Below are 72,089 nucleotides of genomic sequence, written 5' to 3'. Positions count from 1 at the left end.
AGGCTCATGAGGCTATGGAGACGAGGCAAGTATCATCTTCTTATTGTTGACCAATAAAGAGGATTACATCAACGATGGGTATCAAAGATCTAATAAAATCAGAATTTCGTGCTAGTGGCAAATGGATATATTCAATAATTGGTTATAGGACATGACGTATAAACAACTATAGGTGGCTAGAGATCGACTACGGCGATGATGGTGCTCGGTGATTTGAAATAGAGATAAAGTGGTGGTGCGCTGACAACTAAAGATGACCATCGGTTGTAGGGAACCGAGCGAGCTCATGGAGTTGTAAGAAGCTCCAAATATGATGGGCAAAGAGCAGTAACAATTGCGGTAATTGTGCAACTAACAAAAATCATCAGATCTAATGAATATGATGGGTCTGAAAGTGGTGTTGATTCAAGTTATATTTGGTGTTTGATTGCATGAACACTGACGTAGTGGAAGCAATCTTAAGACCGGGTGGCGTATCATGTTCGCCTTGCAAACCCCTAATATGAACATTCTACAAGAGAAAGGTAAAATATTCCACCCCTCTAACAACTTTGGCCAAGATGGATAGCCTATGCAATGTTGAATTTGGCCTACCCTCATTAATAGAGGTACGAAGGTCGTCATATCTTAACAAAGAGAAAAACCTCTTACAAGAGAGAGAGAGAGAGAGTTCTTAGAGATTTGATTTTTTTTTTCCTTGAAAATCACTAGCTCCAAATATAGGCTTTTTAACAAGGAGCCTTATCAATTGTGGGATGAAATCTTGCCCACTATTAAGGAAACAATCATTCTCGCCAGCCGGCTATCCAATTGCTATGTTTAGACCCTAACACACGTGTAAGTCATATTTGACTCGCTACGCATGTCACAATCCAAAATTTGAGAATTGAGTATACACTCAATTGTACATAATGCGTACCTAAACAACAATATCGTAACAGCCACTAGCAAAAGTCTATCACAAAGACTTATCTAAGTTCCAAGATAATACCTATAAAGTTAAATGATCAGTTCAACTATTCACCCATCTATTCGGGGTTTTATTATAAATTCACATCCTAAGTGACAAAATAAAAAGAAAGTTAAACTATTCCAATGTAGCTATCTCTTCCTTTGACAAGTAGGGTCATCCATCAACCTTGTGCCATCTGTTCATCTTCAGTGACATCTGTTTGATTTTTCCACAAGTAAATGGTGAGCTGGCTAGGTCCAGTGAGAAGTTTTTACTATAGTCCCACCACATTAAATCATAAACAATAAACATAGTATACGTATGTGCGTGTGTATTCAGTAATCATGTTTAAATGGAGTGCATGTGTGTGGCATGGTAGGGGATGTATCTACCTGCATGGATTGGAAAGACATCAACCTGCATCTTCTTCTTGGGTAGTTATATGTCGTACAGGCAGGCACAAGTAAAACCTGCATCTGGAACAATGCTATCATGATCAACTTTATAGATAGAATTCACATGAATGTGTCATGAATGCAATAGGACTAGAATCCATTTTTAGTTACTTTAATTCACACAATAGTTATTACTTGTATAGTACACAGGTATATATGCAGGCATAATTAAAGAAAAATGAAATCCAAAAATAACAAATTTGTAATATAAAATAACTATGCTATTAATGTAACTACCATGAAATAAATAGGAGGATTCAAGTTGTGCATACCATACACAACTTACATGTGTAAACCACTCACACATATCATACACAACTTACATGGGCAACCCACTCACACGTATCACACATGCCGACATGCATACCATACGCAACTTACATGTGCAACCCACACACGTATCACACATGCATACAATGCATCATGTGTTCACATTACGTACATGTATAATCTATGTATACCATGCATCATGTGTTCACACTACGTACATGTATAATCTATGTATACCATGCATCACTCCCACATTCACACTAAGTACACGTACACGCTATACATACTGTGCATTTGTCCAATTTGTACATTATACACACGCAATATACATCACTAGCCAAAAACAGCAAAAAAAAAACGATGGACCACGTTCGTCGTAAAATGAAGTTAATGATGGACTACATCCGTCGTAAAATGAAGTTAATGATGGACTACATCCGTCACATGGTCTGTTGAATTTTGCTGTCGTAGAGTATCAACGATGAAAAAAATTCGATAGATCTGATCTGTTGAAAAAAATAAAAAAAAAAACAACGGATCATATCCGCTGTAAAACTGACAACTCTATCATAGAATTGAAAAAATTCAAAAGAGCAACAGATTTTGGTTGTTGTTCTCAATTTAGGAGTGTCAATGGACCAGGCTTGGGCCTAAAAAATTTGAATTTTGATTAGAACAGTTCAAAATCAAGGCCGAGAGCTACCCTAGGACCAACCGGCATACACACCATTACACTGCATCACACTTGTACACTATGTTATACACGTGCTGACATACATAACTCACCTTACATGTACTGACCCATGCATTGTCTACATGTATATATGTTGTACACATGTTTTGTTTACACATACGTGTATAATGTTCATACAGCATATGATGCAAGCCTGCTGTCCACACGATTAAATCATGGCCCATTTTGAGCATCACGTGACGTTATATCAATAGCTTTCATTGGGCAGATTTCAAGTGCTCAACAGGATTATAATATGACTATCATGTAGCTCAAAATTTATAGTTTAGATGATTTAAAATACATCAGTGGTTGCTATTCTTATTGCCAATGTTTAGGTCCTAAAAATTTAGGGTAGAATTAGAGTCCAAACATCAGCATCATCAAGGTTTAAAGTTGAACGATCTAGATTTGATCATGACCCACTTTTTATTCGTACTTTAATTCCCTGTTGAGCGTGGCAGGGAAGAAAATAAGAGGGATAGAAGGAGAAGGAAGAAAGAGAGAGAGAGTGGAAGTGTTGTTGGGTCAATACTGAGTTGACTTGGTCGAGCCCATTGAGTCCTAGGGTCATGGTTGATATTAGTTCACTCGATTCAAGTCCATCTATGTAGCTGTTGATCCATGACATCCAAGTTCTCACCGATTCTCTATTGTGCTTGAGATCAAGTCGGAGTCACATTAAGTCAAACCGAGTCCTGTCGAGTTAACTCAGATTCAAGGTGAAATAATCCCTACTTCTCAATTTGGAATGTTAATTTGAGCTTAATGAATAAGTAATCTAGAGTTTTTGAATTGCATATTTGATTGGTTAATGTAGGGTTTAATCTTTCCCTAAAGAGAAACATTCAAGTCTAGCTGGTTGTGTTCAATTAAATGTAGATCGGGAGCACAATTAAGCTACTTAAAGAAGTAAAATTGGGCATTTTGATTCTGCGGTGATCTTAGGTTGAGCATGAGGAATATTCACATCGAAAGTAATGAATCTCCCTTTAAGCTTTTCACTTAAATTCGATAATCTTAATATAAATGATGTTTTAACCTCTTATATTTAGAATATCTTGAGTTACTTGATCAATTTACTTGCCTCACTTTACAATATGCTAATCTGTTGCGCAATTAACTTGTGAATTGAATGATTAACATGCCTCTTTAATTTTGATAACCATGAATGATTTAATTGTCATATGTTATCTCAAGTTATTGAATTTGTTAATCAATTAGAAGTTTGCTACTTGTGATTACTTGATGATAGTTTAGAGGTCTTCGAAAACTAGTGTACATTTCTAATAAATTGAATGGAATTTGCTGTGGACTTACCATCTCGTGGATCATTTGCGCCTATACGATTTTTGGGGATATTCCATTTTTATCACGTCCATTGACAAGACTATTTGCCCTATGTGGCTTTAATTGGACATTTGCACTATGTGGCTTTGATTATATATTTACCATATATGGCTTTAATGAAATATTTTCCATTTTGAGGCTTGATGGTTTAATTTGTATAAACTTGCTAATTTTCGGGTCATGCGAAGTTTCATATGATTTCCAGGTGAAGCTAAAGTTCATTTGTTGAATTTTTAGTCACCTTGCGGAGTTTATATGATTTTCGAGTGACACAAGAGTTCACGTGTAAACTCTCTTTTCATCTTACGGAGTTCACTTGTATTATAATTTTTCGATGAAGCTGAAGTTCATTTATTGATTTTTTAGTTACCTTGCAAAGTTCACGTAGAATATAATTTTCAAGAGAAGCAGAGGTTTGAGTGTTGATTTTTTATTCACCTTGCGGAGTTCACTTCTATTGTGATTTTTAGTTGAATCTAAAGTTCACATGTTGATTTTTTAGTCATCTTGCGAAGTTCTATATGATTTTCGGGTGAAGCTAAAGTTTATTTATTGTCTAGTCACCTTGTGGAGTTTATATGATTTTCGGATGAAGCGTAAATTCACTTATTGATTTTCTAGTCATCTTGCGGAGTTTGCATACAATGCAATTTCCAGGTGCAATAGAAGGTCATATGTTAATTATCTAACTATCTAAATATATTCACTCGTATTGTGATTTCTAGTACATTTTCTTAATAGTGAAATTATATTGTTTGGCTATATTTCTGAGTATATGATCATGATTTTGAATCGCGTTGTTTAATATATCTCTTTCTATGTCTTACGAACTATAATGGATTACGAATGATTAGTGTAATCTTATAAAGTATTCCTCATTGTGATAGCCATTGATGCTATCAAAATATATTAGTTGATGCAAGAGTAGAGCGAGCTGATGCGGTTTATTTGGTTTATGGAAAAAATCGAGCATTTGAGGAGATAGACAAGATCCTAGTGGGACATATTGAGTTTTATCATTAGTTGATAGATTTCTATTTTTTATTAGGATACTTTTAGTATTTTGTTTGTATAAGTCATGTATGAGCACTACATTTGGATTATTGTTAACTTTTACTCAATGCATGATTTACTATACTAGTAATTGCTGCTAACTTTGATTGATGAAAAGATTGTTTAAATTTAGAATTGCATTTTAAAGGTTAATGCTCGGGTTTTCAGGAAACAAGTAGCATACTCAGGTTTTGAGAACTGGGGTGGTATAACCAACTACTTGCCGACAATTGATTGCTACTTGTAAACTTTCCATTATTAATAAAAGGAAAAAGTTTTCGTACTTGACCATTTATCTACTAAGTTTTTGTGCTCATCCACTAATCTACTAAGCTTATGTGCTCGACCATCAACATATAAAAATATGTAAGCCACACTACATAGACATATGAGACAACGAGCTAAGTAATTTATTATTATTAATAATAAAAGAAACTATTATAAAGCTATTAAACAAAGTACATAAATACAAAGATAAATAAAGCCTTAAGTCTACAGGAGTTCTTCAGCCTCAGAAGCAACGACTTTAGGGACCTCGATGGCATCATCATCTAAATACCCCAAGTTGAGCTTGGGATATCAACGCTGAATGTCTTCTCGACAATTTTGAAAGCTAGCGCTAAACGTCTCCTCCAGTTTAGCCAATTGCCCCTCAGATGCCTTAAAAACTTCCACGACGACTGCCTCTCTCGCAGGAAACACCGCCTTAACTCTCACAAGCCTGGCCTCATCTTTTATAGAGCATGCCTCTGCCTTGGTTGCCCGAAATCCTGCCTCGGCCAAGTGAGGCCCTTGCCTCCAACTTGGTGACCCTTATTACCAAGTCAGCCATCTCGTGCTGCTCGGTAGCCAGAAGAGAAACGCTTGCTTCGCAGTCCTCTAAAGAGACCCTTAAGGCCTCCTAAAGAACCTTGACTTCAGCGCGAGCCGTCGCTTGGGCCTCCACGGCCGCTTCCAACTCAGAAGTTTTTGCATGCAGCTCAGCTCCGGTGAACCCGAATTTTCGGTTTGCGTCATCCGGGCCTTCATATCAAGCAAAAAATGGTGGATGGCAAGAGCCCCAAGTGCGCCCTGTAAAAAGTAAAGTGGAGGGTCAAGACATACATAAAAGAATAAAACAAATAAAAAGAAAATAAATGTAACGCGCCCGCAACTACAAATAATACTCACTTTTATATGTATGGCCACCACAGTTGAGAGGATGAGGTCAGGGCACAAGGAGAGCAACGCATTCCCCTCCTCCTCGGGAAGATGTCCTCACTCCTAGTTGGCCAACACGGCCATATGTCTCAAAAGGGAGGAAGACGATGCCCTTGCCATAGTAACCCCCTCATAAGCCGAGCTCTGCTGCTCAAACGCACCATTAGGAACCCAGGCATCCTCAGCATGTGTCTCTTCAACACAGGCGGGAGACAATTTCAAGTTAACTACCTCCCTCAAGAGCATGCTCGGGGAGGGAGATCTCGATGTGGATGGAATTAGATCTGCCCCCTTGCGCTCCATAAGAACTGCTATAGCATTTGCCTCTGCTGCAACATTTGCCTCTGCCTCCGCCTGAACAGACGGGGGAGGAACTTCGAGGGAAATCTCAATCGCCGCCCTCCTTGCCACACACTCAGCAAACCTACCCAACAAAGGACCCACTGCAAAACGCTAGGCAGGGGCTAATGGGGTTATCCTCCTGGCAGTGACCTTGAGCCGATCCATCTCGGTAGTAGATGGCAGCTTCATCCTCTTCGACCGCGGATGATTTGACATCTTTACAGAAACTAAAAATCGAAATCAATTAGCACTGCACTATTAAAAAACTAAACAAAGGAAGAAATAAATCATAGTTACTTGTTGTAGACACCCCACCTAAGCTAGCAACTTGATGAAGCATGGATGATCCTTGGGAACCCTACACCCTACCTAAAACCTCAACTATTCTCAAGCCTAAACCAAACCCTAGCTGAACCCAAGCCATTATCTAAGTTGAGCCATACCCGAGCCACTACATAAGCCAAGCCATATCCGAGCCATTACCAAGCCAAAACCTTAAACCCAAGCCTTAAGCCACTCTCCAAGCATGAACGAGTCAGCTAGTTAAGGGCCTGTTTGGCCAGTTATATTAGACAGGATTAGATGGGATGGAATTACATATAATGTCATCATAGCTACTGTCAGTGATTGTCGTGGATTTGCAGTGAATTTGGAAAGGTAAGGATGTCACGTAATCTTGTTTGGGAACACATGGATTTACGATGTAATGGTAAAGTTGCATAGTGGGCGTGTTTGGTATACAGCCGTATGGGAGGGTTGCTGGTTAGCTACAGAGCAGTTAGTCGCGGCACATGCCACGTAAGTGACGTTGCCAAGTTCTGTGGGTCCCATCATGATGTATGTTTTGTATCCACACCCACCATCCATTTGGAGAGATCATTTTAGGATATTATCCAAAGAATGAGTCCGATCTAAATCTCGAGTGGACCACACCACAGAGAACAGTGGAGAGAGTGATGCCTACCATTAAAAACTTTTAAGGGCCACAAAAGTTTTCGATCATGTTGATCTTTATTTTTTCCCTTCTTTAGTTTCTGTGTTAACTTATGTACAGGTGGGATCTGCAGATAAACATCACGTTAGACCTTAGGAAGGTTTCAATGGTGGGCGAAACTCCAGACAGGCTTTCATGTGAGGAGCTGTTCTAAACCACCGTCACCTGTAGTGTGGTCCACCTGATGGCTGGATCGGACTAATTTTTGGGCTAAGGGGTTAAAATGACTGGGATAAAGAGATAGATGGTGTGGATCTAACGGATACCTCACGATGAATCCCACGAGTGGAAACCCACTCCAAACTCTACGCATGCAACCGAAAGAGTCGTTGACGCTGGAGCTTTCCATTACTTGTACCTCACGGTGTGGCCCACTTGAGATGGGGATCGACTTTATTTTTGGTTTCGAAGGCTAAAATAGTGTGGAGAATCGGATGGATGGCTTGGATGAAAAATATGCATCATGTTAGGACCCACGAGTAGAGGCCCTACCCTTTCGCTGTAACTCCCAGGGTGGGATTTGGAAAATCAAGTAGAGGGATAGCGAAATCCCGCGGTTTAGGCACGAAACTCAAAGTAATTTTCATCCAGGTATTTGGAGTTCTTCCAAACATGCAAGCACCATCTATCAGATAGGATTGTCAATATAATCCCATCTAATACCATCTAATACGGCCGGCCAAACAGGCCCTCAATGTCAACAATAAACAGTGAATCCAGAGAGAATCTTGCATCGAACTAAGAAAGGAAAGATTTGATATGATTCTAACTAAAGATTATGTCGATTGAGGTGGGCTCGGTGAGACTTTCGAAAACATATCCCACATTCAAATAAGAACCATTCATCGTATCTAGCATATACTACCAGGATATGCAAGTCTAACATATCCCACTAGAATATGCCAGTTCAAAATCTGACTAAACACTCTATAAATACACTTGCTGCCAATGGAGGAAGGTAAACACCAAAACTCCTAACTCAAGTCACGTTTCTACTTTAATTCGACTCGCTTGACTTGAGCATGGAAGGGTCCCCGGTAAAGGTGGGTATGCTGGACCCGATCTAGTGGATCCGACCCGACTCGGTACCGTTCCGGACAAAATCGACGGCCTAGATCGGGCTTGATCGAGTCTGGATGGACAGATCCGATCATTTTTCTGGTCGAGTCCGGATAGTGGTGTATCTGGACCGATCCGAGCCGAAAACCCGGACCGACCAGACCCGACCCGGAGCGGTAGTCGGGTAGTATAAATATATATATACCCTAAATCTCTTACTCTTACCCTATTTTCTTCTTACCCTACCCAACGAGCGCCACTGCCCGACCCTACCCGATCGATCTCCTTCCCCTCTTCTTCTTCAATCTTCTTCCTCTCCTCTACGGCTCTGCCCGACGCCCGTATCTGGCTCCTCGTCCGGCCGTCCCGCCCGATCTTATTCCTCTCCTCTTCTTCTTCAACAGATTCTCCTAGAGATTTCTCAGTTGCAGAAAAATGTATCTAGTTGATGTCGGTTCCTATCCTTGGTGGGTTCAGCACACTGTCAAAACTAAGGTATTGCATATGTCATTTTTCTGCAACTGATGTTAATCTGCTAATCTCTAGGATATCTCATCTTCACTCACAGATTTCTTTTGCTGCTATGAAAGAAACTTCAATTACAGAGATGGCATGACCAACCATTGTTCCAAAAACCAGTCCATCAATCCAAATCTCTAATAAAAATGAGACCCCTAAAAATGACCAACCATTGTTCCAAACCATTCCATCAAAATAGCCCTCATTTGCAAAAGTACCAATCCGAACCTTGCCCAATCCGATCCGATTCGGTTTTCCACACTGAGTCGGACTCGAATCGGTTCAGGCTAGTAGGTGTTCGGGTCGGTCCGGGTCAAATGACCCGGACTTGGTCCCGGATCGATCCGAGTTCGGGTTGGGCCACGTAGAATTCAGATAGAGTTGAGTTGGACCCAATCCGGTCCGACTCGGTCCGATGCCTTGCTCTAGTCCCCGGGCACAACTGGTGCCCCCACTATCCTTTACATACTATTATTGTAAGTATCCGGACGTCTACGGAGGTGGTACCTACATATTCAGATTTGGGCAATAACAATTGGTTTTTTAATTTAAATTTGTGATTGTGTACGATTGAATTCCTAAATTAGGAATGAATCAATCTGTAAAATTGATTAATTTATTGTAAACTACATGTATAATAAATGCTTTTAATTTTTCATGATTAATTACCTATATCATTACGAGAGATTATTCTATCTCAATTTTTATTTTATTAAATAATTGTTAATTGATTTCACTTAATTATCTTTTGATTAGAATGGATTGAAATTTGATTCTAGTTAGGTTACCAACTCAAGAAGATGAATTAACTTCGTATTCTATTAATTAGAGATTTCTATATCCTAATTATTTTTGTTATGGGAAGATTCGAGCTCCTTATAGTCCCAAGGACCAACATCATTTTAGTTCGGTCAGACAACCAAGTATTCGAGATGATGAACGCTGCCTAAGAAAATGACATCCGAGTCGAGGGCTTATCCTTGTCCTCATCTTCATTTTCCTCCAAAGAGAGATGTCCCGAACCGAGGCAGGGGTGAAATGTGGGTGCATTATGCGCCAAACTAGGAAACTACCTTAAAAAGACACAACCGACTGTCTCGCCCGCAGATACACACGATATGTCACACGATCTCCGGATTATGGGTCGTATCTCTACGATCATAGAATCCCGCTGATTGAGTGAATCGTGCCGAGATTAACGGACCTAGATCGTCTGATAGTCAAGTATAAGTACAATAAGACCCCATTGCTACAGGTACGCAAGATCTCATGCTCTCCCCCCACTCTTCAACTTAGACCCAGATTCCCTTGACCTGACTTAAGCATCAGAGGATCCCCCAGCTCAGCCAGGTCTCCTTTGCTAATCATTTTTGCAGGGCTAGGGTCTCCCAAAGGCACACTGCGCGGAGTGGAGGGTGAGTCAGATTTTGCCATCAACATCTTTAGCGTCGTCTGTGGGAATCTGATACGAAAGGTTAGGTTCCTATCTTTAAGCATTATGGCAAGAGGAAGAAGAAAGTGATAGTTGTGGAACTAGAGCAGACTTGTTCTTCTTCTTTGCTTCACGCCGAATCGGCCTCAAGGCCTTCTTAGCGTTCGCGTAATCGGGCAAGCAAGTACTACGCAATGCAAAGCGAAATACAGGCCTTGCGCGATGAGATTAACCAGATGAAGCAATAGCAACAGGAGTCGCAACCATGTCCCATTCAGGAAAACCTTGTTCTTGAGCCGATTAGTCCAGTTGTGGAGGCTCATTCCACGCTGAGAAGTGCGAGACCTGAGGGGGCCCTACATTAGCCCCCTCGGGCACCAGCTTCTATTCAGAATCCTCCCTCGACTCAAGTTCGAGTATCAGCTCGGAACACAGCAACTCGAGCTCCAACAAACGCCTCGGTTACCTCGGCCCTGGCACTAACAGATCTCTGCCACGAGCTGGAACAAAGGAAGGGAAGGAGGAATCCGGAAGTAAAAGACACCTAGGAGATAGTGGCTGAGAATAAAGATCTTGGGAAGCACGGTTTGCAAAGCTCAGCAATAAGATTCAGACATTGGAAAAGAAGCAATCACCATCGTCAGTTCCCGTGGCTGTTCAAGCAATAATGGAAGAGACCGAACTTCCTTTCACCTCTATAATCATGGATGAGGTGATGCCGCAGAGGTTTCGGATACCCCCCGTCATTCAGTACTCTGGCTCTGGTGACTCATCCGAGCATGTGGAGGCTTATTGTTCGTGGATGCAAATCCAGACGGTAATAGATGCAATGATGTATAGGGAATTTTTGATCACCCTTACAGGATCCGCTCGGAGTTGGTACCGGCAGTTCAAACCTAATTCCATTAGTTCCTTCGCGTAATTGAGTCGAATATCCTTTACCCAATTCATAAGTGGTAAGAGGAGTCGAAAGCCCAATACTCACCTATTTGCCATCAAACAAGAACTGAAGGAGTCGTTAAATGACTATATTGCTCTCTTTAATGAGGAAGCATTACTAGTGGAAGATTATGATGATAAGATGGCACTCGCTGCAGTGTTCAGCGGCCTAAAAGAGGAAAAATTCACTTTCTCCATTAGAAAGAATCCATCGAAGATGTTAACAGAACTCGTCGCCAGAACTCAGAAGTATACTAACGCCGAGGAATTGTCCAATGCCCACAAAAATGTCTAAGTGACAGAGCCGAATGGTAAAAGGAAGAGGCCTAGGAACGAGGAATCTCAGCCATCCAGTAAAGGACCCGATGACCGCGCCCCTCGCGATCGTTGCCCGAGCAGAAGGCCAGAGGGAAAGTTTCGCTCCTACACCACCCTTAACACATCCACTGAACAGATTTTATTAGACATTCGAGGAGAAAAATTACTGAATTGGCCCGTTTGTATGAGGGCCGACTCAGAACATCGCGATAAACACAAATATTGTCACTTTCATCGGGATCACGGCCATAACACAGCCGACTATGTGGACCTCAAGGACGAGATCGAGACCCTTATTCGTAAGGGTCATCTGCGCCGTTATACCGTGGAAGAAAGAATAGCTTGGAAAGAGGAGCGAGAGCAAGAACAGCCGAATAACACTACGGAAGAGCCGGCCGAAATCCGTACCATCTTCGGGGACTCATCCGATGGAGGAGATTCTAACCGTGCCCGGAAAGCCCACTCTCGGAAGTCCAATCCAGAGCATTACGTCCACTTGACCGAGCGACCCAGCAAGGAACTCTGAATCACCCCCTGCAGTTTAACCTTCACGGAAGATGATGCACATGGAATCCAGCACCCACACGATGAGCTCTAGTAGTTACTATGACCATAGCGAACTGCAAGGTGTACCGAATCTTGGTCAACACCGGGAGCTCAGCCGACGTAATTTATTCCGAAGCCTTTAAAAAAATAGGGATTCCGAGGTCTCATTTCAGACCCGTGAAGACCCCCCTGGACGGCTTTGCTGGAGAAAGAGTAATCTCCGAAGGAGTCATCTCCCTCCCAGTGACTGCGGGGGAAGGACAACATCAGGTTACACTTATGGTGGACTTCCTTGTTGTTAACGTGTCATCCATACATAACGTTATCCTTGGCAGGCCTTCCCTCAATGCAATGAGAGCAGTCGTTTCTACCTATTATTTGATGATGAAATTCTCCGCCGAGGGCGGAACAGGATACCTCCGAGGCGATCAACGTGAAGCTCGAAGATGCTATGCAATAACAGTCAAGAAGGGGTCGGTTAAACAAGCATTCATTGTCAACATGCTAGGCCCCAGAGGACCCGCGAAAGAATCGCCCGTGGAAGACCTGGAGAAAGTACTGCTTGACGAGGCAAACCCGAGCAGGACTGTCCAGCTCAAAACTTCGTTGAACCCTGAGCAGCGGTCCGAGTTGCTAGCCTTCCTAAGCAGCACAGGGATGTCTTTGCATGGTCACATGGAGATATGCCCGGAATCTCCCCGAACGTCATGGTTCATAGGCTGAATGTAGACCCGGATCATAGACCCATTAAGCAAAAGAGGAGACTGTTCGATGCTAAGTGATACAAAGTCATAGCCGACGAAGTCTCCATTCTACTCGATGCCGGCTTCATAGAGGAGGTACACTATCCCAACTAGATTGTGAATATGGTTCTTGTCAAGAAAGCCAACGAAAAATGGTGGGTCTGAATAAACTACTCGGATCTAAATAAGGCGTGTCCAAAAGATAACTTCCCATTGCCCCGAATCGATCAGCTGGTAGACAGTGCAGCAGGACACGAACTGCTCTCTTTCTTGGACGCTTACTCCGGATACAACCAGATCGCGATGCACCCTTCAGACAGGCAGAAGACTACCTTCGTCACAGACAATGGGCTCTACTGTTACTGGGTCATGCCGTTTGGCCTGAAAAATGTTGGGGCCACGTATTAAAGATTGGTGAATTAAATGTTCGTCAAACAGATCAGACATACAATGGAAGTGTATGTCGACGACATGCTCATGAAAAGCGTCAAGGCATCCGACCACTTAAGAGACCTCGGAGAAACTTTCGCTACCCTCTAAGAATATCAGATGAAGCTGAATCCCGCAAAGTGTGCCTTTGGAGTTGGCTCTGGCAAATTTCTCAGGTTTCAGGTCAGCCGGAGAGGCATTGAGGTAAACCCTGATAAAATCAGAGCACTCCTCGACATAAGTTCTCCTTGGACTGTCAAGGAAATATAGTGTTTCGCTGGACGAGTAGCCGCACTCAGACGTTTCATATCCAGAGCCACAGATAAATACCTCCCCTTCTTTCAACAGTTGAAGGGTCACAAGAAGGCAGAATGGACGTCGAAATGTGAGCAAACCTTCCAGCAATTGAAACAATACTTGGGCTCACCACCCCTACTATCCAAACCTGAAGAAAGTGAGCCCCTGTTCTTGTATCTAGTAGTATCAACCTCGGCCGTCAGCTCGGCCCTAGTTAGAGAGGTGGGAGGCAAGCAACACCCCATCTATTATGTGAGTAAAGCCATGGTGTCCACCAAGATAAGATATCCGCCTCTGAAGAAGCTAGCGCTCAGCCTCATCGTCTTAACTCGGAGGTTACGCCCTTACTTCAAGCTCATTCTGTCGTGGTGTTAACCGATTCTCCTCTTAAACAAGTTCTCCAGAGGCCCGAAGTTTCAGGTCGGCTAACCAAGTGGGTCATCGAACTCGGTGAGTTCGACATCCTGTTTTGTCCGAGGACAACAATTAAAGGTCGAGCCGTGGCTGATTTCATTGCAGAATTCACAATTCCGAGCGAAGAAAAGATCAATACCAAAGTTGAGACGACTCTTTCACTTGTTCCCCCGAACGATCAAAAGGCGACATCAGAACCGGGATGGGTTCTTTATGTGGATGGGTCGTCTAATGCTAAACGTGCTGGAGCAGGGATTATCCTAATGTGCCTGAATCCACGCCCATCTAGTATGTGATCAGACTTGATTTCAAGGCCTCTAACAATGATGCGGAGTACGAGGCTCTACTGGCAGGACTCAGACTGACAGCAAGTCTAGGAGTCCAGTCTCTCTAGGTCCGATGCAACTCACAACTAGTATTGAACCATATCTCCACCGAGTATGAAGCCAAGGAGACAAGGATGATTGGTTATCTAGATAAGGCAAGAAAATTGATCGAAAGATGTTGGAGTTGCACCATCCATCAAATCCCCAAAGCAGAAAATTCATGGGCCGATGCCCTGGCGAAGCTAGCCTCGGCCATGGAAGGAAAGATCCAGCGAGTCATTCCCGTGGAGTTCATAGAACATCCGATCATCGACCAGTCAGAGGAGAAAGTGGTCAATCCAGTAAACGCTACTCCGAGCTGGATGGACCCGATCTATGGATACATCACTTCTGGCGAGGTCCCCTCGGATAAACTAGAAGCCAGGCGCTTGAGGGTTAGAGCGGCGCGGTACATCATCCTGGACAGTACCCTATATAAGAAAGGACATTCTACACCCTACCTCAGGTGTCTCTGACCCAACGAGATGGATTATATGATCTGGGAGATTTACGAAGGAATCTGTGAAAACCACTCGGGCAGCCGAGCCTTGGCCCAGAAAATACTCCAACAAGGGTATTTTTGGCCGACCCTCAGAGAAGACTCGAAGAACTATGTTCAAAAGTGTGACAAATGCCAGCGCTATATGGCTGTGTCGAGGCAACCTGTAGAGGAAATGACTCCCATGAGCGATCCATGGCCGTTCGCTCAGTGAGGGATTGACACTATCGGCCCCCTGCCCACAGGAAAGGGGCAAGTCAATTCGCTATCATTGCAGTTGACTACTTCACCAAATGGGTCGAAGCTGAGCCCGTTGCAAAGATCACAAAACAGAAAGTGATTGATTTGCCGGTTAGGGATTCCACGCACTATTGTGTCTGATAATGGCAGGCAATTTGATAACGACAAGTTTTGAAGCATGTGTCAGGGGCTCGGCATCACAAATGCATATTCTTCACCTCGGCACCCACAATCCAATGAACAAGTAGAAGAAGTTAATAAAGTCATCAAGCATCATCTCAGAACGAAGTTAGAGAAAGCAAAAGGGAACTGGGCCGAGGAGCTCTCATTCGTCCTGTGGGCTTACAGGATCACAACTCAGTCGACTACTGGGGATGTCACGCCCCGAACTCGGAAACTGGACTCACAAAATTCCTGATTGCCTAATCCGGCACCGACAGCCTCTGTAGTACCCCATTCTCGGCTCCCTGCACCCATATACCAAGTTCCGATCCTGGGATCCTACAAGGATGATTTCTAATCATCAATTTAATTTGTAATGAGCATAACCAAAAGCATAACCCACGAACAATAACCACAAGAACACCATCACAAAATCCATTATGATCAAAAACTTTTGAATACAGTATGTATAAAAGAAAAATACAAGATGATAATAATAACAGGAACTCCAAAAGCTCGACTGCACGCTCCAACTCTGACAAGGCTACGGCTGCAATACGGGAAAAGCCCTCAATGAAACGTCGATAGTATTCGACTGTGCCTGTGAGTGCCTCGCAGTTACAACAGATGTTGCAGGCTGTGACTGCTACACTTCAGGAGCAGGGCAGGCGCCCAGTTGTTTCTCCAGCCCAGGCTGAGCAGTAGCGCGCGAGCGCCCTTCTTCGTGAGTTCAGACAACTCGATCCTCCGCGTTTCCAGGGCGAGCCAGATCCGACTGCAGCCGAGAGATGGCACTCCGATGTGGAGAAGATCTTCGATACCTGTCATGTACGATCGAGCAGCGAGTCCGGTTGGCTGTATTTCTTCTCCAGGGAGAGGCCCAGCACTGGTGGACCTCTGTTACCCGTGTTGTAGGACCTGATTATTTTTGGACATGGGAGGACTTTATCGACCGATTCGAGGAACAATACTTCCCCGACCACATTCGATGTTAGAGAGTACTAGAGTTCGAGACTTTGGTGTAGGGGGACATAACTGTGGCGCAGTACGCGGCACGTTTTGTAGCGCTATCGAGGTTCGCGCCATATATGGTTGATGATGAGGGGCAGAAGGCCCGCCGTTTTGAGAACGGTTTACGTTACGGTCTTCGAGGTCGTGTGATTGGGCATGAGCTCCTGACCTTTCAGGCAGTAGTGCGGAGGGCTCAGATTTACGAGACTGAGTAGGCCAGCTCGCAGAGCGATCGAGATCAGAGGAGAGGATAGAATCAAAAGAAGCAGGCCCCCTCTAGTAGCTCCCAGCAGCATCGAAGACCACAGAGGTATAGGAACCACCCACCTGCTAGAGCACCAGCAGCCCCAGCAGCATCTCCAGAGCCACCCCAACAGCCATTTGTGGGGACCTATTTTGGATGCAGTGGGACAGGGCATCGCCTGTCTAAGTGCCCTCGCCCTCATCTGCAGCATTCGAGAGGGCCACAGCAGCCTCTAGCGCAGCAGCGACCTTAGCAGCAGCTTCCAGCACAGCAGCGACCCCATCAACAGTGACCGCAACTACCTCAGCCGCCAAGGCCCCAGCAGCAGCAGAGACAGCAGTACAGGCCGCCGCAGAGGCAGCAGCAGCACCAATGACCTTAGAGGGGACATGCACCTCCCCAGCCAGCTCAGGCTAGGTTCTACGCGACTCAACAGGATCTGCAGTCATCTGGAGGAGTCATTGAGGGTATTCTTTCCGTCTCCGCATGTATAGCAGGATCAGTGGTCGGTTGTTTGCGATTTTCCTGACGTGTTTTAGGAGATTCCGGGATTGCCGTCGTGCCGTCATATTAAGTTCCAGATAGATCTTGTGCCTGGTACCGCGCCTATCTCAAAGGCCCCGTACCGTATGACACCGATGGAGTTGTATGAACTACAGTAGCAGTTGGACGAGTTGCGTGAGATGGGATTCATTCATCCGAGCAGTTCGCCTTGAGGAGCGCTGGTGCTCTTCGTCAAGAAGAAAGATGGTTCGTTGAGACTATACGTAGATTATCACAAGTTCAACCGGGTCACAATCAAGAACAAGTACCCGCTCCTGAGGATAGACGACTTATTTGATCAGCTGTAGGGTGCACAGTTCTTTTCGAAGATTGACCTGCGTTCTGGTTATCATTAGATTCGGGTTTAAGAGGAGGACATCCCGAAGATGACTTTCAGGACACGTTACGGTCATTTTGAGTTTCAGGTCATGTCCTTTGGACTGACCAATGTACCCATGATCTTCATGCAGTTGATGAATGAGGTCTTTCGTCCGTATCTCGATCAGTTTGTTGTGGTATTCATCGACGATATTCTGATCTATTCGAGGACCCGTGAGGAGCATGAGCAGCATCTGGAGATCGCTTTGCAGACCCTCCGTGCCCACCAGCTGTATGCGAAGCTAGAGAAGTGCGAGTTCTAGTAGAAGGAGGTAAGATTCCTCAGTCACGTGGTGATGAGGGAGGGTGTCGCAGTGGACCCCTTGAAGGTTGAGGCAGTGCGTCAATGGGGTCAGCCCACGACTATGTCCGAGATCCGCAATTTTCTTGGTTTAGCGGGATACTATTGACGTTTCATTGAGGGCTTCTCCCGTATCGCAGCCGTATCCTTGTCAGAGTTGGAGCGTGCAGTCGAGCTTTTGGAGTTTCTGTTATTATCATCATCTTGTATTTTCCTTTTATACGCACTGTATTCAAAAGTTTTTTATCATAGTGAATTTTCTTATGGTTTCTTGTGGTTATTGTTCGTGGGTTATGCTTTTGGTTATGCTCATTACAAATCAAATTGATGATTAGAAATCCTCCTTTTAGCATCCCAGGATCAGAACCTGGTATATGGGTGCCGGGAGCTGAGAATGGGGTACTACAAGAGAATGGGGTACTACAGAGGCTGTCGACACCGGATTTGGTGATCGAAAATTTTATGAGCCTTGTTTCCGAGTTTGGGGCATGACAGGGGAGACTTCATTTTCTTTGTCCTATAGCTCGGAGGCAATGGTACCGGTTGAAATCGGCCTTCTTATAGCTCGAGTTAGAAACTATCAAGAGGACCAAAACGTCGAACAGATGGCCGCCAACCCGGACCTACTTGAAGAGGCAAGAGAAGTTTCCAAACTCCGAGCCGCCGCTTGACATCAACAGGTGGCACGATTCTACAATTCTAAGGTCAAGACCAGGCAGTTCCGTTCAGGGGACTTAGTCCTTCGCCGGGTCTTCCAAAATACCATTGAGCCGGGAGCTAGGACACTCGGGCCTAATTGGGAAGAACCTTACCGCGTGGTCCGATCGATTAAACTAGGCTCCTACCACTTAGAAAATCTTGAGGGTCGCCAGCTCCCCCACCCCTGTAATGTCGAGCACCTAAAAGTTTACTATCCATGACGGAATAGCCTTTAAGGCTCTTAATAAATATACGCCTTCGAGCGACTAGCCTTTAAGGCTCTCAATGAAATTCACCACTTTCCATCTACTTAAACGAATTATCTACTAAGGAAAAGTTGCCTCTCATATGCAGAGGCGGACTAAACGAGCTAATCCTTTAAAGAAAGGGTTAGAGCGTTATCCCACAAAGTCGACAAGGCATCCCCTCTTAGTTAGGGAAAAAGCCATTGGATGACCTAACTCCTCGACTGAGGAGTCGGCTCATCGCCCAACTAACAGATAGATCGAAGGTTTCTCGCTAATTGTGGGACAAGTCGGTCCCTTAGGATCTGGACTCAGCGATAATTCTACAAAGAACTAGTCCTACGCGACGACATTGAAACGGGTCAACCCGTCAAGGAATCGCCTCGGTAATGCCCTAAAGCAAACCTACCTGTCAGCAAGTTAGTTTGGCAATCAACAAGCAACATCCAAAAATTAATTACCAATTAACACAAAAATCATCTTTACCCATGTGCCTTCTTCAGAGGGTCAAAAAATAAAATTCATCGTGTCATTCACAAAAGAAAAAGGAAAAACCAAGTCTCTGCTAGCCATAAAAAAATGCATATTAAAAACTACGCAGTTGAAGCTTGGGAGTCGAGGGCTTGGTCTGGGCGAACATCTTCAGCGGGCTCCTCCCCGAAGTCTTCAGACAGCAAAGGTTCAAGGTTGAGGTTTGGGTACAAGTCCTAGACCGCCTCAATGCAAGCATCGAAGCCACAGTTGTAGAACTTGGTGGCTTCAGCTTCTCTCTCCTTTGAATCCTTGAAGGCGTCAACTGCAGCAGCCACCGCTACAACTGTGGAAGCCTCATCTTCAGCCCGCTGAGCCTCCTTTGCTTGAGAGATGGCCCGGCTCTGTTCTTCTGCCGCTTCAGCTCTAGTCTGCTCTAGGACAACATTAGTCCGCTCCAAGACGTCGCCTAATCGGGCGTTCTCCTTGGCCAACGAATCTACATGGGCCCTGACTCGTGTCAGCTCAGCCGTCGCAATGCTACACCGGGCTTCAAGATCACCCACGACCCCCTTTAGCTATAGTTCTCGGGATTTCTCGTCCTCGAGCTGCTGACGCAACTCACCCTGCTCCAATCGAAGGAAAGTGACCTCATCTCGCAGGACCCCCGCCTCGTTTTTGAAGGCTTCCGCCTCGGCGTCTTTCTTCATCCGCTCCCACACCCTCTCCCAAGCCAAGAGAAGCCTCGGAAAGGACTGAAGGAAAGCGGAAGAATGAGTATATAAATGCAAAAGAGGATGAAAGCAGCGAACTACATAAGGAGATGAGAAATACCTTATAAAAGACACAGGCCAGGTCATTCAAAAAAGAATCATCTGGCTTGGAAAGAAGGCTGGCGATCTCTTCTTCCGGAGCGTGTTTGGTAGCCCAGTGAGTCAGGCAAGACATATGGTAACCCGGCTCAAACCTTCCTCCGCTCGTCCCCACCTGGGCCGAGCCTATTGCTTCCCCAGCCCGGGTCCTGCTGCCTGCTGAGGCTTGAACCTTGACCCTGAGATCATTCCCGACGTCGGGAGGAGAAAGCATGGCGTCAGCCACTCAGACGACCTCCTCCCACTCAGACGAAGAGGGGACGGCAATGCAGGGCTCGGTGACCGCAGGAAGAGCCTCCACAAAAGGGGGAGTGACGGTGGAACAATGATTGCCAGAGTTGGAATAATGATTGCCAGAATCGGAACAATGATTGCTGGGACTCGGGTCACGGCCGACATCACAGCTGAAGCTACGGTAACAGAAGTTAGAGCGGCAGCTGGAGCTGCATCTACAAAAATTGGACCTGAGGGGCCCTCCCCGCGAGGAGTGGCCTGCCTCCTCCGAACGGTGGTCTTCGTCCGGGGCTCGGCCCTCAGCATCTCCTCTGTCATTAGGGCGGCCTTCCTCTTCCGAGAACCGGATGCCTTGGCCATGCTTACATGAAAAATGATGAATCAGCAACCACGTTTAAGGAATTCAATCCCTCCAGAAGAGCGAAGAGAGACTTACTGAAGGATGTGGGGAGCGGCGCGAATCTGCACAGCCCGGACCAATGAAGATTGGTGGCAGTGATCAGATCCGACCAGGAGCGAAGTTCTTCCGATCGCGCCTTGACCTTAGTGACTTGGTTCTTCTGGTCCGAGGTGAGGAGGGGCAAACCTTTCGAAAAATCTACAAGAATAAAAAAAAAGAGGGTCCAAATTTTGGTCCGACTATGACAGGAGAAAAAAGGACAAAGAATAAGAACAAGGTCCGACCTGGTGTAGTGAATCGAGTGGAGACCTGGGTCGTCAGATTTTTTAGCTCCGCCGCTGGCGCCTCCCATTCTCCCGAAGCCCAGAACCATTTATTTTTTCAGTTCTTATTAGAGGATAGAAGGTTCATGACCAGTCCCGACCCTTTGCTGCCTCGGGTTGCGAAGTAGTACCATGGCTCGTGACTGTCATGCTTAACCAGGTACAGGCTTGTCAACTCTTCCGGTGTCAGCTACGGATTCCCGACTTGGCGCAGATGATGAAGGAAAAAATTAAAACCCTCCAAGCATTGGGGGTGAATTGACCAGGAGCCAGTCCCAGGTGGGCTGTCAAGGCTCTAACAAAGGAGTGTATAGGGAGTCAAAGTCCACATTGAAGAGTACATAGGAAGATAGCAATCTCCCCTTCAGCGGGCGCGCCAGCGGTGTAAGGGGCTCTGGAGCCCTTATTTGCACGGAGTTCGGAATATCGAACTCCGAACCGATCCATCACATCTGAGACTCCGTAAGCACGGAGCCTCCCGGGACGACCTCCGAAGCCTGACCACTTGTGGGCATCTCTGCAGCCTCTGTAGCTTGAGCTTGGGGGGCTCGGATAGTCTTCTTTCGGCCAGCCCGATGAGTCTGAGCCCCCACCCCCTTCTGCCTTCGAGGCGGATGGTACAAAGGCACGGCTTCAAAGGGGCCCTCAGATGTACCCCTCCTGTCGTCCGAGCTTCCCAGCTCGGAGTTGACATAATCATCTCGGACTGTCTCTAGGTCGGACGACATGTTATGAAGAGACTCGCGAAGAAGAAAAATAAAAGGGCGTTAGAAGAAGGGTAGACTCACTGGACGATCACTGGAAATCGCCTTCACCGTGAAATCTCTAGCCGGTCGGAATCGCCTCACCAGAAAACCTTGGTCGGTTGGAATCGCTTTCGTTGGAAATCGCCTCTTCTAATGTCCACTTAAACACAGAATGCAAGTGAAGAGAGCGTTTCCGGAAGGACCTTATATAGACTGAACAGAATCTTTGGATTAATGGAGAGACATTGATGACCATAGTCGAATCGTCGCGAGTTGACTTTGGAGCATACGTGGCCACTGACTATTGGTTCGAGCACTGCCAAGTTAAACGATCCTGACATCGAGCAATAGGCTCCATCAAGCAGGAGCGACGCCCAAGCAGGGGAAGCGTCGCTAGAACGCCTCCCAAAGCCTACGTGTCAATCAATTACAGGCCAAGCAATTATTTGAAATCTTAACCGTCGTCACGCGTCAACTGGAGATTAATCCACGGATGGAAAAACCCGAGGATGCGCCTCTTCGATATAAGAGTCATGATGATATTCGCATGTTTGATAGGTGCGACGGTGGAAACTGTTGATCTTCCGTGCATGTTTACTCTTCGAGCCCATATCCGAACTTGAAGAGTAGGGGGCTTCTGTTATGGAAAGATCCGAGCTCCTTATAGTCCCAAGGACCAACATCTTCTTAGTTCAGTCAGACACCCAAGTAGAGCTAGGCATTTCAGATCCGATCTGGTGGATCCGAGCCGATCAGACCTGATCCGACTCGATTTGAACCGAACCGACGGTCTAGATTGGTGTGGATGGGGTAGCTCCATCCAGATCCGAATTCTTTTCGGATCGAATTCGGATTAGGCCTAATCCGACCCGATTCGGTCCGGTATCCGATCCGATTGGGTCCGATCCGATTCGGGATCTGATCCGGACCTTACTCTCAATGTAACAGCCACTTCAAAGCTCTAACATGGAGAAGATACCACCGGTTTCTACGGCGGATAAAATCAAATTAACAACGAGAATCTTAGTCATCAAAGCATACAAGCTCTACGTCTGCCACCTTCCGACAATCAAATTCCAAAACAATATCTAAAAATAAATAAATCATCTCAGCAATCAATCTCTCGCACCCAAATCATGCTAATTCAGAGCAAAAATTTTAAAAAAATAAATCCAAATCAAATATCAAAAGAACCCGAACAGTGACTGCAACGAAACAATACTCTCATCAATCTATAGCAATAGCTGAGAGAGAGGGAGAGAGAGAGAGAGAGAGAGAGATCGCCATACCGATGGAGCATCAACAGCTCGACTGGCGATTTCTGAGCTAGGGTTTCCTTTCTCTATTTTGGGCGGAAAGCAGAAGAGAAAAAGACCCCTGGAAAGGAGGAGAGAGAGAGAGAGAGAGAGAGAGAGGGAGAGAGAGAAGGAAAAACGTTGCTTTTCTTGTATGATACTCCCGCTCCGTATGACACTTGATACACAGGCACTCCAATAGTGCACACGTGATATGTAAAAACTCACATTTGGACCGATCTGAACTTAGCCCAATCGGAAAACCGAGTCGGGCATGGATTAGATCAAACAATCCACATTTCGGATCAGTCCGACTCAGGTGGTCCATACTCAGTAACGGATCAGTTCGGATTCCGGTCAAACCAATGGGAATTCAAATTGGATCGAGTTGGCCCGGATCCGATCCGATCACGATCGATACCCAGCTCTACACCCAAGTATCTGAGATGATGAACACTGCCTAAGAAAATGACATCCGAGTCGAGAGCTCGTCCTCGTCCTTATCCTCAGCTTCATTTTCTTCTAAAGAGAGATGTCCCGAACCGAGGCCGGGGCGAAATGTGGGTGTATTATGCGCCAAACTAAGAAACTACCTTAAAAAGACACAACCGATTGTCTCGCCTGCAAATACACACGATATGTCACACGATCTTTGGATTACGGGCCGTATCTCCACGATCATAAAATCCCGCCGATTGAGTGAATCATGCCGAGATTAACGGACCTAGATCGTCTGATAGTCAAGTATATGTACAATGAGACTCCATTGCTACAGGTACGCAAGATCTCACGCTCTCCCCCCACTCTTTAATTTAGACCTAGATTTTCTTGACCTGACTTAGGCATCGAAAGGTCCCCCAGCTCGGTTGCGTCTCCTTTGCTAATCATTTGTGCTGGGCCAAGGTCTCCCAAAGGCACATCGGGCGGAGTGGAGGTTGAGTCAGATTTTGCAATCAACAATTTTTAATTATTATTTATTATTATTATTTTTAATATTCAGTTCATCTTTTTATTTTTCATTGCGTTCTGGACTCGAAGTTTTTGTGGGCCATTGAAGCCTTAACAAGTTATCGGGATTACCGAAAGACATTTGGTACGTTGCTTTGCTAACTCCTGTAGAGCCGTGCACGCGCATTAGATTAATGCTGTCGGTAAAGTTGGAAATAATGCCTGTAACTTTGCCTAAACTAATGATAATTTATTTCTTCATGTGGGCCACAACATGCATACAAAGTAAATGGCGATTAAAACTTTTTTTTCCCAGCCATACATTTTATTTTGATACGCGGTGGCCCATCTGAGACGTGAAATGGCATGATTTTTATGATAGGAGATCTAAACAATCCAACTCACCTGACCGAAAGCTCAGATCTCACGCACGTGTCACACAGAGACACATGCGGAGGCGTGTGAACGTGTACAGATCCAACACACTTGAAGAATTAGCAAACCTCTACTCCATCCACCAAAAAGCTGAGAGATTGTCCAGACTCCTAAACAGTGGGTCCTGCTGGTGATGAACTGTCCTGATCCCACACACGTGTGGGCTCGAGTATGATTGTGGTGCAACCACCCACTGACTCAAAAGTCATTTTGTAATATCTGGAGGATAAACTCGAACTCTAGTCAATACTCGGTTTCTTCATTACTAAGAAAGAAACACTCTTCCACTGCCAGGAGCGGATTACGTGTTTTTATTGGGTGTTACCCTTGCTCTGGGGCCCACCTTGATGATTTTTTTCGTATATCCATGCCGTCCATCCGTTATTCCATCACATTTTAATACGTTTTCCTAAATATTAAGCAGATTCAAATCTTATATGTACCACGCCACAGGAAAGAGTGGTAAATAAATGACCACCATTAAAAATTTCCTAGAGCCGACCATAATATTTATTATCCATCCAAACCGTTAATAAGATCAAAAATACTAGTATGGATGGGAAAAACAAAAATAGTCTTGATCCAAAACTTTTGTGGGCCACAAAATTATTTAATTGTCATTATCCAATGTTTTCAGTGGTGTGGTCCACCTGAGAATTTTTATCTCTTTAATTTATAGGGCCAAGGTCTAAAATGAAATGAAAAAACGGATGGACGGCGTGGATATGAAAATTTTCATCAAGGTGGGAACCACAGGGTAAGGGTAACACCCAATAAGTTGTTCCCGGGTAACACCTAATCCACTCGCGACGGGAGATAACGGCGATACGCTTCTATATAAAGGGCTCGCTCATCGATACAGAGAACACAGACAGGAGAGACACAAGCAGAGAGAGAAAGAGAAGACGGACGTTATAACGATGGCTAACGAAGGCGTTAACGGCGATTGCCACGATTTGAAGTCGCTTCTGTCCGCCGAGGACAGGGACTATCTTGTACGGAACAACGGCGACCAGGTGCGGTTAATTCCCGATCTTTTGCGCTTCTCTGCTCTTTTTTTCAGAGTTCTTCATTAATCGCGACTTCCTTCTGATTGTGGATTGGTGGAGTGCGGGGCGATTGGAATCGTGCTCCTGCTGTAGGAGCATGTTAGCCGTTCAAGAGGCGGGCCTCACTTAAATGTGCGGCGATGAATGAACGGCAATCCCCGAGTGTGATTCTATCCGTTCGATCAATTGCGTTGAGTGCAAACCGTTGGCCTATTTTCCTTTTCTGGTTTAGGCTACCAATGGTTAGGATCTGGTACAGGTGAGATGACCTACCGGAGACCTCATGAACGGTTCCGATCCCGCATGCGTATCTCAGTCTGTGCTGCCACGTGGCACTGTATTTCTTCCGTTACATACAGGGGAGCGGACGCGGATCGCGTCATACGCCACCCGTCTCTAGCCCCGAACGGACAGTTCTGTGAGTGGGTCCACCGTTTCCATGCCGTCCGTTACTTTTCTCCTATCATTTTGAGGTATGAGCACAAAAAAAGGGCAGATCCAACGATCTGGTGGCAACATCACAGAAGACTTTTGCATTTTAATGCACCTGGCGTTTAATGCTTTGTGCATTTAATGCCATCCAAGCTTTTTATTTTTTTTTTCGGTGCGGTCCACTTTAGCTATGGATCTGTCTCATTTTTGTGCGTGTACGTTAAAATAATCCGAGTGATTGACGGCGTGGGTGCACAGATAAATCACAGTGGGCCCGCCCACAGAACTGTCCGTTCGGGGCTAGAGACGGTGGGGACAGGACGCGCCGCATCCGGAGCCGATTGTGTGCTGCCCGGACGCAGATTGGGTTTGGGTACACCGTGGTGTATGAGTTTTATCCACACCGTCCATCCATTTTTTCTTATCATTTGAGGATGCGAGCTCAAAATTGAGGCAGTTCGAAGCTCAAATGGACCACACTATGGGGATTAAACAGCTACCGTTGAAAATTTTTGGGGGCCACAGAAGTTTTAGATCAAGCTGATATTTGTTTTTTTCCCTTCATCCGGGGTCTACGTAACCTTGTAAATAAGTTGGATGGCGATTAATGCATCCTGTGGTGTGGTCCACTTGAGTAATTTTGGACTCGTATATGGAAAAATGGATGGGCCGTGACCCATACATCATGGTGGCCTCGCAGAGCCCCACTTCGTTCTAAGCTAGTGGAGGGTGGGGGTAGGACTCCATCCGCTCCGGCCCGGCCTGACCCAACACGGTGCGGACCTGACCATGGGCCTACACTGATGTATTTATCGTATATCCACACCGTCGACCCGTTTTTTCAGCTTGTTTTATGCCATAAGTCCAACAATGAAGCAGATTTAAATCTAAGGTGAACCACACCATAGGAAACGGTGGTGATTTAAAGCACACCATTATAACTTCTGAGGGCCCACCGTAATGTTTATTTTCCATCCAATCTGTTGATATAGATATCGATGAAGGAAAAAACCAAATATCAACTTGATCCAAAACTTTTGTGTCCCATAATAAGTTTTTAACCGTCAATCACCACCTTTTCTTGTTTCATGGTCCACTTATCATTTGGATGTACTTCATTTTACCGCCAATGAGCTGGAAAAACGGATGGACGGCGTGGATATACAATACATACACCAGGACTGGCCTCATGGTCAGTGCCGCACCGTGTTGGGTGTGGCCGAGCCAGCACCTAATCCGCTACTTGGCACCGATGCTGAAAAACAAGTATAAAACTCGCGTGGGGTTAACGCCCACCTACTTTAGTAATGGAAGGGCATTTCGGTAATTTGGTAGGACGGTTTTTTGCCAGGTTTGCTAGGAAGGCTCGCTTAATCTGCTCGCTCCTTATATTCTACTACACTATGTTATGATCCAGACCATTCGTTAAAAAATCCCCACCGTGAGTTGCTATATGTTACGTAGGATATTCCAGGTAAACGGTCTGGATCATCACGTGGTAGGTAGGAGAGGCAAGTAGGTTGAGCGAGTCTCCGCATGAGAAACTTACTAGCAGACAAACCTATGGAGAGAACTAGATTATTCTGCCACGACCGAAGGGAATCGTATTCTCTCCGAAATCAGAGCGCTGTACGGGACGAGTTACTCGTCCGACTCGATTCCACACGCTGTCCGTTCATTTTTTTTTAGATCATTTCAGCACATGGACCAAAAAAAAAAATGAAGCAGATCCAGAGCTCAAGTGGACCACAGCACGGAAAGCAGTGGGGATAATGACGGCCACGGTTGAAACCTTCGCTCGAGAAGTTTTCAATGGCAGCCGTTCAATCCACACTGCTTTATGTGGTGTGGTCCACCTGAGTTCTGGATCTGTATAGTTTTTGGGTAATAATTATTTGGCCCATTTTATAAAATGATGTATCAAAATTGATGGATGGTGTGGATATAACACACATCAATACATCATGGTGGTCCACATAACTTGTTGACGTCAACACACCACTGAGGTCGGTGGTGTGTGGCACACCACGCAATCCGATTCCGGTAATTAGGGTGTTTTGTCGTTTGGGGTGGCGTATTTTCGCAAACCACTGCAGGATCGTTCTAACTTGCACGTGGGAAGCATCCTTGTCTGAATTTGCTGCCATTTCTTAAGAAAAGAGGAAAAACTTTTGTACTCTGGCAGAGCGTGATGGATGATACGCAGGCACTTGCGAATGGGAGCGGATTAGGTGCGCCCTAGCCTCACCTAAGATTAGAGGCGGGCAGGATTCGACCCAACTGAATGGACCAGTCGGATCAAGTAGACCCACTCGGATCTGACGCCAAACTGAGTCGAGTTCGGGTCATGTATCAACTCAATCCGATCTGGAATCCGATCTTGTCAAATCTAGATCGGAATCGAGTAATATAAAGTCAGATTTTACTTTAAAAAAAAAAAAAACTTTTACACTTCTTCTACCTGAACCCTAACCCTACCCAAACCGGCGCTGCCAAATAAACCCATGCGGCACCGCAGCCCGAGCTGACTTCCTCTCCTTCCCTCCTTTCTCTCCCGAGTTCCCTCCTCTCCTTCTTTCTCTCCTCCTTTCTCTCCATCTTTCTTTCCCGATTTTCCTCATGTTTCCTTCCTAGCACCAGAGTTTCCGGTTCGCTTGACTCAGCCCCAGTCTAAATCGACCGAACAGATTCAACTCAATCTGACTCGGTTTTCCTGACCTAATAAGACTTGATTTGGGTCAGGCCAGCAATGAATCGGTTTGGATCGAGTCAGCCCTGCTGGACTCGGTCCCGAATCGGATCAAGTTCGACTCAAGTACTTGCAAAAACCAGATTGAGGTTGACTCGACTTGATGCCCACCTCTACCTAAGATGGTGCGGCCCTTACCGTGGGGCCCATCTTGATGCATGTATTCTATATCCACTTGGTCCATCTATTTTTCTATATCATTTTAGAGCATGAGCCCAAAAATGAAGCAGATCCAATTCTCAAGTGAACCATAGCAGATGAAACAATGGTGATTGATCATGAATGGGCCACAAAAGTTTTGGATCAAGCTGATATTTGTTTTTTTTCCCCCTTCATCTAGGTTTATGTGACCTTATCAATAGGTTGGATGACAAATAAACATTACGATGAGCCCTAAAAGCATTACACTATTTCCTATCATATGGTTCACCCGAGGATTGGACGTACTTCATTGGGCTCATGCTCTAAAGTAATCCGGCAAAACAGATTGACAGAGTGGATATAGAATACATGCCCTAAACCCTAATTGCGCTCTCTTTAGGAATTGCATATAAATTCCATGCGTGTGATTCAAGTAATTCAAATTAAACTGTCCACATTAAGGTCCCAGTTGAGGTTTATAGGTTTTAGGTTCATCACAAACAAAAAATTAGGCTTATTTGATCATCTGACAATGGGATTGGTTGACACTTATTGGAGGATCCCTGACTGTGGGGCCTACCATGATGTATATGTCTTATATCCACGCCGCCCATCCATTTTACCATGTCATTTTAGGGTATGAGTCCAAAAACTGAGCAGATCCAAATCTCAAGTGGACCACACCACAGGAAACGGTGGTGATTAAACAATCACCAATAAAAACTTCTTTGGGGCCACCAGAATGTTTATTTGCCCTTGATGCTGTTGAAAAGGTCACAAAGACCTGGATGAAATGACCACACAGATATCAGCTTTATCCAAAACTTTTGTGGCCCCAGAGAAGTTTTTAATCACCAATCACCACTGTTTCTTGTGGTGTGGTCCACCTAAGTTTTGGATCTACTGCATTTTTGTCATAATACCCTAAAATGATATGGAGAAACGGATAGATGGCATGGATATATGAAACATACATCACAGTGGGCCCTACATTTAGTGATCCACCTACCTTAGTGGATTGGGGATCCACCGAAGCCGCATCCTTTATTGGATGGTTGAAAATGAAAACTATCCAATGTTCCCATCACAATGAAGAAGTGTCCAAGGATCAAAGGTTAGGATTGTTCGACCAAACTGATTTTGGGACTGTAACTTAGTGACAGTAGGTTGGACAGTTTAGTTAGTTTGAGTTAATATATGCCATAGTTTCAAAACCTTAGGATCACCCCAATGATTTGATTTTTAGGCCATGTCCCATCCACATCTGAACCGTCAGTCTCCATGCATACCAATTTTAAGTAAACATGGGTTTGCGTGATCAAAACCGCAGACATTTGATTCTTTAATCCGAACTGCATATGATCTAAAAGATCGAACTAGTCACATTTTGCAAATGAGAAATGATCTAGCAGGATTGGTGTATGTAGACCTTCATACGCCTAGTTGCATTTGGACTCGGTGGCACCAACATCATCCATCTAGACCGTTAATTAGGTCCAATCCACTCTTCTTCATCCAATGTGCAAAAATGACATGAACCGGGGTGGGGTGTGATAGGCCCCAACATAGACGCGGGATTAACAAAAATCTCACAGATAGAGGGCAATCCTAAGCCTTTGATCCATGGCCTGGTGGATTACTAAAAAAATAATACAGGAAGGTGCATATTCAACAGAAAAAAAAAAAAAAAAATCTTTGTTAGATTTTTACAGTCTACCATTAGGTGAGGCCCATGGAATAACTTAGTGGGTGAGGCCCTGACCGTAGGGTCCACCTTGGTTTATGTGTTGTATATCACACCATCCATCAGTTATTCCAACCCGTGTTAGGGTGTCATCCCAAAAATGACGCAGATCCAAATCTCAAGTGGACCACACAGTAGGGATTGAATGCCCACCATTAAAAACTTCTTGGGGGCCACAAAAGTTTTGGATCAAGCTGATATTTGTGTTTTCCGTTCGTCTAGGTCTATGTGACCTTATCAACAGGTTGGATGGCAAATAAACACTATGGTGGGCCCTAGTAATTTTTTAATGGTGGACATTCAATGACCACTATTCACTGCGGTGTGGTCCACTTGAGATTTAGATCTGCTTCATTTTTACAACCATGTCCTAAAATGAACTGGAAAAACTGATGGACAGCGTGGATGTACAACACATATATCAAGGTAGGCCCCATGGCTAGGGCCTTGCCCACTAAGCTGTTACCCGAGCCTCCACTCCCCTAGGAGATTGTTGGGAAATTCCCCATCTACATTTGGGCCTATTGAATCAACAAATTGGATCGTTGATCAATGGGCCCCAAAATGAGGAGAAAATGAAAACCCTAACATCAATAGCACTAGGAGGGCTAAGGGGGAGGTGATTTGAAGGTACGGTTAATTTCCGATCTCTAGTAATGCTTGCGCTATGGGTGTTTCACACTAGATCATTCTCCTCTCATTTTGGTATTTTGAGGCTGGTAAAATCAATTGATTGAGACCATATAACTAGTATTCACTAACAAGTCGTTTGAGTTCGGTTCTGTTTGGTGAGCACTCACAACAATTGCAATTTGGAAGCATCTATAGTTGTACTTGTGTTGTGGCTGTTTCACACTAGATCATGCTCCACTCATTTTGATGTTGTAAGGTTGAGAACCGATCAATGTATACCATCTTGTTAGTTTTCACTAACAAAACATTTGAGTTCAGTTCTGTTCGGCTAACACCCACAACAAATTGCAATTTGGAAGCATCTATATTAGTAGTTTCCCTATGGGTGTTTCTTAGATCATTCTCCTCATTTTGGTGTTGTGAGGTTGGGGAAATCAATTGATTGGCACCATGTTGTTACCATTCACTAGCAAGTCAATTGATTTCTGTTATGTTTGGTGAACACCCACAACAAATTGCAATGTGGAAGCATCTATAGTATTACTTGCACTATGGGTGTCTTCTAAGGTTGAGAATTAATCAATGTATACCATGTTGTTAGTTTTTTCACCCACAAAACATTCGAGTTCATTTCTGTTTGGCTAACATCCACAACAAATTGCAATGTGAAAGCATCTATAGTAGTAATTGCACCATAGGTGTTTATCACTAGATCATTCTCCTTTTGTTTTGGTGTTGTAATGTTAGGAATCTATCAATCAATACCATTCTGTTACTTGTCAGTATCCACTAACAAATCACTTCAGTTCAGTTCTGTCTGGGGAACACCCACAATGAGTTGCAAATGTGGAACTCCCACTTCTACCATGCATGGCTCCTATTGATTTTGTGCAATTTCAGGTGAAAATTGCCAATTTGGTTGGGAAGACTGTCGGCCTCTATTTCTCAGCCTCATGGTGTGGACCATGCCGGCGATTCACCCCGACTTTTGCCGAGGTATATGGGGAGCTTGCTGCAAAAGGTGATTTTGAAGTCATCTTCGTCTCGGGCGACGAAGATGAGGAATCATTCAATGAGTACTTCTCCAAAATGCCATGGCTTGCCATCCCATTTGCGGATTCGGCCACCCGTGACCAGCTGAATGAGTTGTTCCATGTGAATGGGATCCCCCACCTTGTGATTCTCGATGGAAAGGGGAAGGTCGCGACTGAGAATGGTGTTTCGGTCATCAGGGAGTACGGAGCAGGCGGGTATCCCTTTACGGAGGAGAGGATCAAAGATCTGAAAGAGGAAGCAGAGGCCGAGAAGAGAAATCAGACGTTAAGATCTATCCTGGTTTCTCACTCCCGCAACTATGTGATTTCAAATGATGGAAAGAAGGTATGTATACCCTCTCTTTGTTAGAGGTTTGCTAGCCCAACAAGGGCCTCTGCATGTATTCATGCGTGTGGGATATCCGTGCTGTGTGGATGATCTGGACCAATGATTATTTTCATGTCTGGCCTATTTGATTGTTGAACGGTTGGATTTTTTGGACAGATCATCTACATGGCGATTCCCATATGATAAGCAACATGGGTGTTCCACACAGGTAGTCAGTTAGCACACAGGGCAGCATGTAGAGGTGCCTGTGGAGGGGTGTATGTGGGCCACCATACGGGATAAGCAAACATCTCCTTAATTGAAATGATGGGGCCCACCCGTTTTCGAGTTAGGGTGTCATGTTTGGGAGATTGGGTGGGTCCCATCTTTTAGAAGGGTTATGGTGATGACAACATTATCTTTACCAACATGTTTCAGTTTGCATTCCAGCAGGACCTCCACCCTCTTTGTTTGGAAGTTGGAACCATTCTGGTGGCCCCTTGGTGGATGGCCAAACAGTTAAAAATCACACAGTCTTGCAATGGAGTGCACCCCACCATCCCTTGCAACTGTAATGCACAGTTGCTATTGGATGGTTAGGATTGTCCCATATATGTGAGTGGGGCCCATGTCCGTGGAGGTCTGGCCTACCACAATGTGGGCAGTGGATGATCAGAATCCATACATTTGAGTCTTATCTAATAGAACCTTGTTTTGCATTAGGTCCCAGTCTCTGATCTTGAAGGCAAGTTGGTGGGCCTCTATTTCTCGCTGAGCTCTTTCAAATCATGCCGCGAATTCACTCCAAATCTCGTCGAAATCTATGGGAAGCTGAAGGAGAGAGGAGATAATTTTGAGGTTGTGCTGATCTCTCTCGACGATGAAGAGCAATCCTTCAAAGAAGGCTTTGAGAGCATGCCATGGCTTGCATTGCCATTCATGGACAAGACCCGTGATAAGCTGATTCGCTACTTCGAACTCCAGACACTTCCGACATTGGTCATAATCGGGAAGGATGGAAAGACACTTAATTCCAACGTTGCTGAGATTGTCGAGGAGCATGGAATTCAGGCATACCCGTTTACACCAGAGAGGCTGGCCGAGCTTGCGGAGATGGAGAAGGCCAGGCTCGAATCGCAGACGTTGGAATCGCTTCTTGTGTGTGGAGAGCGGGATTTTGTTATAGGCAAAGGCGGCGTCAAGGTAAGATTCGAAAGCTGATACTGTATTCTTACTCAGGCAGTTTGAAGAGGTGGTTCATGATGCATGTGCCAGCATGGCACATACATACAAGATCTGGACTGTTGATCAGATGGGGCACCCCAAAACACATGACCTGGTCCACATGTCAGGCTGATCCCCTGATCACACTCGTTTTGCAAAATACAGGCTGTTAGTGATGCAGGACAATTAACCACTTGCTCTAAAAGCTCAAATTGATAGAGCATAGTGAATTAATCCCTTTTATCTCATTAGCCCAAGCCCCACATCACATGGATTAGGACCTCGGCCAAACCCCTCTTGTGGGCCCCACATCACATGGGTACTGCCTCACACAAGCCACCCGCCTCACATGGGCCGCCCACCCCGAGTGTGTCCCCATCCCCGCATCCCACAAGCTACCTCACTCGAGCCCGGTGTGAAAATGCCCCTGCATTAGATAGTCATTTTGCTCACATGGTGTGTGGCCCACCACCCTCCGGATGAGCGGACCAGCCTGATTTTTGGCCCCAGGCATGTTCATGTTGTGCCCCACCTGATGAATTGCTTCACACATGTATGTCACATTGGTACATTTGTTGCGGATCTCTTCTTCAATCTGCCTTAACACCTGACCTGCGAGTTAATGTAAAATGGTGAACCATATCACCATCTGATCGAGATTAGTGGATCATAAGAAGTGGGCCCCACTTTTCCTGCTTCCCTTAAAATTCGAGCTGAGTTGGAGCTGCAAGGTTAGCCTACAATGAGCATTTGCTATTGGTGTCCAACACCAGATGTTTATAGCATGAACAAGGAGAACTAAGACCTTTGTATTGATTCATCACATTGTTTGATTGTGGTTCAGTTTCCGGTGGCCGACCTTGTCGGGAAAAACATCCTCTTATACTTCTCGGCGCAGTGGTGCCCGCCCTGCCGCGCTTTCTTACCAAAGCTGATCAAGGCCTACCATGAGATCAAGGCCAGGGACAGCGCCTTTGAAGTGATCTTCATCTCAAGTGATAGTGACCAAGCCTCCTTCGATGACTTCTTCTTGGAAATGCCGTGGCTGGCGCTCCCCTTCGGGGATGAGAGGAAGAAGTCCTTGAACCGTACGTTCAAGATATATGGAATTCCATCACTCGTCGCGATTGGGCCCACTGGCAAGACGATCACCAAGGAAGCCAGGGACCTTATTTCGATCCACGGCCCCCAGGCGTATCCATTCACGGAGGAGCATCTCAAGGCGATGGAGGCCCAGATTGAGGAGCTGGCAAAGGGGTGGCCGGAGAAGGTGTCCCATCCTCTCCATGCAGAGCATGAACTTGTGCTTACCCGTCGTAATGTGTACATATGCGACGTTTGTGAGGAGGAGGGGTTGAAGTGGTCATACTACTGTGAAGAATGTGACTTTGATCTCCACCCCAAGTGCACCTTGGAGGAAAGCAAGAAGGAAGATGATGACGTGGTGGACCATGGTGAGAATGGCCATGATGGTGATGATGGGCGTGAAGAACCTTCTGAGGATGGATGGATATGTGATGGGGAGGTTTGCCATAAGGCTTGAGGTGTTGTCTCTCTTTTGTTGAACCATACTTATATTTGTATGTTTGGATGATTGGGTGATATCTTTAGGCTTTGTGTGATTTTCCTACTAGATGTTATAAGGGTTTTCACTAGACGTTGTTTTATTCCTTTTTAGTATTTGGGTGTTTATGTTTGTGGAAAAAAAAAAAGAAAAAAGAGTGTGATATTTTCACCTCTTAAAATTGGTAGTTGCACCCATGGCTTTAAGAAGCGCGAGCTGCATTACGAGTCTAATGTGACTCGCCCTTGTCAACTAAGACTCGGTTGAATGCAGTCCGGTTTCTTGCCATGGGCTACTCCTGACTCAAGTGAGTCTCATCTTGATTTAGGGGCAAACGAGATAATCCAATGCCATTGATATGATGGGCCCAATTCTTGGGTCTAAACTCCTTGCCCAAACGAGTCAGGTCCAAATGCCCAACACAAATGAAAAACACATCTTGTCAAAAGACCTATTTTGGAGAAGCTATATCATCGAAGGTGTATAGAGGAGACGATGATTATGGCTCATGAGGTCAAGAATATAAGGTTACATTTACGACGAAGATTAGAGATCCAGCAAAATTGGAGTTTCGCAAGCTATATCATCGAAGGTGTATAGAGGAGACGATGATCGTGGCTCATGAGGCCAAGAAATATAAGGTTACAGTTAAGACGAAGATTAGAGATCCGGCAAAATTAGAGTCTCATGGCTAAAGTAGCAAATGGATCCAATAACTGATTGCAGGACACAGTAGATGAACTGATATAGGTGGACGGATCAGCTGTAGCAGTGATGGTGTTCAGCAATTTGAAATAGAGATCTGGTGGCAATATGGCAGCCAAGGCGTTAGGTAGTGAGTAAAGTTTAAAATATATTTTCGAAAAATTCTACATCTCTTATTGAGGTCGAAATCTGGATCACCCTCCGCTCAGTGTGGCGAACTTTCAACAAACCCTGACCCTGCACAAAGGGTGAGCATAGGAGACCCTGGCTAAGTCGAGGGACCCTCCGATGCCTAAGTTAGGTCAAGGGAATCTAGGTCTAAGTTGAGAGGTAGAGGGAGGGTGCGAGATCTTGCGTACCTGTAGCAATGGGGTACCCCGATATTTATAACTGTGGATTGGGCGGATCGTGTCCGTCAATCTCGGCATAATTTACTCAATCAGCGGGATACTAAAATCGTGGAAATATGGCCCATAATCCAGAGATCGTGTGACACATCGAGCGTATCTGCGGGTGAGATGGTCGGTTATATTCTCTTAAGGCAGTTTCCTAGTTTAGTTTGGCGCATGTTGCACCCACATTCCGCCCTAGCCTCGATTCGGGACATCCTTCTTCTGATGGAGATGAAGATGAGGACGAGGAGAGCCTCGGCTCGAATGTCCTTCTTCTGATGAGGATGAGGACGAGGACGAGCTTCGGCTCGGATATCCCTCTTCTGATGAGGATGAGGATGAGGACGAGGACGAGTCTCGGCTCGAATATCCCTCTTCTGATGAAGATGAGGATGAGGACGAGCCTCGGCTTGGGTGTCCCTCTTCTGACGAGGATGAGGATGGAGCCCTGGTTTAGGTCATCGCTTCATCGGTTGAAGCTTATCATGTCCGACCCAGGGTTCGACTCGAACGCAGTTCTCTTTTGTTATTTAGGGTATTCTCACGTCTGATCGAACTAAGAAGATATTGGTCCTCGAAAATATAAGGGGCTCGGATCTTCCCATAACAGAAGCCCCCTACTCTTCGAGGTTGGCCACGGACTCGGAGAGTAACCATACGGAAATCAACTGCCTCATCTGCTGAACCCTCTACGCACGCCGATATTATCATGATTTTAGAGTTTTAAAGCATCGCGCCCTCGAGGTTTCCCACCCACGGGCTAACATTCAGCGGACGCGTGGTGACGGTTGGAATTTTGAATCATCGTTTGGCCTATGGCTAAACACCACGTATGCCCTGAGAGGCATTTGAGTGACGCTTCCTCTGCCCGAGCGTCGCTTCTGCTACCTGCAGTCCATCATTCAATGTCAGATGCACGCGGCCGTGCAAAGGTCAAACCAGTGACCTGCAGCCACGTGTGCTCGCGAAGTCAGCTCGTGATGGTTCGGCGGCAACCATTACCCCTGCCATTAATGCAGAGATTCTCCTCGAGCTCTATAATCCCCAGCGTTTTCAGAAACACTCCTTACTTCAGCATTTTGAGTTTGTGTTCCTTGAGGAGGCGATTTCCAGCGAAGGCGATTCCGACCGATTTAAAGTTTTCGGTGAAGCGATTCCGACCGATCAGGAGCTTTTATGGTGAAAGCGATTTTCAATGATCGTCCAGTGAGTCTCCTTCCTTGAGCCTCTTTGCATCCCTTCCTTTCAAGATGTCGTCCGACCTAGAAACTGCCCGGGACTACAACGACTCATCCGAGCCAGGGAGTTCCGATGTGGGAGAGGGGCCTCTGAAGGCCCCTTTAAAGTTGTGCCCTTGTATCCCCAACCCCGTAAACAGAAGGAGGCTGGGGCTCGAACTCAGAGGGTCGACAAGAGGAAACCTACCCGAACCCTCCGGGCCACAACTATCGAGGCTGTTGAGATGCCTGCTAGTGGGCGGGCCTCAGAGGCCATCCCCAGAGGCTCCGTGCTAACAGAGTCTCAAATGGAATGGATCCGTTCGGAGTTTAATATCCTAAACTCCGTTCAGATAAGGGCCCCTGAACCCCTTGATACTGCCGGCGCGCCTGCTGAGAGACAAGTCACCATTTTTCTTTGTTCTCTCCAATGTGGGCTCTGACTCCCTCTGCACCCTTTCGTCCGAGCTTTGACTGCCCATCTGGGACTGGCTCCTGGACAATTCACCCCCAATGCTTGGAGGGTGTTAATCTCTGCTTTCATCATCTGGCGTCAAGTTGAAAACTCGAAGTTGACCCCAGAGGAGCTGATGAGCCTGTACTTGGTCAAGCATAACAGCCAAGAACCATGATACTATTTTGCGACCCGAGGCAGCAAAGGGTCGGGACTGGTGATGAACCTTCCCTCTTCCAACAAAGACTGGAAGAATAAGTGGTTCTGGACTGTGGGCGAATGGGAGGCGCCGGGGACAGAGCTTGGGGTTCTGACGACTCAGGTCCCCACCCACTTCTCCAAACCAAGTTGGACTTTAGACATTTCTCCCCTTTCTTTTTGTGCCTCTCTTTTACTTCAGTCTGTCTGAGATTTTCTTTATCCTTGTAGATCTCCCAAGGGGCATGCCACTCCTCGATTCGGACCAGAAGAATCGCATTGCCAAGGCTAAGGCGCGATTGGTGGAGCTCTGCTCCTGGTCAGACCTGATCATTGCCGCCAACCTTCACTGGTCCGGGCTGTGCAAGTCTAAGCCGCTCCCCACTTCCTTCAATAAGTCTTTCTTCCGTTTTTCAGGGGGGATTGAGTAACTTGGTTGCTGACTTGTCGTTTTTTATGCAAGCATAGTCGAGGCATCTGGTTCGTGAAGGAGGAAAGCCGCTGGACGGCAGAGGAGATGTTGAGGGCTGAGTCTCGGACGAAGACCACCGTTCGGAGGAGGCAGGCCGCTCCTTGGGGGGAGGGCCCCTCGGGTTCGGTTTCTGTAACTGCAGCTCCACCTGTCGCTCCAATTTTCACTATCGCAGCTCCTGTTGTGGTGCCTGTCAAGACCCGAGTTTCAGCAATCATTGTTCCAACTCCAGCAATTATAACTCCTTACCCAACAACCATAACTCCTTCCCTTCCACCTACCGCTGCTCCCCCTATCGTGGAGGCCCCTCCTCCAGCCCCCGAGCCTTGTATCACCATACCCTCTTCTTCCGAACGGGATGAGGCCGTCCGGATGGTTGATGACATGCTTTCTCCTCCTGACGACAGGAATGATTTCAGAGCCGAGACTCAAGGCTCGGCAGGCAGCCGAACTGGGGCTGGGGAAGAAGTGGGCTCGGCCCAAGTGGGGGACGAGCGGTGGGAGGTTTGATTCGGGCTATCATATGTCTTGCTTGGTTCCCTGGGCCACCAAGCATGCTCCAGAGGAGGAGATAGCCGGCCTCCTTAGTTAATCGGACAATTCTTTTAGGAACGAGGCTTCCGTATTTTACAGGGTATCTTCTTCTTCTACTGTCTCTCCTTCCATTTCCATTTTTCCATCCGTGTGTTCAAACTTTTCGTATTTTCTTCTTATTTAGTCCATCCTGAAGATTCTTTTAACTCGGGAGAGGCTATGGGAGCTGGAAAAGAGAGATTCAGAGGTGGACGTCCTCGAGACTGAAGCAGGGATCTTGCAGGACGAAGCCACTTTTCTCCGATTGGAGCAGGTCGAGCTGCGCCGATAGCTTGAGGAAGGAAAGGCAAGGGCAGGATGGGCGGGCTAGAGAGCTCTAGCTGCAAGGGGTCGCAAGTGATCTCGAAGCCTGTTGTGGTGCAGTGGCGGCTGAGCTGACATGAGCTAGGGCTCATGCGGATTCATTGGCTAAGGAGATTACCCGACTAGGCGAAGTCTTGGATCAGACTAGAACCGAGGTGGCAGAAGAATGGATCCGAGCTGTCTCCCAAGCAATGGAAGCTCAGCGGGTCGAAGATGAGGCCTCCCTGGCTGGAGCAGTGGTTGCTGCAGTAGACGTCTTCAAGATTTCAAAGGAAATGGACGCCGAAGCCACCAAGTTTTACAATTGTGGCTTCGATGCTTGTATTGAGGCGGTCCAAGATTTGTACCCAGACTTCAACCTCGGACCTTTGTTGCATAAAGACACCGGAGAGGTACCAGCTGAAGATGTCCGACCGGATCAAGCCCCCGACTCCCCAAGCTCCTCCGACAACATAGTCTTTAATATCTCCCGTAGTTGACTTGAAGCCCTCCTTTTTTGTGTATAGATTTTATTTTTTAACTCTCTAGATGATGATGATTTTTGACCCTTTGGAAAGGGCGTCCGGATGATAACTGCTTTTATACATGTTATTCTGTAGTTAATTTTTGGATGTTCTGTTGTTTGTTGATTGTCGAATTGATTCGCTGCAAGTCGGTTTACTTTAAGGCATGGCCGAGCCGACCCCTTCCAATGCCGTCTCATAGAATTCTGAAGCCTTTATGGCCTGATCCTCGTTGTCCGAACCCACTGGGGTTGGCTCGTCCCACGATTGGCGAGAAACCTTCGCTTCATCCGTTAGTCGGGCGATGAGTTAACTCTTATGTTGGAGAGTCGGGTCATCTTTTGGCTTTTCTTCTGACTGAAAGGGGATGCCCTGTCAAGTTTTCGTGGGATAACGCTCTAACCCCTTCTTCAAGGGATCAGTTCGTTTAGTCTGCCTCTGTATATGAGGTAACTTTTCTTTTAATAGATAATTCGTTCATATAGATAAGAAGAGACGAATTTTATTAAGAGCCTTAAAGGCTTGTTGCTAAGAGGCGTACACGTGTTGAGAGCCTTAAAGGCTTGTCGCTCGGAGGCGTACACTTGTTGAGAGCCTTAAAGGCCATTTCTTCACTGATAGTAAACTTTCAGGTGCTCGGCATTCCATGAGTGGGGGAGCTGACGACCCTCGAGGTCTTCTAAGTGGTAGGAGCCCGATTTGGTTGATCAGACCACACGGTAAGGCCCTTCCCAGTTAGGTCCGAGCGCCCCAGCCCCAGACTCTGTAGTGTTCTGGAAGACTCGGCGAAGGACTAAGTCCCTTGATCAGAACCGCCTGGTTTTGACTTTAGAATTGTAGAACTTTTCCACCTGCTGGTGCCGAGCTGCGACTTGGAGCCTTAAGATATCTCTGACTTCTTCAAGCAAATCCAGGTTAGCTGCAATCTGCTCGGAGTTCTGATTTTCTCGGTAATTCCTAACTCGAGCAGTAGGAAGGCCAATTTTAACTGGCACCATCGCTTCCGAGCCGTAGGAAAGTGAGAAAGGGGTCTCCCTTGTAGATGACTGAGCTGTGGTCCTGTAGGCCTATAGGACGGATGGGAGCTCCTCGGCCCAGTTGCCCTTTGCTTTCTCCAACTTCGTTTTGAGATAATGCTTGATCACCTTGTTGACAGCTTTTACCTGTCCGTTGGAATGTGGGTGCCGAGGGGACGAATACGTGTTTGTGATGCCGAGCTCTCGGCACATGCCCTGAAACTTATCGTTGTCAAACTGTCTGCCGTTATCGGACACAATGGTGTGCGGGATCCCGAACCGACAGATGATATTTTTCAGATGAAACCAATCACCTTCTGTTCTGTGATTTTTGCAACAGGCTCGGCCTCGGCCTACTTGGTGAAATAGTCATCTGCGACAATAGCGAACTTGACTTGCCCCTTTCCTGTTGGTAGAGGGCCGATGATGTCAATTTCCCACTGAGCGAATGGTCGCGGACCGCTCATGGGAGTCATTTCCTCCGCAGGTTGCCTCGACACAGCCACATAGCGTTGGCATTTGTCGCACTTTCGAACGTAGTTCTTTGAATCTTCATTAATAGTCGGCCAGAAATATCCTTGTCGGAGTATCTTCAGGGCTAAGGATCGGTTGCCAGAGTGGTTTACGTAGATTCCTTCATGAATTTTCCAAATCACGTAATCAGCCTCGTTGGGTCGGAGGCACCTGAGGTAGGGTTGAGAATGCCCTTTCTTATATAGGATGTCGTCAAGGACGACATACCGCGCAGCTCGGATTCTCAGGCGCCTGGCTTCCAGTTTATCCAAAGGGATGTCGCCAGATGTGAGGTAGTTGAAAACCGGGTCCATCCAGCTCGGAGTAGCTTACACTGGATTAACCGCTTTCTTCTCTACCCGGTAAATGCTCGGATGTTCTATGAATTCCACAGGAACGATCCGCGGGATCCTCCCTTCTGAAACTGAGGCTAGTTTTGTCGAGGCGTCGGCCCACGAATTTTCTACTCTGGGAATTTGGTGAATCGTACAGTTCCAGAATCTTTCAATTAACTTGTTCGCCTTGTCTAAATAAGCGATCATCCTCATCTCCTTAGCTTCATACTCTGTGGAGATGTAATTTACTACCAGCTGAGAGTCACATCGGACCTGGAGAGTCTGGACCCCCAAACTCGCTGCCAATCTGAGTCTAGTCAGTAAAGCCTCGTACTCCGCCTCATTGTTTGAAGCTTTGAAGCCGAGTCTGATCGCATATTAGATGGACGTAGAATCAGATGCGATCAGGACGATCCCAGCTCCGGCTCACTTAGCATTGGATGATCCATCTACGTAGAAGATCCATCCGGATTCCGATACATTCCCTAGGTTGGACGAAGGCTCGGGTGGAATGGTCTCACCTTCGGCGCTGACCTCTCTTGTACTCGAAGTGGTGAATTCGGCAATGAAGTGAACTACGGTTTGACCCTTAATCGCCATCTTCGAACGAAATTGAACGTCGAACTCTCTAAGCTCGATGGCCCACTTGGTTAGCCGGCCTAAAACTTCGGGTCTCTGGAGGACTTGTTTGAGAGGGGAGTCGGTTAATACAATGACTGAATGGGCTTGAAAGTACGGACGTAACCTTCGATCTGAAACGACAAGACTAAGCACTAGCTTCTCCAAGCGCGGATATCCTGTCTTCTCCGGTACCATAACTTTGCTCACGTAGTATACGGGATGTTGCTTGCCTCCGACTTCTCTCATTAAGGCCGAACTGATGGCCAAGGCTGAGACTGCAAGGTACAGGAACAGAGGCTCACTTTCTTCGGGCTTCGACAGTAGGGGGGTGAGCCCAGATACTGCTTCAATTGCTAGAAGGCTTATTCGCATTCTGATGTTCATTCTGCCTTCTTATGACCCTTAAACTGTTGAAAGAAGGGGAGGCATTTATCTGTTGCTCTGGATATAAAACGCCTGAGTGCTGCGACTCGCCCTGTAAGACATTATATTTCTTTGACAGTCTGGGGTGGACTCATGTCAAGGAGTTCTTTGATTTTGTCAGGGTTTGCTTCAATGTCTCTCTAGCTGACCTGAAACCCGAGGAATTTTCCTGAGCCAACTCCGAAAGTGCACTTTGCGGGATTCAGCTTCATCTGGTATTCTCGGAGGACGGTGAACGTTTCTCTAAGATCTGTCAGGTGATCGGATGCCTTGATACTTTTCACCAACATGTCGTCGACGTATACTTCCATGGTATGTCCGATCTGCTTGACGATCTGATTCACTAGTCTTTGGTAAATGGCCCCAACATTCTTTAGGCCAAACAACAAGACTCAATAATAATAGAGCCCCTTATTCGTGACAAAGGTGGTCTTCTGCCTGTCAGGGGGATGCATTGCGATCTGGTTATACCAGGAGTATGCGTCCAAGAAAGAGAGTAGTTCGTGTCCCGCCATGCTGTCCACCAGCTGATTGATCCAAGACAATGGAAAACTATCTTTCCGATATGCCTTGTTTAGATCCGAGTAGTCTACACAGACCCACTATTTCCTGTTGGCCTTCTTGACGATGACCACATTCGCAATCCAATCGGGGTAGTATACCTTCTCTATGAAACTAGCATCGAGCAAGACAGAGACCTCGTCGGGAATGGCCTCGTACCGCTCGACATCGAATGATCTTCTCTTTTGCTTTACCGGTTTGTGTTCTGGGTCCACGTTCAGCCTATGGACCAAGACATTAGGAAAGATCCCCGGCATATCTACATGTGATCATGCAAAGACGTCCTTATACTATCATAAGAAGGTTAGCATTTCGGACCGCTGCTCAGGGTTTAGTGAAGTTCCGAGCTGAATAGTCCTGCTCGGATCTGCCTTGTTGAGCGATACTTTCTCCAGATCTTCCACTGACGATTCTTCCATGGGTCCTCTGGGGTCCAGCATGTTGATGGTAAGTGTTTGCTTGATCGACCCCTTCTTGATTGTTATAGCATAACATCTCCGAGCCTCGCGTTGATCGCCTCGGAGATATCCTATCCCACCCTTGGCAAGGAATTTCATCATCAAATGATAGGTGGAGACAAATGCTCTTATTGCATTGAGGGAAGGTCGGCCCAAAATGGCGTTATGCACCGATGGTATGTTAACAACTAAGAAGTCCACCATAAGAGTGACTTGGTGTTGCCCTTCTCCCGCAGTCACAGGGAGGGAAATGGCTCCTTCAGAGATTACTCTTTTTCCGGCAAAGCCGTACAGGGGGGTCTTCACAGGTCTGTGGTGGGACCTTGGTATCCCCATTCTTTCAAAGGCTTCGGAATAGATCACGTCAGTCGAGCTCTCGGTGTCGACCAGGATGAGGTATACCTTGTGGTTCGCTATGGTCATAATAATTACCAGGGCATCGTCATGCGGATGCTGGATTCTGCGTACATCTTCCGTAAAGGTCAGAGTGCATGGGTTGACTCGGAGTTCCTTTTTGGGCCACTCGGTCAAGTAGATGTAATGCTCCAGGTCGAATTTTCGAGAGTGGGCTTTCCGCGCCCTGTTAGAGTCCCCTCCACCAGACGAGCCCCCGAAGATGGTACAGATTTCGGCGGGCTTTTTGGTAGTATTATTCGACTGCTCCTGCTCTCGCTCTTCTTTCCGAGCGATTTTTCCTTCCTTGGTGTATTGGCGTAGATGTCCCTTCCGAATAAAGGCCTCGATCTCATCTTTGAGATCCACACAGTCGATCGTGTTATGGTCGTGATCTCGGTGAAAATGGCAGTACTTACGCTTGTCTCGATGATCTAGGTCGGCCCTCATACAAACGGGCCAATTTAGCAGCTTTTCTCCTCGGATGTCCAATAGAATCTGCTCGGTGGATGTGTTAAGAGGAGTGTAAGAGTGGAACTTTCCTTCCGGCCTTCTGCTCAAGCGACGATCGCGAGGAGCGTGGTCATCAGGCCCTTTGTTGGACAGTTGGGATTACTCGTTCCTAGGCCTCTTCCCTTTACTATTCGGCTCTGCCACTTGGACATTTTTGTGGGCATTGGAGAATTCTTCGGTGTTAGTGTATTTCTGAGCTCTGGTAACGAGTTCTGCAAACGTCTTTGGTAAGTTCTTTCCAATGGAGAAGGTGAATTTCCCTTCCTTTAGGCCACTGAACACAGCTGCAAGTGTCATCTTGTCGTCGTAATCTTTTATTAACAATGCTTCTTCATTAAAGCGAGCAATGTAATCTTTCAACGACTCTTTCGGCTCTTGTTTGATAGCAAGTAGGTGAGTGTTGGGCTTCCGACTTCTCTTACCACTTATGAATTGGGTAAGGAATAGTCGACTCATCTCTACGAAGGAACTAATGGAATTTGGCTCAAGCTGCAAGTACCAACTCTGAGTGGAGCCCGTGAGCGTGATCGAGAACCCTCGGCATATCATGACATTCGTCGCTGTCTGGATCTGCATCTATAAGCGATATGCTTCCACGTGCTCGTATGGGTCTCTGGACCTAGAGTATTGAATGACGGGAGGTATCCGGAACCTTTAAGGCATCACCTCGTTCATGATTTCCGAGGTGAAGGGAGGCTCTCGCTTGAACAGCGGCTGGAATTGACGTCAGCTATTGTTTCTTTTCTAGAGCTAAGAATTTGTCATTGAGCTCTGCGAACCGTTTCTCCCAAGGGTTCTTATTCTCTACTACAATTTCTTGGGCGTTTTCTATTTCTGGGGTCCTCCTTCCCCTCCTCCATTTTAGCTGATGACGGATATCCGTCGGTGGCAGGGCTGAAGTGACTGAAGCATTGGTTAGAGCTTGAGTGGCTGTGTTCCAAGCTGAGACTCGAATTTGGGTCGGACGAGGATTTTAACCCGAAACCGTCATCTGGGGGTGTTGAGGCGCCTCGGGCCTCATGCTTCTCGATGCAGAGTGCGCTTCCATGATAAGACCGATTGGTTCGGGAACAGGATTTTCCTGAGTCAGGCGCGGCTAAGGCTCCTGTTGTTGCTTCATCCAGTTTACTTCGTCACGCAGGGCCTGTATCTCGTTCTGCATAGCTAGATACTTACTCGACCGATTGCGAGAACGCTAGGAAGGCCCTGGGGCTGCTCCGGCAGGAAGTGGTGAGGAGGAGCGAGTCTACTCATTTGGCTCTGGTTCCACAACTACTACTTTCTTCTTTCCTCTGACCATTATGCTCGAGAATAGGAACCTGACCTTTTGTATCAGATTCCCACAGACGGCGCCAAAAAATGTTGAGGTCGAAATCTGGATCACCCTCCGCTCCGTGTGGCAAACCTTCGACAAACCCTGACCCTGCACAAAGGGTGAGCAAAGGAGACCCTGGCTAAGCTGGGGGACCCTCCGATGCCTAAGTTAGGTCAAGGGAATCTGGGTCTAAGTTGAGAGGTAGAGGGAGGTGCGAGATCTTACGTACCTGTAGCAATGGGGTACCCCGATATTTATACCTGTGGATTGGGCGGATCGTGTACATCAATCTCGGCATGATTTACTCAATCAGCGGGATACTAAAATCGTGGAGATATGTCCCGTAATCCGGAGATCGTGTGACACATTGAGCGTATCTTCGGGCAAGACAGTCGGTTATATTCTCTTAAGGCAATTTCCTAGTTTAGTTTGGCGCATGCTGCACCCACATTCTGCTGTAGCCTTGATTCAGGATATCCTTCTTCGGATGTGAGAGCCTCAGCTCGGATGTCCTTCTTATGATGAGGATGAGGACGAGCCTCAGCTCGGATATCCCTCTTCTGATGAGGATAACGATGAGGACGAGGACGAGCCTCGACTCGGGTGTCCCTCTTCTGATGAGGATGAGGACGGAGTCCTGGTTTAGGTCGTCGCTTCATCAGTTGAAGCTTATCAGGTCCAACCCAGGGTTCGGCTCAAACGCCGTTCTCTTTCGTTATTTAGGGTATTCTTGCATCTGATCAGACTAAGAAGATGCTGGTCCACGAAAATATAAGGGGCTCGGATCTTCCCATAACATCTCTTATTTTAATTATGATATTAGGGTCCAAGCCTTTAGCAGACAATCTCACCACGTCAGGCCGGGCATCATCAAACCGACTAGATATTACCCCCCGCCTATTGAGAGCTCAGAGAAGATTGGGCTCCAAGGGGTCACCATGATTTATGGCTTTATCTACACTGTCTATCCATTTTGGGATATCATTTTAGTATACGAGCCTAAAAATAAGGCAAATCCAAGACTCAGGTGGACTACACCATAGCAAGCAGAGGTGGTGATACTGTTAAAGCCTTATTAGTGATGTTTATTTGCCATCCAAACCTGTTCTAAAACTTTCATGGCCCCAAAAAAAAATTCAATGGTAAATGTTTAATCCCCACTGTGTGGTCCACTTGAAACTATTAATTGCTACAATTTTTTTCTTGTATCCTAAAATGATATTAAAAAAAATAAAAAAAAATGCATGGCAGGTGTTGATAAAGCCACGCATCACGGTTGGCCCCTTGGAGCCACAGCCCGTGAGGTAGTACCTAATCCGCGTCCGGGTCTCACCGAACCCAACTTGCCCATGTATCGTATTATAATAATACGAAGAAGATTGCGTACCGACTGGTGAGTAAATTCTCTAGAGCCAACCACGATGTATATGTCTTATTCATGCCGTCCATATTTTAGGGCATGAAATTAAAATTGGAAAATATTCAAAACTAAAGTGGACCACACCACAAGAAACAGTGTGGATTGAATGCTTACCGTTGAAAACTTCTTGGGCCTCACAGAAGTTTTGGATCAAGCTGATATTTGTATTTGCGTTAATCCATGCCTGTGTGGCCTTGTGAATTACAGATAAACATCATTGTAAGTCAAGGATGTCATTATCCCCGCTTTTTGTTTCATTTGGTGTGGTCCACTTGAGCTTTGGATGCGTTTACTTAGCCACGGTCAGGTTAAGTAGCCAGACTTGCTACTGAAGTAACGTCACTAAGTTTTATGGGCTCCACGGTCGTGTATATCTTGTATCCACACCTCCCATCCATTTGAAGAGTTCATTTTAGGGCAATATATAAAGATTGAGTAAAATAAAAAGCTCCGGTTGATCCCAACACAGAAAACAGTGAGGAAAGTGGCGCGCACCATTAAAAACTTTTAAAAGCCACAAAAGTTTTAGATGAAGCTGATATAAGTGTTTTCCCTTATTTCTTGTATTTTTTAACTTTCAAACAGGTTGGATTTCAAATAAATATTATAGTGGGCCTTAGGATAGTTTCAACGGTGGAAATCACTTTCCTCAATGTTTAATGTTTTCTGTGGTGGGTACACTACAGCTTTTTTATCAGCCTTATCCATTGGCTCGTACCCCTAAAATAATGTATAAAAATAGATGGACGGTGTGGATACAACACGCCCACGTAACCTGGTGACGTCACTTCAGACCTACTAGTCAACCTGTCAATATCTAATCCGCGTCAGCTTTTGCTGGAAATCCGCTTACCATGGATAAGATAGGCCCCCACAGAATTTACTATCCGCTTCCATAATAATGGCTGGAAGTTTGCTTACTCTCAGAGCCGTACACGTGTGCACACACGTGCATTAGATCTTAGCTTTTCATAGAGTTCAAAATAATGTTATGCCAGAAAATCAGATAACTCTTCATGTGTTCCAACATAAAAAGAAGTAAATCGACGGTTAAAACTTCATTTCCAGCCATTCATTTTGTTTTGACATGCGGTGGCCCATCTGAGGTATGAAATGGTCTGATTTTTATGCTAGAAGATCCAAGCGATTCAACTCACCTCACGGAAAGCTCAGATTTCACGCACGTGTTGCACAGTGATACACGGGCCCACGTGTGGACGTGTGGAGATCCAAAACGCTTTTAATATTTTAGAGATGGGCATCCTTTTAATAGTTTAGAGAAGAACTTTGATAATCTGGAGCGTGATGGATGATACGCAGGCATTTAGAAATGATATATAAATTGCATATATGGCATACGATTAATTCAAATCAAACCGTCCAAACTGTGGGTCAATATTTAGATGTATCATGAGCAAAAAGTTACAATTATAAGATTATCTGAAGGAACATTTAGTGGACGGTCATACATGAAAAAAACTCAATGGTCCTATTTCAACGAGAAGTGTCCAATAATCAGATTTTACGATTTCTCAACGAATCTAATACTGAGATTATGAATTTGATAATAGTCGGTTTAGTTTACGTATGCAACTTTTGAGTGCCTGCGTATCAAGCATTAGACGCCGCTGGAGTATCAATTAACTCCTTTTTCCTTCCTTTTTTTTTAATATTGTTTCGTTTGTCGTTGCGTCGCCGGGAATGCCTTTTCCGGTACGTGACGGATGATTTTCAGTAGTATGCGCGCGGGATTATTAGTCTAGAAAATGGGTACATGATTAGCTAATCCAGGCCACTGGATCGTCCTATCCCAGCACGGATGGAAGATGTTTGTAATCCAGGCCCTTGGGTGTTGATTTCCATCCCACCGTAGATAGACTAGATCCATGAATCTCCCACTTTGGAAGATCCAGAAGTCGAGCATGAGGCTTTTCAGTTCATGTGGACAGCTGCTGTATTTTGGTACGGTACTGGTTGGTGCTGTGGGCCACACCATTATGTACGTATTTCATCCATGCTGTCCATCTATTTTTTTCAGCTCATTCTAGGAAACCATTCCAAAAACGATCCAGATCTAAATCTCGGGTGGACCACACCACAGGCAAGAGTGGTGATTCAATGCCACCGCTAAAAATTTCTTAGGGTCCACCGTAATGTTTATCTGCCATTTGACACGTCGATTAGGTCGCATCATAGACATGGTTGAAGGGTAAAAAACAAACATCAGCTGGATCCAAAAATTTGAAGTTTTTTAATGGTGTACCAGTGTTTCCAATGGTGTAATTCACCTGAGATTTGAATCTGCCTTACTTTTGGGTCATGCTCTAGATGAGCTGAAAAAGTAGATGGACGGCATAGATAAAATACACTCATCATGGTGGGTCCCACAGCACTGACCAGTACTGAGTTTTCAGTAGTGGAGTGGTCACTATCGAATCCGAATTCACTGGGGACACCTCCATGTATGGCGTAGCCGGGCGCGGATTAGATACTGACAAGGTCAGTAGCCAAATCGCTACTGAAGTGATGTCAGCGTTCGGTGTAATTAGCAAACCTCTAAATTCTAATCCATCCACCAAAAAGCTAAGAAATTATCCAGGCAACTAAACAGTGGGTCCCACCTGATGATGAACTGCCCTGATCCCACACACGTGTGGCCGCGAGTAGGATTGTCGTGAAACCGCGCACTGATTCTGATTTCTTCCGCAAATGTGTCGACGTCAATGTTCGGTTTCTTCGTCACGAAGAAACTCTACTTAACATCGATAAAAGGCCTACTCTCTCCCGTAGCTCTTCAAACAAAGGCTCGCTTATCGAGAGAGAGATCGAGAGAGATAGAGAGAGGGATGACGGACGTTATAACGACGGTTAACGGCGATTGCCACGACTTGAAGTCGCTTCTGTCCGCCGAGGACAGGGACTTTCTTGTCCGGAACAACGGCGACCAGGTACGATTAATTCCCGATTATTTGCGCTTTCTCTCACTAACCGCGACTTTCTTCTGATTGTAGCTTGGACGAATGCGCGCGGGAGCGCCGATTGGAATCGTGCCCCTGCCGTAAGAGCACGTTAGCCGTTCAAGAGGTGGGCCTCATCTTAAATATGCGGCGTTGACTTAACGGCGATCCCGAGTATGATACTCTCCGTTCGATCAATTGTGTTGAGTATAAACCGTTGGCGCTTTTGACCTTTTCTGTTTTAGGCTGCCAATGGTTAGGATCCGATACGGGTGAGATCGCCTACCGGAGGTGGGGCCCACCTCATGAACGGTTCCGATCCTCTCATGCCGTGTCTCCGAAATTCGGTACTCCAACGTGGCACGGTACTTTCTCCGTTACGGGAAAGAGTTCCGATGAAAGTTTAATCGCGGCGTTGTGTTCTGTGCAGATTAGGTGCAGCCTCGGCTACACCCAAGATGGTGCGTCCCTTTCAGTGGGTCCCACCTTTATGTATTTATTTTATATCCACTCCGTCCATCCGTTTTTCCAGATCATTTTAGGATTTGATTCCAAAAATAAAATAGATCCAATACTTAGGTGGACCATAACATAGGATACAGTGTTGATTGAACGCCCTAGCGTTAAAAAGTTCCTATAGCCCACCGTAAATTTTATTTTCCATCTAACTTTTGATGATCTCACATAAACCATTATTAAGGTAGAAAACAAATATTAGATTGATCCAAAACTTTCGTGACCCTTTAATGGTCAATCCAAAATGTTTCCTTTGGTATGGTCCACCTGAGAATCAGATCATCTTAATTTTTGGGATTATAGGCTAAAATGATCATTAAAAACAGATGAACGGAATGGATATAGAATAAATATATCGAGATGACCCCACCATAAGGGCTGCACTTAATTTGCTCCGGTTGTGTTCGTCGCCTAAGACAAGGGAATTTCGGTTATTTGGAGGGATGATTTTATCTCGCGCCGGTGGCTCGCTCAACCTACTCGCGCCTTCTATTCTACCACATCGTGTGATGATCCAGACCATTCGTTTAGAATTCCCACGGTGACTTGGCTGTATGGTATATGGGATATTCGAGATGAACGGTCTGGATCATCACGTGGTGGGGCAAAAGGGCTAGCAGATTGAGCGAGCCTCCACAGGAGAATCTTGCTAAGCAAACAAACCTCGGGAGAACCAGCCTCATAGACTAGATTTCACGGACGCCGATTTCCTGGGAAGCTAGAAACCTAAGTGGGGCCCACAGTGATGTTCGTGAGAAATCCACCCCGTCCATCCGTTTTTTGAGATAATTTTAAGACATGGGGGAAAAAATGAGAAGGATCCAATGCTCAAGCGTTCCAAAAAAGTGAGGATTGAACCTCTACAGTTGAAATATTCGTGGGCCAAAGAAGTTCTGAACGAAGATAATATTTGTTTTCCCAGTTTATCTCAGTAGTAATGATGTTATGAACGGTGTGGATGGCATCTAAAAATCACTCTCGACCCAGGGAGGTTTCAACGGTAGAAATTTCCCTGCCCACATTTTCCTTTACTAAGCCTACTTGATTTGTGGATCCTTCTCAATTTTGATCTATAGTACTAAAATGATCTCAAAAATCGAATGGACCGTGTGGATTTTTCACAAACATCACTGTGGACCCCACTTAAATAAGCTTCTAAATTTCACTTCGACGGCCGAATAGAATCACAGATTTTATCGGGATGCGGTGAGAAGGACGCAATCGCAGGGCTCCCGCTTTTCTACGCCGGCATGCATCTGTTTTATCTTACACTCACTGCATTTAATACAAAAGCATTAACAAAGTTGACAATGACGTGGACCAATCACAATCACAATGCATTAAAATAAATCCAATTCACGTGTTTTATCCTAAGCCGGCTTTGGCGGGGCATGGATTCGGTATTACCCATCTAGAACACTTAGCTAGACATGGACGGTCTTGTTAGAGTTCTGTTGGGTCACCCATGATATATCCAAGCTTTTCATCCATTTTGAAAGATAATTTTAAGTCCATGATCCTAAGAAGGAGATAGATCGAATGATCGAGTAGACCACACTACTTGAATTAGTGGTGACAATGACCCAACGTCGAAACCTTCCTAAGGCCCGATGTTATTTTTATTTGTCATCCAACCTGAGGTCAGGTAGAGCTGGATGGATGAAGGAAAAAAATAAATTTCAGCTTCATCCAAAAATTATGTGTTCCCAAGAGGTATTGCGCAGTAGGCATTCAATTTTCGCTGATTCATGTGGTGTGGTCCATTCAATCCTTATATCTGCCTACTTTTTGAGCTCTATGTGCTAAAATGATTTATTTATTTATTTTTTATTATTATTTTTTAAATGTATAGACTGCTTGGATTTTTTATTTTTTAAAAAAAACAAATTTTATGGTGGGCTCCCCAAAATCCTGACAGGACTGTCCATTTCGGGCTAGTCACCGGTGGGTTCCCGGATCGACTGCGCGGTTTGGGTGGATCCCCTGGTAATGTATTTACCTTATATAGACATTGTCCATCCATTTTAAAAGCTGGACATGATTTTTTTTTTTTTAAATGAAGCGGATCTAAAACTTAAGTGGTCCATACCACATAAAACAGTCATGATTGAATCCCCACAATTAGAAACTTCATGGGGCCTCTTGGAATGCTTATTCACCATCCAACATATCGATTAGGTCATACAGGCATGGATGCGGAGACTATACAAATATCAGCTTGATATAAAACTTTTGAGGCCCATTAAAATCTATTCCCACTACTTCCTATATTATAGTCTGCCTTAAATTTTGAGCTGCTTCATTTTTTGGATCATGCCCTAAAATGAGTTTTCAAAAAACAGATGGACAAAGTGTATATAATTCAGAAACATCAAAGTGGGCCTATGGTCCGCGGCTGATCCACCAAGGTGCTTGGATCTTTGACCATGGGGCCCACAAAGATGTATGTGCATTACATCCACACTGTTCTTCTGTTTTAAAAGCTCATTTCGGGACATTATTCAAAAAATGAAGTGGATTTAAATATCAGGGGGACTATACCACAGGACATGGTGGTGAATTGAGCATTTAAATCTTTTTGTGGCCCACAAAAGTTTTTGGTATCAAGCTTTTTTTTGTGTGGTCCCTTCATCCAGGTCTTTTTGACCTTATCAACAGGTTAGGATGGCAAATAAACATTCTAGTGGACCCCAAAAAGTTTTTATTCATGGGTATTCAATCACCACAATTTTATGTGGTGTGATTTTGGATCTACTTCATTTTTGGGATATCTTTCAAAATTGATGGATGGCATGGATGTAAGGATCATATATCATGGTGGGCTCCATAGTCAAGGATCCACCCACCTTGTGATCCTTAAAAGAGTTTTATCCGGACACGGATTGGGTACTACCCTTTCCTGTACGAGCTCAGAACAGGCTAGGGCTCTGATTGTCCCACCATGATGTATAGGTTTAACGGCAGCACCCATTCATTTTTTTCATTTCATTTTAGGGTATAAGCTAAAAAATGAGGCAAATCCAAGGCTCAAGTGGACCACATGGTGAGGATCCACCATTAAAAACTTCTTAAGAGACATAAGTTTTCCATCAAGTTGATATTTGTGTTGATGCTGAGATTTGGTTGTCCCTGCTAGACCGTCGTGTACCTACAAATCTAAGTGACAATGGGGGCCTAGTTGTAGCCAGGGACCCTTTGATGCCTAAGTCAGAATAAGCACACTGGGTCTAGTAGAATTAGGGTAATAGTGCATACATTCTACCATAGGTAGAGACCTTATTTATAGCCTTGCGAGTATCTTCCGTATATGGTAACGAGTCTGCCCATGTAAGTGCGTATCACACAAGGGATTTTCCCTTAGTATATAGCGCTATTCTCGGCGTGATTCTCAGTGAAGATCTTGGGGAGGTAATCATTTCCATATATGAAGGAAATATCTCCCTATGGTCGGCATTCAAGGAAGTCATAGTCCATAGCTAATGTCAACCTTTAAGTCATATTGGCTGAGGTCCTGCAGACCGAGCTTAATTGTCGATCGCGGTCAGGGCCGAGCTTCAAAGTTAGGGCCTATAATTAAGGTCAAGTTGGTACTTATAGTCGTTCCTTGGTCGCAATAGTGAAATGTTAGATAAGCGACTGAGGCCATTACTTATGGTTGGTGCTTAAGTTGGTTGCAGAAGTTGTACTTGGTAGTTGAGGCCGAGCTCTTACGCGATCTCTCATCCGAGCTCTTTGCCTTGTTGTTTTCATCGGATTCTCATTATTTAGTCAGTCTAGTTTTACCCATAACAATTTGTGTTTTGTTTGTCTATCTGAACTTATTGATGGATTGGATGGTAAATAAGTATCACAATGAACCTTAGGAAGGTTTGAACGGTGGACCATCATTATCATTGTTGCTTCCTATGTTGTGATCTGCTTTAGCCCTTCGGAGCCTCAGCCTATTCTAAGCTCAGAAGAGGCTGCGCTAGTAACCAATCCACCTACCATTTATCCATGCATGAACCAAGAGGCAAATCTAAGGCTCAAGTGGGCTACACCACAATGGTGATAATGAGGCCACCGATTGAAACCTTCCAGGGGCCCACCATAATGTTTACTTGCCATCCAACTTCTTCATAAGGCCCACTATAATTTCATTTTTTTATCAACAATCAATTTATTTTGAATTTATTAGAAATTATTTCTATTTCCATCCCTTGTGGGTTCAAGGAATCTCTGTGACGAGTCCAGAGAGCTTTATGGATTCGGAGTAGTTATCCCCTGAGGAAGACGGTGATCAACCTCATCACGTCCCCTCCCTGCGTCACTTCTCCTCTTGTTTTGGTGTTTTAAGGTGGGAATCAATCGATCACTACCATGTTGTTAGTAAATTGCTAGTGTTCACTCACAAATCAATCAATAACATTTAGTTCTGTTTGGCGAAAACCCACAGCAAATTGCAATGTGAAAACATCTATAGTAGCAGTTGGCTAGTTGCCCTATGGGTGTTTAGCACAGGATAACTCTCCACTCATTTTGGTGTTGTAAGGTTGAAAAAATCAATTGATTGATACCATGTTGTTAGTATTTACTAACAAGTCATTTTAGTTCGGTTCTGTTTGGCAAACACCTGCAACAAATTGCAATGTGTAAGCATCTATAGTAGTAGTTTCCCTGTGGCTGTTTCTCACTAGATCATTCTCCTTTCATTTTGGTATTGTGAGGTGGGGAAAATCAATTGATTGACACCATGTTATTGTTAATCACAAGTCGTTTGAGTTCAGTTCTGTTTGGCAAACACCCACAACAAAAAATTGCAATGTGGAAGCATCTATAGTAGTAAGCTAGTTGCACTGTGGGTGTTTAGCACAGGATAACTCTCCGCTAATTTTGGTGTTCTAAGGTTGGAAAAATCAATTGATTGATACCATATTGTTAGTATTCACTAACAAGTCATTTGAGTTCGGTTCTGTTTGGCAAACACCTGCAACAAATTGCAATGTGGAAGCATCTATAGTAGTATTTTCCATGTGGGTGTTTCACACTAGATCATTCTTCTTTCATTTTGGTGTTGTGAGGTAGGGAAAATCAATTGATTGACACCATGTTATTTGTATTTACTAACAAGACGTTTGAGTTCAGTTCTGTTTGGCGAACACCCACAACAAATTGCAATATGGAAGTATCTATAGTAGTACTTGCATCATAGATGTTTCTCACTAGATCATTCTCTACTCATTATGGTGTTCTAAGCTTGATGTTCTAAGGTTGAAAATAGCATCCCATGTTGTTAGTTTTCACTAGCAAAACGAGTTCAGTTCTGTTTGGCTAACACCCATGACAAATTGCAATGTGGAAGCATCTATAGTAGTACTTGCACCATAGGTGTTTCTCACTAGATTATGATCCTCTCATTTTGGTGTTGTAAGGTTGAGAATCAGTCCATCTATACCATGTTGTTAGTTTTCACCCACAAAACATTTGAGTTCAGTTCTGTTTGGCTAACATCCACAACAAATTGCAATGTGAAAGCATCTATAGTAGTAATTGCACCATAGGTGTTTATCACTCGATCATTCTCCTCTTGTTTTGGTGTTGTAAGGTTAGGAATCAATCAATCAATACCATTTTGTTACTTGTCAGTATCCACTAACAAATCACTTCAGTTCAGTTCTGTCTGGGGAACACCCACAATGAATTGCAAATGTGGAACTCCCACTTCTACCATGCATAGCTCCTATTGATTTTGTGCAATTTCAGGTGAAAATTGCCAATTTAGATGGGAAGACTGTTGGCCTCTATTTCTCAGCCTCATGGTGTGGACCATGCCGGCGGTTCACCCCGACTTTTGCCGAGGTGTATGAGGAGCTTGCTGCAAAAGGTGATTTTGAAGCTGTCTTTGTCTCGAGGGACAGAGACGAGGAATCATTCAATGAGTACTTCTCCAAAATGCCATGGCCCGCCATCCCATTTTCTGATTCGGCCACCCGCGATCAACTGAAAGATTTGTTTAAGGTGAATGGGATCCCCCACCTTGCAATTCTCGATGGGAAGGGGAAGGTCCTGACCAAGAACGGCGTTTCGATCATCAGAGAGTATGAAGCGGACGGGTATCCCTTTACTGAGGAGAGGATCAAAGAGCTGAAAGAAGAAGAGGAGGCCAAGAAGAAAAATCAGACTTTGAGATCTATCCTGGTTTCCCACTCCCGCGACTTTTTGATTTCAAATGATGGAAACAAGGTATGTAGATTCCCTCTCTTTGTTGGAGATTTGCTAGCTAATCTGGTCAGCTTGTGGAGGGGTGTATGTGGAACACCCTTTGAAATTATCAAATGTCTCAGTAATTCAAATGATGGGGCCCACCTGTTCTGGAATTGGGGTCCATGTCTTTTTTGGGTGGGTCCCATCTTTTGCATTCCAGCCGGACTTCCACCCTACATGGGGCCCACCGTCTCTGGTTGGAGGTTGGAACCATTCATTTGGTAGCTCCTTTGGTGGATGGCCAAACAGTGAGAAAATCACATTATCTTGCAATGGAGTGCTCCCTGCAGCCCTGATTTCCCTTGCAATTGTAATGCACAGTTGCTATTGGATGGTTAGGATTGTCCAATATATTCAAGTGGGGCCCATGTGCTCCATAGGTCTGGCCCACCATAATGTTGGAAATCAAGTGGATAATCAGAAACCATACATTTGAATCTTATCAAACAGAACCTTGTTTCACATTAGGTCCCAGTCTCTGATCTTGAAGGAAAGTTGGTGGGCCTCTATTTCTCATTGAACTCTCACAAATCATGCCGTGAATTCACTTCCAATCTCGTGGAAATCTACGGAAAGCTGAAGGAGAGAGGAGAGAATTTTGAAGTCGTGATGATCTCTCTTGACGACGAAGAGCAATCCTTCAAAGAAGGCTTCCAGAGCATGCCATGGCTCGCGTTGCCCTTCAAGGATAAGAGCTGTGATAAGCTGATTCGGTACTTCGAGCTCCGGAAACTTCCTACATTGGTCATAATCGGGACGGACGGAAAGACACTCAATCCCAATGTCGTCGAGGTTGTCGAGGAGCATGGAATTCAGGCATTCCCATTTACAGCGGAGAAGATGGCGGAGTTTGCAGAGATAGAGAAGGCCAGGCTCGAATTACAGACGTTGGAATCAATTCTCGTGTCTGGAGATCGAGATTTTGTTATTGGGAAAGACGATGTCAAGGTAAGATTCAAAAGCTGATACTGTATTCTTACTCAGGCAGTTCGAGAGGTGGTGTTCATGGTGCATTTGCCAGCATTGCATATATATGCGATTTCCTGACTGTTCATCAGGTGGGGCACTCCAAAACACATGCCCTGGTCCCCTGATCACACTCACTTGGTCCTTTTGTTCATATGGTGTGTGGCCCACCACCCTCTGGATGAGCGAACCAGCCTGATTTTTTGACACAGGAATGGACGTGATGAGATTGATCACTGTCTTCTTCATGGGGATAATTACTCTGAATCCTCGGAACTTCTCTTGGACTACTCACATAGATTCTTTTTTGACACAGGAATGGACGTGATGAGATTGATCACTGTCTTCGTCATGGGGATAATTACTCTGAATCCTCGGAACTTCTCTTGGACTACTCACATAGATTCCTCGAATCCATGGGAAAAAATAGAAACTAGAAATGAATTCTAATAAATTCAAAAATAAGTTGATTAATGATAAAAACAAAATTACAACTCTTTAAATAGTAATATCAAACATAGGAATAAGTTTCAGAATCAAACTCCTGACTTGCTATAAATAGTAAACTAACTATCTTATAGAATTTCTATTAGACTTCATGGTTTTCGGCCAAAAATAGTAATTGTCCAATTTAGTCTAACCATGTTAGGCTCCAAAATTTTCTAGGCCCTTTTCATGTTGGACACAACTCCTAAAGCTCAAAGGATCAATATTTATGATGGAACTAAAACTTACTATAAATAGTAAATATGAAATTAAAAATGATTTTTGACCGTCAATATAATGGAATCTCGCAAATCTGGCATGGGCAACCCGGCATATGGATTGGTTGGCTAAAGTAGCTTCTTGTACCCAAAATCATATATGGTACGTCGAAAAACTCATTCCAGTTTACGAGATATGCCTGTTTTAGGGTTCTGACAGTCCTAATCACTTTCGCCTCCGATCGGGCCTTCTCTGGTTCATCTTGGACATAAAAGTGTCTACGACCCACACTCTACATCATTTTTGGGCTCGGGCACGTCACATTTGTACATGGACTGTAGAACTAGATGTCAGCTTCGGAGCTATGTAAAATGGTGAACCATATCACCATCTGATCGAGATTAGTGGGTCATAAGAAGTGGGCCCCACTTGTTCATGCTTCCCTTAAAATTCAAACTGAGTTGGAGTGGCAAGGTTCACTAACGATGAGTCTTTGCTATTGGTGTTTAATACCAGATGTTTGTAGCATGAACTAAGGAGAGAGCTTAAACCTTTGTATTGATTCATCACATTGTTTGATTGTGGCCCAGGTTCCGGTGGCCGACCTTGTTGGGAAACACATCCTCTTATACTTCTCGGCGCAGTGGTGCCCGCCTTGCCGCAGTTTCTTACCGAAGCTGATCAAGGCCTACCATGAGATCAAGGCCAAGGACGATGCCTTTGAAGTGATCTTCATCTCAAGTGATAAGGACCAAGCCTCCTTCGACAGATTCTTCTTGGAAATGCCATGGTTGGCGCTCTCCTTCGGTGATGAGAGGAAGAAGTCCTTGGACCGCACATTCAAGATAGACGGAATCCCATCACTCATTGCGATCGGGCCCACTGGCAAGACGATCACAAAGGAAGCCAGGGACCTTATTACAATCCACGGACCGGAGGCGTATCCGTTCACAGAGGAGCATCTCAAGGCGATGGAGGCCCGAATTGAGGAGATGGCGAAGGGGTGGCCGGAGAAGGTGTCCCACCCTCTCCATGTGGAGCATGAGCTTGCTCTAACTCGTCGTCGGGGGTACATGTGCGACGGTTGTGGGGAGGAGGGGTGGAAGTGGTCATACTACTGTAAAGATTGTGACTTTGATCTCCACCCCAAGTGCACCTTGGATGAAAACAAGAAGGAAGATGGTGATGATGGAGATGAAAAACCATCTAAGGATGGATGGGCATGTGATGGGGAGGTTTGCAAGAAAGCTTGAGGTGTTGTCTCTCTTCTGTTGAACTATGCTAGTATGGATGAGTGGATTGTATCTTCTTGTGCTGTGTGGTTTTCCAACTGCATTTTGCAGGAGCTTTCAATAAAATAATGTTTTGGTCATGTTTGGTATTTGGGTGTTTATTTTTTATGAGAAAATATAATAACAATAATAATAATGATATTTTCACCCCTTAAAATTGGTAGTTCTACCCATGTTTTTAAGACTTAGACAGGTTTGATGTGATTCGCCCGAGTTGACTCAGACTCAGTCAAACCCAGTCCGGTTCATTCCCACGAGTCACACCTAACTCAGGTGAGTCCCGACTTCGGACAGAACTAGTTTAACTGAGTCGCGAGTCTTTTAACCTTAGTTTCACTCAAAATCTATCAATGATAGAAAAGATACTTGCGGATGCCTCATGGTAGAGCTGGGCACAGGACGACTCAACTCAACAAACTTGGCTCGTTCGACTCGTTTAGACTCAACTCGATTTAAACCGAGTGGGTGAGTCGATCCAAACCGAGTTGACTTCATCCAAGTCGAGTTCAGGTAACCCAGTAACTTGACTTTACCCAAAATCCAACTCGATACTGACTCGACTCGATCCAAAACTCAACTTGTACATATATACATTTATATAAAAAAAAAAAAAAAAACCTCATATCCGACATCTCAGAGCTGAGATGCCGTGTAGCTGATGGAGTGACGCAGGGATGAACGTGATAAGGTTGATTACTATCTTCCTCGAGGATGACTACTCCAAATTCACGAAGCTTTTCTAGACTCCTCACAGAAACTTCTCAAGTTCACGAGAAAAAGAAGCAAAATAAAAATAAAAAATTCATAATTTGATTGATGAATGAAATAAATGAATTCACAACCCTTTAAATATGGATACTAAGCAATGGGAGAGATTTCAGAATCAAACTACAACTAAAATTCCTAGAATTCGCAACTTACTATAAAATGGTAAACTTACTATTTATAGACTGTCGTGATTTTCACTAGTGCGCAAGGTTTTCAACCAAAAATATTCTTATTTGGCTTCACCAAGATGTTCTCCTAATTATTTTAAGCACTTTTCACGTTGGGCGTAACTCCTAAAGCCCAACGGATGAAGAGTTATAATTAAACTAAAACTTACTATTTATAGTAAAAATGGAATTAAAATAGAGAAACCACCATCGATGTGATGATATTTCGCAAATCTGGATTGTGTAACCTGCCGTAGCGGGTTGGGTGGCTAAAGTAGCTCGTTCTACTCCAAATTCATATATTTTACGTTGGATTACTCATTCCAAATTGCGAGATACACTCAATTTAAGGTCCAACAGTCCGAATCACTTCTGTCGTTGATCGGGCCTTTTTTGATCCATCTTAGCCATGAAATTGTCCGCCACCCGCTTTACATCATAGAGGGACTACAATTCTGGCAAGTGCACCTAGGTTTTGAGTTGTGATTTCAGCTCGTGGATACCCGTTGCACCCGACCCAACTCAGTGCCGACTCAACCCAACTCGGTACTTTGATTGGGTCGAACTTGATTCAAATTAGTCGAGGCTAGATCCAAACTTGGATCGAGTCAGGCATGGTGGACTCGGTACCGGGTCGGGTCGAGTTCAAGTCAGGCCTATTTCAAAACCGGATTAAGTAGGGTCAACCCTAACTCGGTCTGACTCGACTCAATGCCCAACTCTACCACACGGTGTTGTGGTACAAATATTTGCAAGGTGATTGCCTATTTGGTGTGCCAGGTTGCACAGAACTTTTATTAAGTGATGTTGTGCAAAACTTTTATTAGGTGGGCCTCACATAATTATCAAATTAGATCATACTATTGAATTACCATAATGGTAGACCTAATTATGTTTGTGATTATTATAGATTAGTCCCTCATCCTATGACTTACAATCTTGCTGCCTTACTAACATGAAAAGAAAATTGTTTCTTTTGAAAGGTTTTTTAAAGTGCATAAGATACAAAAGATCCACAAAAATTACTTATGCACACACATACAAATGGCTTCCCAATCAGATATGAACATTTGATTTAGAGTTCTTTTTCATCCGTTCTCTATCATTAATACATAGATCGGTCTTTTAATTTCACAATTCAGTCAGACATGCCGTAGATGGGAGACTATAAAATCACATAAGTGGACAGTCCCAGCGATGTAATTTCGTGTTGGACATACCTCCAATTGGATGACCAATATATGCTTGTACCTTTGATCATCCACTGTAAGTCTCCCAGATGGACGGTCTGGATTGTTCGACCATATTTACATTTGGGAATCATATGTTGGACAAACCTTCGATGTGGACCTTCAAAGATGTTGTATTTCTGCGATTTACATTTCTTTGATTTCAAACCTCTTTTGTTTAGGCCACTGGCATAGAGGGTTAGGATCAAATCCTACCCAAGTGGGCCCCACTACTCAAATGCACAAGTGATTGCCATCTGTACGTAATCCCTACATTGAGTGCCTAAGAAAACAAACAATGTTCAGAACCTGATACTTTGAAATTCCATTCAAGGAGATGGAAGAAAGAGAATGCAAGCAACCGAAAGGAGCACACCAAAGAAATTCTAAGATTCATGGAAAAGTTAAAGCAGGGATTCTCTTTCCATGCTTTCCTTTTTCTCTCTTTATAACCGTTGGATTCTGTGTCCTATCTCGCATCGATCCCCTCTCTCCTTCCCTGTTTTTGATGGAGTTCGATCACGAGAACCGGGCCATTGTCTGTGACAATGGATCTGGGACCGTAAAGGTGAGTCCATTTTCATTATCCATTTGGTGTATATAGCCTTAATTCCAAATAATCACGCCGCATGCAATATCGAGACCGTTTGTTAAGTGGGCCACGACATTTAACTGCCTTGGCCCAAAAATTAAGCCGGTTTTCTTGTCAGGTGGATCCCACACGCCGCATAGAGCTAGGCATTGAGTCGAGTTGGACCGAGTTAGGGCTGATCCGACTTGACCTGATTTTGAAATAGATCTGACCCGAACTCGACCCAATTTGGTACCGAGTTGAGCATGCCTGAGCCGATCCAAGTCTGGGTCTAGCCTATACTAACCCAGACCAAGTCCAACCCAATCATAGTTACCAAGTGAGATTGAGTCAACACCGAGTCAGATTGGGTGCTGCGAGTATCCACAGGCTTAAATTACAGTTCAGAACATAGTTGCACTTACTGGAATTGGAGCATCTTCATCAGCTACACAACATCTTAGATCTAAAACCTCAGATCTGGATTTTACACACACACACACACACATACGTGTGTACCAGTCGGGTTTCGGATCAAGTAGAGCAAGTACGAGTCAGATTTTGAGTTAAGTCGAGTAGAGTTACTCGGTGACCCAAACTCGACTTGGTTTGAATTCAAATTGGACGAGGTCTACTTGATTCAAGTCAAGTCGGGTTGGGTCCTTAATCTTGCTCTGGTGGTAGACCTCAGGAGTTTCAACACCTGGTCAAGGGTTCAAGTACCCGTAGGTAGTGAAATCCCACTTCGGCGTGAGTGTGTGGTGGTGTGTGTGCGTGTGTTTTTTTTTTTTTTTTTAAAAAGTCCTAGTCGGGTCTAAATGAGCCAGACAAGTCAAGCCATCCCATGCCCAACTCTACACATGCATGAAAAATGGATTGTTTTACCTACATCTAACTTGCTTGATTTGCACGTGCCCATTTTCCACATGTGGTGATTAAATTAGTGCATTGATGGTCGAGCGGGGCCATCCAATGAACAGATTGACCCGATTTTAAGGCCGGGTTGCACATGGTATGACCGCTCGATGATGATCATCCTTTGGATTTTACACATGTGCGACGCTGGCACGTGTGTTGCGCATGTAGTCTTTCAATTTCCCTCCATGCTTGAATGTATCCTACTCAAGGTTTTAAGACTCGAACGAGTCGACTCCAGTGAGTTAACTCATACGAGTCGACTTGGGCTAGCCCATCCTGGTCTTGTTTAACCCGGGTCAGAACTAAAGGGGGTGACTCGGCCGAGTCACACTGACTCAGCCTAATCACTATTTGACTCGGGACTGACTCAGTCCGAGTCACTGAGTCTTAAAACCATGATTCTAACATACATTTTACTAAGTGTAGGCCGGGTTTGCTGGGGACGACTCGCCCTGTGTGATCTTCCCTAGTGTGGTGGGCCACCCACAGAAGAATCACGCCATGATCGGCACCGATCAGAAGGAAATGTACATCGGCGATGAAGCTCAGGCGAGGAGAGGTGTCCTCCGATTGAGTTATCCGGTCGATCGTAGTATAGTGAAGGACTGGGATGCCATGGAGCAGCTGTGGGGACACACATTTGAGAAGGAATTAACGGTCCAGATCGAAGATCATCCGGTCCTTTTAACGGAGGCCCCGTTAAATCCGAAGGTGAATCGCGAGAAGATGGTGGAGATCATGTTCGAGGCATTCGAGATCCCAGCCACTTATGTTGCGATCCAAGCCGTTCTTTCGTTGTATGCGAGTGGACGCACTACAGGTAAAGTGGGCCACATGTGACATTATAAGGACCCATCTTCAATTGGCCAACAGTAATGGACTGGGCAATCCTAGCCGTCCATTTGGACAATTGCCATGGCTATTTTTACCATCCATTTGCTGGTCAATGTTTGGACATCTGAGATTGTCTGATTGGTAAGAATTTTGGGCCATGGTCATGAGGAATGACAACACACGTTCATGGGGCCCACCTGTGATGTGTATGTGGAATCCAAACAGTTCATCTGATGGGCCATCTCATGTTCACCGTACATCCCAAGGTTCATCCGGATCTGAAACTGAGGTGAGGTGGGACACACCACAGGGAGCAATGTGCAATCACGCCTAAAACCTATATATTCACGTGGTGTGGCCCACCTGATTTTTGGTGTGTCCATTCATCATGGTGGGCCACCTGATGAATGGATTGGATAGAACATATACAGCACGGTAGACCCCACATTCCATCTGTACGTTTCTATAGTGGATGTCCCCCGTTATTCCTTTTGGTGTGGCCCACCTGAGTGATGGATGATGTTGGATTTTGGTTTCTAGACGTACACGGGGTGGGACACATAACAGACGGGTTGGATGGTACTCACACATTAAGGTAGGCCCCACACAGCTCATTCCTATAGAGTTTGACGTGTCATTTACAAGGGCCCATCTTCAATTGGCCCACTATAGTAAAATCACATGAATCGTGCAATCGTAGCCATCCACTTCATTGGATTTTCCCTGTGCATGTGGAAAATCGGTGAAGCTTTTTTGGCCATCCATTAGATGGTCAATGTTTGAACGGTGAAGATTGTCCGATTGGTGAGATTTTTGGACCATGGCCCATGCACGTAGAACATGCAAACTGTCTCCATGTTTTCCAATTATCAAAACTGATGCCACGTAGGCATTGTGTTGGACTCTGGAGAAGGTGTCACACATGTGGTCCCCATCTATGAGGGCTACACGCTGCCCCACGCCATCCAACGGTTGGATGTAGCCGGCAAGGACCTGACCGAGAGCCTGACCAAGATCCTCGCCGAAGATGGCCTCATGTTTGCCACATCAGCAGGGAGGGAGATCGTACGGGACATAAAGGAGAGGCTTGCCTACGTGGCGATCGACTACGAAAAGGAGTGGGCCACGTCGAGGGAGAGCTCGGTCCTCGACAGCTACTACGAGTTGCCCGATGGACAGATCGTAACCGTTGGTGCAGGGCGATTCAGGTCCCCAGAAATCCTGTTCGATCCAAACCGTATAGGCATTGAGTCTGGTGGGGTCCACGAAGCCGTTTTCAAGTCGATCAAACGGTGCGATGTGGACATCAGGAGTGAGATGTACGGGAACGTTGTACTAAGTGGTGGGACCACATTGCTACCCGGCTTGCCCGATCGGCTGGCTAAGGAGCTTAGCTCGATGGCTCCACCATCGATCAAGGTGAGATTGGTGGCCCCACCAGAGAGGAAGTATAGCGTGTGGATTGGAGGCTCGATCCTGGCTTCACTCAGCACTTTCCCACAGGTATCCTTGTGACTCGGACGAGTTGACTCGGAACAGTCCGAGTCGACTCTCAGTTTTTTAACTTTCTAGTTCCAAACCGAACGTCATATTAGGCGATGGACGCCAGTTTCCTGCAACAACTGTTGTAGAGAGACGGTGCAACTAAAAGCTCTGTGGGCCAACCATGATGTGTGATGTGAAATCCACTCCGTCCATCATTTGAGCCAGATTATTTTATATTATGAATCTGAAAATTAGGCCAATCCAATACTCACGTGGTCTACACTGCAAGGAATAGTGGGAATTGAAACGACAAACATTGAAGCCTTCCTGGGGCCCACCATGATTTTAATATGCAATCCAAGCCGTTCATAAAGTGAGTTCTACCAGTGTTAAGAGGAGAAAATAAAATCAGACTGATACAAAACTTGGGTGGGCCACAATGGTACACGTCCCCATCCCCACTGGACATGTGGTGGGCCACGTGAGTTTGGGATTGGCCTGATTTATGGGCTCACATCAGAACATGATCTGGCGCAATTGATGGACGCGGTGGGCCCATAGAGCCTTTTGATTGCATGGGCCCCACAAAGCCTCCCTAAGAAATGGACATGGGATTGCATCTGTCCAAAGGCCTGATAAGTGGGCCCGGCCTGATCATACCTATTAAGCGTTTGTGGGCCGTCCGACGTGGCAATGAGATGCATGTGAGAGAGATCCAAGCCGCTCATCAGGTGACCCACAATTTCTAGATTGCTTGGCCCGAAAATCAGGCCGGTCCGATCACTAGATGGGCCACACATAAAATGTATGGTTTAAGAAAATGACTGATGGTCCATATCCAATGAACACGTTCGGCCTACCTGATGAGTGTACTTCCTAATTTTCGGGCCACGGCATGCTCGTGGTGGGCCATATGCATATATGCCTCGTTGGCACAATCGCAGCCGATTCCTCCGTCCATCTCGCACGTGTACAGTAGGCGAAGCGTCACAAAGCAGCGACGATATGTGGAGCTCGAAGAACCGTGTTATGGTTAGAGCCATCTCTCCACAGGACACGTGGCATGGTGATGTGAAAATCAGGTCCGTCCAGGGGCCTAGCATGGATACCTTACGGCTTAAAAAAAGAACCTGTTACCAAACAGTTCTATCCATCTGATCGGTGGCCATTAAACTAGCGAAAAAGAAAACATTTAACGGTCAGATATGCAGTGGGATAAACTGGATGAAAAACATTTAACGGTCAGATGTGGATAGGATTGTCTTATGGGTTTTGTTTTTAAAAGTAAGCCATCCGTGCAGGTGCCCGTATGTGAGTGGGCCCGATCAATACCTCAACCTGCCACGTGTCAAAGATGGCTCTATCCGGCTCCACCGGATGATTTCCCAAAGATGAATGCTGAGTGCACTCGACCTGGTACGCTTGTTTGGTATGTGCCCATCCGACGTGGCAATGATGCACTGGTAAGAGGATCCAAGCCACCCATCAGGTGGACCACAATGTGTATCCTGGTCTAAAAATCAGTCTGGTCTGATCAGTAAAAAATGGGCCCCACATAAAATGTATAGTTTAAATAATTGACTGACGGTCCATATCCAATGTGGGCATTTGGCCTACCTGATGACTGGGCCTTCCTTATTTTCGGGCGACCGTATGCTCAAGTGGGCCATATGCCACGTTGACACATTTGCAGCCGTGTCCTCCGTCCATCTCGCATGATCTACTTTTTAAAAAAAATCTTGAGATGCGATTGGATCCGCACCGTTGGTGACTTTTCTTTTTTCCGTTTTTTTTCCTGCAGATGTGGATAGCCAAAGAGGATTACATGGAGTATGGTTCTTCTATTGTACACATGAAGTGCTTCTAAAAGAAAGCAATTCCATCATTTTATTTTTATTTTTTTTCAAAAATAAGTGTTAAAATACTATGTTGAGGGTGCGTTTGGATGCACTATTGAATTGGATTGCAATTATTTGTAATTGTACTTAACATTTACATTGATCTCAAGTCAGAGTTGAAAGGGGTGGAATTGCAATTTGAGGCCCACTAACTAAAAACATCATTAGATTTTGATATTTCCTCCTAATTAAGCTAAAGCATTTGCATTTCAATTCAATTGTACAACCAAACACGGCCTAAGTAAGCATTGTAACATAAGATTAAGCAGAATGCATTTTCGAAGGGATAGATTTGCAATTTCACTTGTACTCAACAAATTCAGTCTAGTAACATTTTCAAATGGTTATGATTCATTCGCAGCACAGACGCTGTGTATTCAAGACACTACAAATTGTGGGTGGGCCGTTTGGTCTCCTCATGGATACGGCTGATTTTTGGGATATCCCATATTTTAGAGAGCACCCATCAAATGCACGGTGTTGATGGTCGACACGCATCACGGTGGTGCCCACACAGCTCGACCTCATGGGAGCTTATCATGAGGTCGAGGCATAGTACCTTTTCCCATATATATGTGTGTGTGTGTGTGTGAGAGAGAGAGCAAAGGCCACGTGGTGGTGTGGGAGGGGCAACCGAGGCCATGTGATGGCCTGGGAAGGGCACACGAGGCCATGCGATAGCGTGGAAGGGGCACACGAGGGATTGCGACGACATGCAATGCCATGCGGTGAGATGCAGTGGTATGGGAGGGGCACAAGGGGCATGCGAGGCCACATAAGGCCATGGGAGGGGCACACTGGGCACACGAAGGGCACACAAGGCCATGCGATGGCATGCGAGGCCATGGCATCAACACATGAAGGCATGCGAGGGGCAAATAATGGCGCACGCGGCCACACAATGCCATGCATGGCCACACAATGCCACGCAAGACCACACACACACGTGCGCGCGCGCACACACACACACACATATATATATATTGGATTTAAAATCATTTTTTTAAATATAATATTTTTCACTATTTGTATTGAAAAAGAAAACCAAGGGCCTATTTGTTAATGCTAAAATTTTGTACTTAATGTGGAATGTGAAAAAAATTTCAATGTTTAGTAGTGTTTGTTAGTAGAAGAAGGAAAGCGCTCCACTATTATTTTATGTTGTTATTTTTACGTGATGGGAGTGTAGCTTAATGGGGAATCAATAATGTGCTCCATGATTTTATTTTTTAATCCAAAATTATCCTTTGCTAGAGAGATTTTCTCCCTTGCATTATACATATCCCAACTTTTAACATGGGGCACTTTTCTAAGCTCACCATGATTTATGTGTTAGATCCACACTATCCATCAACTTTTTCAAATCATTCTAGATCATGAGCCCAAAAATGAGGCACATGTAAAACTCAAGTGGACCACATCATAGAAACCAATAAAAATTGAATAACTATTGTAGAAACTTTTGCAAAATCGACTATGACGTTTATTTCCAATGTAACCTCTTCATAATGTCACATGTACCTAAGATGAAAAAGGGAAAAGATAAATATCAACTCGGTCAAGGCTTCTATGGGCCTAAGAAATTTTCAATGATAAGCATCAAATTTTCACTATATTCCTGCGGTGTGGCCCACTTTATCCTTATACATACATACATACATACATATATATATATATATATATAGAGAGAGAGAGAGAGAGAGTCATGCTCCCCTGCGCACCTACGCACGTGCGCACCTTTGCACACGTGCCATGGGTGTCTAATCTGAACGGTCCATGTGATGCGGAATCCCATGAAACCTCATGTCACAAATTTTCACCGCGATCTAAAATTATGGTAGGCCATAGCAAAGAGAAATGCAAATCAGAGGAGGAAGTTGTTTTCATTTTTCATGGCCCATCAAAGTTTTAGGTCAAAGTAAAACTTGGGCCTGGGGGGTTTCACGAGGTGTTGCTTCACATGAATGGTTCAGATGTTGGATCCACATCACGTATGATGGGTTCTCAAAAAAGTTCGTACGTAGTACGTATGAACTGGTTTGCAGGTGAGCGTTTCCGTGTGTGTGTGTGTGTGTGTGTGTGTGTGTGTGTGAGAGAGAGAGAAAATGGATGGTTGGTGTGAATTAAACATATACATTACACTGGCCCCACAGATCCACTAATGAAGCGGCTTTCCGTTAAAGTCTTTCCTAAGAGGTTCAACATTGGGATGTAAGGTGGGGTCAACCGTGATGTTCATGAGAAATAAAACTTGTCCATCAATTTTTCGAGCTTATTTTAAGACATGTTACCAAAAATGAGGAGGATCCAAAACTCAAATGGGCCATATGAGATGAAAACGTGAGTTTAATCCCCATTGTTTTCTCTTGTGTGGTCCACTTAAGTTTTTGCTTTGCCTAAATTTTTTTGTGAAAAGTTCTAAAATGAGTTCACAAAAAGGATGAACAGGGTGGATTTTCCACAATCATCACGATGGGCCCCAACTTGCATCCCAGCGTAGGAACTTTGGGCGAAAATTTGCTTCTTAGTGAAGTAGTACCCAATTGGCATGGATTTCTTGCGAATGCCTTTCGCAAGAAGTTCCTGCGTTGGGAACTATTGTGGGGCCCACCATGATTTTTTGATAAATCCACAACGTCCATCCATTTTTTATGCTCATTTTAGTATAAAAGTCTAAAAAATAAGCCGAATCCAAAACTTAAATTATTACATGAATATCACTATACAACTATATCAGAAAAGAATCCATCTCCAATCCACTTTTCTAAAAATATAATAATAAAAACATTCTTTTGGAGATGAATATTGTAACAAAGAATGATATGCCTGCAATGGAAGGAGCATTTAAAGACTTTGAAGAAACTACTATGTCCAATATGCATGAAGAAATTGCCGCCACACTTATTCATGCAAATTATTAATTTTCTTAATATGTTTTTTTATGAATAATGATATTTTAGTTTTCTATTAAGTATTTTAGTTTATTTGAATTAAATATAATGATTTTATTTTCATTTAATAAAAAATAATTTCTTTATAATGTAAAATATTTTCAAACCGGAGATGGGGGTAAATGTGTTAAATTAACATATTTTAGACATTTCATATATTTGTTATCAAACAAGTTTTTTGGCTTCGGATTTGAAATTCAGGCTACAGATTTTAGATTTATCAAACAGGGCCTGACTGTTAAAAAGCTAATATATGTATATTTTTCTCAATAGACCCCTCCTGTTTGGTACATGGGTTTAAATGGGATTACGTGGGATGAAATTACATTAGGTCCCTGCCAAATTCCATTGGTGATTCATGCTCATTTTTCAATATTCCCTTTCATCTCGGTGATTCACACCTGATGAACGGGTTTGATGAATTACACAATCTATGGTAGCCCAACACCCAATCTATGGTTGGCGTCCGATAACCATTGTTCTCTTTATTGTGGCCCAACTGAGTTGTGTAATCAGATGATTTTCTGTCATAGAGCCTAGAAACTAGGGATGCACCTGATGGATGGAGTGGATTTCCCAAAAGAAACAGGGTGAGCCCACAGAGCTTTATTGTTGCACGTGCTGCGTAAAACAGGTGTTGCAAAGAATTCCGCTTACAGGTGTGCCATACACAGCAAGGGGACGGAGTCGTTTGCAATACCCGGGTTCTGTGGGCCCCATAGTTCTCTAAATTTAAATCAAATCCGTCAATAAGATGGTAAATATTATTTTAACTGTACATAAAAAATTTCATCCTGATAAAATTTTTTATGGGCCATATCAAAACTAA

General features: G+C 44.9%; 2 protein-coding genes across 3 annotated transcripts; both read left to right on the top strand.

Moving 5' to 3' along the window:
* Positions 1-25,281: 25,281 nt before the first annotated feature.
* Positions 25,282-60,519, top strand: LOC131226997 (uncharacterized). The gene is made up of 14 exons (XM_058222685.1): positions 25,282-25,472; positions 32,105-32,584; positions 33,290-33,769; positions 34,635-35,330; positions 36,735-36,865; positions 37,364-37,630; positions 38,523-38,672; positions 38,789-39,296; positions 39,511-39,639; positions 39,800-40,144; positions 50,508-50,708; positions 56,976-57,455; positions 57,945-58,424; positions 59,738-60,519. The coding sequence occupies exons 1-14, from the start codon at positions 25,377-25,379 to the stop codon at positions 60,398-60,400; spliced, it is 5,106 nt and encodes a 1,701-aa protein (XP_058078668.1). The 5' UTR covers positions 25,282-25,376; the 3' UTR covers positions 60,401-60,519.
* Positions 60,520-61,995: 1,476 nt separating this feature from the next.
* On the top strand, positions 61,996-68,400 carry LOC131228228 (actin-103-like). Of its 2 annotated transcripts, none has more exons than XM_058224119.1 (4): positions 61,996-63,171; positions 64,519-64,912; positions 65,840-66,429; positions 68,213-68,400. In XM_058224119.1, exons 1-4 carry the CDS (start codon positions 62,941-62,943, stop codon positions 68,276-68,278), a joined length of 1,281 nt encoding a protein of 426 aa, XP_058080102.1. In that variant the 5' UTR covers positions 61,996-62,940; the 3' UTR covers positions 68,279-68,400. The 2 variants fall into 2 exon arrangements, with proteins under 2 accessions (XP_058080102.1, XP_058080101.1); XM_058224118.1 differs by having other exon boundaries at positions 61,998-63,171; positions 65,816-66,429.
* Positions 68,401-72,089: the final 3,689 nt, after the last annotated feature.

Source organism: Magnolia sinica, chromosome 15 (assembly GCF_029962835.1).
Source record: "Magnolia sinica isolate HGM2019 chromosome 15, MsV1, whole genome shotgun sequence".
NCBI lineage: Eukaryota > Viridiplantae > Streptophyta > Magnoliopsida > Magnoliales > Magnoliaceae > Magnolia > Magnolia sinica.
Note: the sequence above shows the minus strand (reverse complement) of the source record. Positions and strands in the feature narration are given on the sequence as shown.

Excerpts from the sequence above, each read along its gene's own strand:
- LOC131226997 (XM_058222685.1), top strand. The coding sequence starts at position 25,377 with ATGGCTAACGAAGGCGTTAACGGCGATTGCCACGATTTGAAGTCGCTT. Across the intron at positions 25,473-32,104 it reads TACGGAACAACGGCGACCAG|GTGAAAATTGCCAATTTGGT; the intron begins GTGCGGTTAATT and ends GTGCAATTTCAG. Across the intron at positions 33,770-34,634 it reads TAGGCAAAGGCGGCGTCAAG|TTTCCGGTGGCCGACCTTGT; the intron begins GTAAGATTCGAA and ends ATTGTGGTTCAG.
- LOC131228228 (XM_058224118.1), top strand. The coding sequence starts at position 62,941 with ATGGAAGAAAGAGAATGCAAGCAACCGAAAGGAGCACACCAAAGAAAT. Across the intron at positions 63,172-64,518 it reads ATGGATCTGGGACCGTAAAG|GCCGGGTTTGCTGGGGACGA; the intron begins GTGAGTCCATTT and ends TACTAAGTGTAG. Across the intron at positions 66,430-68,212 it reads CACTCAGCACTTTCCCACAG|ATGTGGATAGCCAAAGAGGA; the intron begins GTATCCTTGTGA and ends TTTTTCCTGCAG.